We start from the raw sequence: 70,445 nt of genomic DNA on the forward strand, positions 1-70,445 counted from the left end.
GAGGCTGGAGACCCCGGGCAGCCGGGAGCGCTGGGGAAGGTTAGCCAGGAGAAGTCAGCCTTACCTTGTACGCCATGATTCTGGGCCACGGTGCCCCACAGGCACAGGGCGATGCAGAGCCCTGGAAGGCAAAGAGACAGGGTAAGGCACCATGGGCAGAACCACAGAGACGGGGATGGGGCGAAAAGACAACACAGGCTGCTTTTGATCTGCTTTTGACACAGGTATCGCTCCAGATCCGCCCCCTCCTGCTGGTGTTTATTTATAGCCTGTCGCTCTGAGTGATTAACCACACACGGGTGCGAAGAACCAGATGATAAAGGACCCGGGGCCGAGTGCCCGAGGTGATGTGAAAGGGGAAGCACAGAGTGCTGTGGAACCGCATCGTGCTTTCCTAGAAAGGGAGCTAGAAAGGGGGCGTGGCTTTGAAATTCAGCTCCGGTCGACCTCCCCAGGGGAGAATCCATGGAGGACGAGGGAGCTGGGGAGGTGACGGCATCACAGTTCCCGGGGAGCAAAGGCCGAGCCATTAATTCAGAGATTCTCAGGCCAGGAAGGGAGCAGGCTGATCCGGCCTCTCACACTGTACAGGGCAGAGAATGACCCAGGGATTCCTGCATCCAGCCCGTAGCTGGGGATGGAGCTAGCGCAGAGCTTGAGAGAGGACAGCCCGTCTGTTCGACTCCACGTGATGGAAACCGCTGTTGTGTGTTCACACTGTCAGCTGCCTGGGCAATAGCGTGTTCACACTTGCGGCACTTGCAGCGGAATTGGGAGCAGTGCACTCTGGGCAGCTATCCCACAGAGCACCTCTTTCTGTTCTGCCATTAAGAGCTGTGGGAAGGCGGAGGTAGTCATGGGGCATGCTGGGTCCTGTCCCAGTGCCCGCTGATGGTTTGCTTCACATCCCAGCAATCCCTGTGCTTCTGTCCGCATTTGGCGTCATCTTTCAATGGTTTGTGTATCACGTGTCCTGCCTCTTTGGGCTGCAGGAATGGATCCCGAACTGCTGACCAGTATGCTGCTCGCTCTGACCAACACGTCATGAGTGGCAGTGGAGTTATTCCTTAGACTACAAGGTAAGAGGAGTGCGACATTGATCTCACCACGCGTAGTAGCTACAATACGAGATTGCTTGTGGCACTCGCGGAGGTGCTGACCACAGTGGAACGCTGCTTTTGGGCTCGGGAAATGATGGGATCAAATCGCTATGCACGTCTGGGATGACGAGCAGTGGCTGCAGAGCTTTCGGATGAGGAAAGCCACATTCATGGGGCTGTCTGATGAACTCGCCCCGTCCTGCGGCGCAAGGACACGAGAATGAGAGCTGCCCTGATGGTGGAGAAGCGCGTAGCAATTGCACTGTGGAAGCTACTGCTACCGATTGGTCGCTAACAATTTCAGAGTGGGAAAGTTGACCGTTAGATTCGCATTGATGGAAGTCTGCAGGGCTATTAATCCCATCCCGCTCTGAAAGACCGTGACTGAGAAACGTGCGTGACATTGTGGCTGGCTTTGCACAAATGGGCTTCCCTAACTGCTGAGGGGCGATAGATGGCACACATATTCCAATTCTGGCACCAGACTACCTAGCCACTGAGTACATTAATCACAAGGGGTATTTCTCAATAGTTCTCCAGGTGCTTGTGGATCACCATGGGCGTTTCACAGACATTAACGCAGACTGGTATGGAAAGGTGCATGACACACGCATGCTTTTGGAACACTGGCCTGTTCAGGAAGCTGCAAGCAGGGACTTTCTTCCCGGACCAGAAGATCAGCGTAGGGGAAGTTGAAATGCCCATTGTGATCCTGGGAGACCCAGCCTACCCCTTAATGCCGTGGCTTATGAAGCCATACATGTGGTAACTTGACAGCAGTATGGAGCGGTTGAACAACAGGCTGAGCAAGTGCAGAATGACTGTTGAATGTGCTTTTGGCCATTTAAAAGCCCGCTGGTGCTGTCTCTATGGGAAGCTGGACCTGGCTGATGACAATATTCCTATGCTTATAGCTGCATGCTGTACGCTCCATACTAATTGTGAAGGGAAGGGTGAAAGCTTCACTCAGGGCTGGATCACAGAGGCTCAGTGCCTGGAGGCTGAGTTTGAACAGCCAGAGACCAGGGCTATTAGAGGGGCAGCGCAGGGCCATAAGGGTCAGGGATGCCTTGAGGCAGCAATTTAAAGCAGAAAGCCACTAAGATGTGTTGCTTATCTGGGGAGTGCAGTGCTTGTAATGCTAGGAGGTGATTGGTGCAGATGACGCAATATGTGGGTTTAACATAATTGTATGTTGCTTTGCAGGGATCTTTTTGCTTTCAATAAATAAATAAATTGCTTTCAAACCCGCACAATTATTTTATTTAAAAACAACAACCTAAGGAGAGAGTCAAACAAACAAACAAAACATCAGCAGTGGGGAGGATGTGGGAAGAGAAGGTCCCAGGAGGAGGAGGGGTCCTGGGATGGCTAAAGATATTTGCATGTCCAGGGATCATATCCAACCTTCTCCTTTGGAGTACAATGCAGCGGGTGCTGTACTTCAGCAGGGCCACACTGCAGAGGGATTGGTGCTGAGTGCGGTGGGTAGTGGGAGTCGGCAGTGCTGGACTGTGAGGGGGAAGGAGTGGAAAGCCGCAGTACAGACTGGAGCCAGGAGGTTGATAAGAGTGTGTTGGCGGTGTCTGGGGGGTGCATGGGAAAGTGTTTTGTGACAGCAGCTGCAGGGGAGGTCAGGCGCGGAACTGCTTAGTTTGAAGAGCTAGTATCGCCTGGAGCGTGTCTGCTTGGCGCTCCATAACCTGTAAGAGCCGCTCCGTGGCTTCATTCTGGCGCGTCGCGTTCTCCTTCGGTCCCTCTTCTCGCTGTCCCGCCACTCCTGCAATTCCTGTTTCTCGGCGGCAGAGTGCATCATAACATCACGCAGAAAGTCCTCCTTAGTTCTTCTTCGCCGCTTTCTAGTTCTGTGCAGCCATTCAGCCACCGATAGCAAAGAGGGAGGCTGAGCTCCCAAGGTCATCGCTGTGAAGTTTAAGCACAACATTTTACAGAGGCAGGATTGTTTGCAACACAGAGAGCACTGATTCAGTGCTTTAAACACAGCCAGTACTCACACACCTGGCATTAACTGGCTGACCCCAGGCAAGCACACATGAGCCACAAGACCCCCAAAATCGTGAGTAGCCGCAGGGGCAGGGTAAATCACTCTTCTTGGACCCTGCTGTACACTGGGCACTGGTCATCCCCCTCTACCCCCGTGATGGTACAGTGGAGCAGGAAAGTTACCGTTAATGGGGAAGAAACAAAGCAGCTCTGCTGAGAAACCTGCGGCAGCAGATTGCCCAGTATCTCCATGACAGTTTCCTGAAGATCTCTGAGGGAGATTCCCCTGAAGTGAGGGCGTCAATCAACAGCCTGTTCCGCAACTCAGAGTAGGCATGTGGTGGGAGACAAGCCTGCTTTCTGCAACCCTCCTTCCCCAGCAACTCGCTTCAGTGATTCCCAAAATCAAATCCACTTACGCGGGGCCTCCTCTCCTGTTTGTGCTTCGCCAACATCCAATAGCTGTGACTGGCTAGCCTCCTTCTGGGGTAGAAAAGAGCTCCTGGCTGCATCCATCTCTGATCTCCGAGTCATCCTCTGTCTCTGGGTCCCCCTCACCTTCCACATCCTCATCCAAGATTTCCTCCTCCTGGCTCGGTTCACTTTCGACTGGCACGTGAGCCACCGAAGTGGCCTTTGCAGTGGAGGTGGGGTCGCCACCGAGTATCGCGTCCAGATCTTTGTAGAACCAGCAGCTCGTGGGCGCAGCACTGGAGTGGTGGTTTGCCTCCCACACCTTGTGGTAGGAGTTCGGCAGCTCCTTCACTTTGACCCTGCACGGCAACGTGTCCCGGTCATGGCCCCTTTCTGTCATGCATCGTGAAATCTGTCCGTAGGTATCTTAATTCCTACAGCTGGAGTGCAGCTGGGACTGGACCAGCCTCCTCTCCCCAAATGCTGATGAGGTCCAGCAGCTCGGCATTGCTCCAAGTGGGAGATCGCCTGGTGCGTGGAGCAGGCATGGCCACCTGGAAAGATGAGCTGAGACCACTGCACGCGTCACAGAGCAAACAGGAAGGGGACTTTCAAAATTCCAAATAAATTTACTGAGTGGGGATGACGGTTGGTGTCCTGAGGGCAGGGCAGTAGAGTTTAAACCGATGACCAGAGAGGCGAGAACCAGCATTATGGGATACCTCCTGGAGGCCAATTGCAGGGCTGTAATGGACCAGGGTGTCTACACTGGCACCATCGCACTGTACCCCCGGTGCAGAAAGCTGTACGCCTCTCGTTGGGGTGGTTTTTACAGTGCTACAACTGAGCAGTTTCTGCGCACTAAGTGGCTTGGCAGTGTGTAACCTCGGGAGTTACAGCGCAGAAAGCTGCTTTATTGCACAGAAACTTGCCAGTGTAGACAGGGCCTAAGATGTTTCCAGCAGTCATCCTGGGCAGGGATTCTGTGAAGAATGAATCCTGATTAACTCACTTCCCTGCCTTCAATAGGATTTACATATGGCGGGGATCCTTTGTTTCCTAGTTTGATCCCCACTGCTAGCAGTGGAAAAATACTAGTAGTCCAGTACCAGGTGACATGATCACATGACCCTGCAGTGTCAAAGCAGCATCCTAGGAAGCTTCTCAGGAAGGTGGGAGATTAGCATCTTCAAAGTTCTATTGTCCGTCTTAAATGGCCCATCCAGGCTGATTGCTTATTGTCTGGTGGATGTTCCCCAGGTGCAAACCCTCTAGTAACTGTTACATAGTGAAATTTCCTAACTTCAGATACAGAATTGATACATGCATACAAGTAGAAGAATATAGTCTAAGGGTACATCTTCACTACTCGCCATATCGGCGGGTAGCAATCGATTTATCCGGGATCAATATATCGTGTCTTGTTAAGACACGATATATCGATCCCCGAAGGCGCTCACCGTCGACTCTGGAACTCAACCAGAGCGAGCAGCGGTAGCGCAGTCAACAGGGGAGCCGCGGCCGTCGATCCCACGCCATGTGGACCCCAGGTAATTCGATCCAAGATACATTCAGTAAATCATAACCTTTCCAATGACATCTCACATGACCCACCTCGCATAGAACACATCTGTTTTGTAATATTCGTATCATAGCAATATCCTATGAGGAATATGGGGCATAGTGTCACTTCTGGCTTTTCCCTTCTGTTGGTAAACCACATGGCCAACTGCTCGACCAAACTTTGGTTCGTTATCCAAGAGACCAAATAACCAATCTCGGTCTGGTTTATTGCTAAAAGTCAGTAATCGCTAAGGCTGGGGGTGTCTGTCACGGAGGTCATGGAAGTCACAGATTCCAGAACTTTCTGTGACCTCCATGACTTCTGCAGCGGCTGGTGTGGCTGGCCCTGGGCGACCCCTGCTGGGGCAGTCTTTGGCCACCACACACCCCCAGCTCCCCAGCAGCAGCAGTAGTTTCGATGTGGGATGGGGGTCAGGGCTGGGGAAAGGGGTTGGTGTTCAGGGTGGTGCTTACCTGGGGGGGAGGGGCTCCATGGAAGCAGCCAGCATGTCCCTGCAGCTCCTAGGCAGAGGGGCCAGCGGACTCTGTGCACTGCTCTGCCTGCAGGCACCGACCCCGCAGCTCTTATTGGCTCATGGCAGAGGCAGCGCACAGAGCTCCCCTGGCCTTCCTTCCCCCTTGGAGCTGAAGGGACAGCTCCGGCCAGCCCTGCCAGCCCTCCCCGCAGTACCACAAGGGTTCCTGGGCCATGTACCGCCACGTTCCCACCACCAGCACCAGGGACAGCCCTCCTGGGCTGCACCCCCCGGACCTGTGGTGTGCCGCGGGCCACCTCCCTCCAGCACCCACAGTGCCCCTGGGCCACCCCCAAGAGCACTCACAGACCCCTAGCCCAAGTGTTAGTTTGGGGTATATAGTGCAAGTCATAGACAGCTCATGGGCCGTGAATTTTTGTGTACTGCCCGTGACCTGTCCATGACCTTTACTAAAAATACCTGTGACTAAACCTAGCCTTAGTAATAGCATATTACAGGAACAAAGGTTCAATACAACTCCAATTTCCGGGAACCCGTCTCCTCCAGCAGTGCTGAATTCACCTTACAAAGAAGGCTTGTGTCCAAAGTCACACCCCTCAAGCCGTCCTTTTTATACCCAACCTGTTTACAAGGAAAGAGGTACTGTATGCATCCTCTGAGGCTAGTCTTAACCTCCCATCTTTCTACCTTGTTTTTCTGGTACCATACGGTATCCCTTAGCTCTTTGGTCTGGACTCAAGAATTCCAGGTACCAAGAGCGTGCTGGACCTCCTAGGCTTATCCCATATATATTGTCCTTATCTTTGGGACACTCCAGTGAGAGTAACTCCCTGCCTGTTACTACAGTAGGACACCCCCATGTGCTGATCCTGACTGTTTTCCTGGCTAATGCAAGGTGTTATGGGATACTTAGCATAAGTGAATAAAGGGTGGTCTACGCTGGGGGGGGGGATCGATCTAAGATACGCAACTTCAGCTATGTGAATAGCGTAGCTGAAGTCAAAGTATCTTGGATCGAATTACCTGGCCACATGGCGTGACGGCTCCCCTGTTGACTGCGCTACCGCTGCTCGCTCTGGTTGAGTTCCGGAGTCGACGGTGAGCGCGTTCGGGGATCGATATATCGTGTCTTAACAAGACACGATATATTGATCCCGGATAAATCGATTGCTACCCGCCGATATGGCAGGTAGTGAAGATGTACCCTTAGACTATAGAAAGACACAGGCCACCATTCCAGGCCATGTGACTGCCAGAAGTGTACATAAAATATAATGTTATATGCATTAAGCACATAATATCCATATTAATATATGTAATGTGAATCATAACTATTAATCATGTGATATATTATATTGGACCGGCATATATCGGTGAACACTTCAGAAATAGATTTAACCCCCACCTAAGCAATTCAGCTGATCCTAATGACCCAGATCCGATGACCCCACCCCTCATTACAGTGCCGACAAACCGATCGAGAGCTGCCAAGCCTGTGTTAGCTTCATGGCAGAGACACATTCTGTGTGGGACTCTCATGATGAGCACAAACGCGGCACATACAGCCCTACGTTCTGTCAGCCTGGGTACGTACCGGATGACATTTGTGATCCCTGGAGGTAGGGAGGGAAACAGGACGAGGAGGAGAAATACTTGAGAGAAATAAAAACTAAATACGTGTTTTAAAAATGTTATACACAGAAATAAGAAACAGAGAAAGAGAGCGAGAGACAGAGATGTGTCTCCTGGCCCCTGTCTATGGACCAAATTTTGCTTATTTACCCCACTGTGATTCTGGTGTAAATCCAATGAAGTCAATTCTTTCATTAAGAACGATTATTACTGTAGTGATATTTTGGAATCCCAGCTTTGTGCCCCTACAGAAATCTGGCTCAACCAGCTACCTGGAAATTCCCCTGGTGTACTGGCTCTATGTTACAGCCCCCAGGCAGAGTGGGCATTCCCAGAGGTGAGTGTTATGGCCAATGTACTCCTCCACTCTGGCTATTGTCAGCTGCTGGAATGGTCCCTTGGGGCTACGGACAGTTGAGGATGAATCAGGGAAGGTTTTGGGCTGCTTTGCTACCAGGGACCAGACTGACCCGCAGTTATCCCCTGGGATTCAGTAGCTGTGAAAGTGGTGGAAAGCCATCTGGGACCCCTCCACGCTCAGGTCTCATAGTGAGCCCATCTCAGATGAGCCCATCTCAGCCAGCCCTGGGAATCTGGCCCAGTAAATCTAAGGGTGTTTCAGTGAGTCTGAAAGGAGTCTCAGTTGGTGCAACGTGAGCACTGGAGGGAGCAGAGGAAATTGCACGTTACACCAGTGTAGCGTCTGCTTAGGTGTAAATTCTAGCTCGAGGAGACATACCCGGGCTTGCTCTGACCCAGCTGGCGTGCCAAAAATTGAAGCATGACCGTGCTTGGGCAAGCAACAGGAGAGACTCCCTGCCCCAACTACGATCCCATCCAAGACCACAGGTATGCACTCAGATCGGCCAGCCCCTCTTGCCCCCATGGCGACACTTCTGTTTCTAGCTAGATGAGAGGTAGCGTGACTTTGTCTTCTCGAGCTAGAACATTCACCGTCCAGTCCCAGCGCAGAGAGACCTGTGGGCCCCTCTGGACTCTCCTAGCCCCACCCGAGTTCAGCCCATGGACTTTGTTCCACTCACCCAATGGATACACGTCTCCTCGGGTTCCCATGGTGGCTCAGACGCTGTCAGGGCAGGTCGAGTTCTGAGGATTCTGAGCTTTGCAGCCTCCTTATCTCGGAGAAATTAGACAGGAAGCCTAGTGGACTCATTTCCTGTTGCATTATATCGTATTAACCCATAGTACTGCACACATGAAAGCACCGTCTTCTCCACATGCCCTGCTCTCCTTCCTTCTGCCCTACCACTTCTCCCAGCCCCATAACCATTTACTTTGCTGAGTACCTATGGGGCAGTACTTAGCTGACTACAGGGCAGAGGGCCTAGCACCACTTCACACAATCACAGAAATGTGGAGTTGAAGGGACCCCAGAAGGTCAAACAACCCTTCCCTATGTGCTGAACCAGGACCAAGTGCACCTAGACCATCCCTGGCAGGTGTTTGTCCAACCTGTTCTTACAACCCACATTGCACAGCCTCCCAGGTCACCTATTCCTGTGCTGAACCATCCTTAGAGTTAGAAAGTTTTTCTTAATATCTAACTTAACTCTCCCTTGCTGCTAACTAAGCCAATTCCTTCTTGTCCTACCCTTGGTGGACATGGGCACCAATTGATCACAGTCCTCTTTATAACAACCCTTTGCATATTTGCAGATTGTTATCATGTTTCCCCTAAGCTGTCTCGTCTCTGGACAAAACAGGCCCAATTCTTTCAACCTTTCCTCACAGGTCATGTTTTCTAAACCTCTGATAATTTCTCTTTTGTGTCCTTCATGAGTTCTGGAAGATAATCGATAATAATGGTTCAGAGATTGCTCCAGCTAGTTTCTTAAGTACTCTATGGTGAATTTTATCAGGCTCTGCCAAGTTGCATAGATCTAACTTATCTAAATATTCTTTATCTGTTAACTTATCTGTTATTTTCCTATTCCAGCCAGTGTTCCTTCCCTCTCATTAAAACTAACCGGTGTGAAGTATCTGGACACAACTAACCTTTTTAATCCTGTATACAGTAAAACGTAAGAGGTGCCCATACTGAGTGGTTGGTTGCTAACATAATGATGAGAGATGTCAGTGGCCTGGGGTTGTTAATGAGTCTTGCTGTAAATAGTCATCTAAGGTGGTGCAGCTGTAATGCCGAAGTCACTTTCTGAGCAGTAGCTCTTCTTAACAAAAACCAAACAGAAGAACAGATCTTCATCCAGATCACAGTGCGGCTCCCTATGCGTGAGATGGTGCTGTCCAAGTCTCAGCTGTGATTATAGCTCTTGTCTGCAGCTGTTGTCTTGGAGACGTAGACAGAACATCATTCTTGGTCCAGGTGGTGCCGTAGTAACAGGGTTAACACAGGAAGAAGATGACAGAGGCAGCTAATGACTATCCATGCTTGATGGTGTCAGAGAGTGGGATGTGGGTGGTCAGGTCTTGTGGTCAAAGCAGGACCTGGCAGCCAAGAACCAGAGCTGTGGGTCAGAGCCAGGGGCCAAATGCCAGCGCCAAGGGTCAGAGCGAGGGGCAGGAGCCAGGAGTCGGAACCCAGGGTCTGAATCGGGGTCGGAGCAGAACCTGGAGATGAGGAATCGGAGCTGAGGGTCAGAACCAGGTGACCTGGAGAGAGGCCAGGCAGGAGCAGGGCTGGTCCAAGGCCGGAGCTATCATAGCTATGGGCAAAAGCTTTGAGCAGCTACTGAACTGCTACTGCTGGGCTTCAGAGCCTGTCTGCTGACCCTTCCCACCAATCAGGCAGCTTGGTACAGGCCAGCTCTCCTCGTTAGGTTACCTGGAGACTGGCTCTGCTGCAGGCCCTGATTCCCGACAGATGGTCCTTGTCTATGGTGCCATAAGGTAGGTTCTTGAAGGCAGTGACTCCTCAGGATTTGACAGGTTTCAGAGTAGCAGCCGTGTTAGTCTGTATCCGCAAAAAGAAGAACAGGAGTACTTGTGGCACCTTAGAGACTAACAAATTTATTAGAGCATAAGCTTTCGTGGACTACAGCCCACTTCTTCGGATGCATATAGAATGGAACATATATTGAGGAGATATATATACACACATACAGAGAGCATGAACAGGTGGGAGTTGTCTTACCAACTCTGAGAGGCCAATTAATTAAGAGAAAAAAAACTTTTGAAGTGATAATCAAGCTAGCCCAGTAGAGACAGTTTGATAAGAAGTGTGAGAATACTTACAAGGGGAGATAGATTCAATGTTTGTAATGGCTCAGCCATTCCCAGTCCTTATTCAAACCAGAGTTGATTGTGTCTAGTTTGCATATCAATTCTAGCTCAGCAGTCTCTCGTTGGAGTCTGTATGCTCTCTGTATGTGTGTATATATATCTCCTCAATATATGTTCCATTCTATACGCATCCGAAGAAGTGGGCTGTACTCCACGAAAGCTTATGCTCTAATAAATTTGTTAGTCTCTAAAGTGCCACAAGTACTCCTGTTCTTCTTTTCTCAGGATTTGAGGCTCTCCAGTCCTCCCATCCAGGTGTCCGTAAGCTCAAGGTGAAGAGAGGCAAAGAAATACACTCAAGCTACTCCTCCTATGGTCACTCTCACGTGGGGGTCTTACCAGGTCCCCTTTTCTTGTGGCCCCCTCCTAGAGGAACAGCTCTGGTCCAATTAGTGTCTCAAACGTGCTTCTTCCAAATAGATCAATCTTCCACTGAGAAAAAACACTGCACACACATGTGGATTTTGCCCATATAAAGTAAGTTTCTGCTCAGTGACTTCCCCTTTCTCAGATGTTTCCTGGTGATTAGCTGTGTCCTGTCTGGATTGCGGTGAGCAGTGGGTTGTGGTTCACCTGCCTTATTTCCTCCTCTGTCTGCTTTAGAACAACACATTCCCTGTGGCTAAAGAAACTTCTTTGCTCTCCTGGTTACCATTGGCCAGTGGAGTCTATCATAGAATCATAGAATATCAGAGTTGGAAGGAACCTCAGGAGGTCATCAAGTCCAACCCCCTGCTCAAAGCAGGACCAATCCCCAACTAAATCATCCCAGCCAGGGCTTTGTCAAGCCTGTCCTTAAAAACCTCTAAGGAAGGAGAATCCACCACTTCCATAGGGAACCCATTCCAGTGCTTCAGCACCCTCCTAGTGAAAAAGGTTTCCTAATATCCAACCTAAACCTCCCCCACTGAAACTTGAGACCATTATTCCTTGTTCTGTCATCTGCCACCACTGAGAACAGTCTAGATCCATCCTCTTTGGAACCCCCTTTCAGGTAGTTGAAAGCAGCTATCGAATCCCCCCTCATTCTTCTCTTCTGCAGAGTAAATAATCCGAATTCACTCAGCCGCTTCTCATAAGAAATGTGCTCCAGCCCCCTAATCATTTTTGTTGCCCTCCGCTGGATTCTTTCCAATTTTCCCACATCCTTCTTGTAGTGTGGGGCCCAAAACTGGACACAGTACTCCAGATGAGGCCTCACCAATGCCGAATAAAGGGGAATGATCACGTCCCTCGATCTGCTGGCAATGCCCCTACTTATACAGCCCAAAATGCCATTAGCCTTCTTGGCAACAAGAGCACTCTCACACTGAGGATAACTCTGCAGGGGAGGGAACTCCAGTTATTGATAAGAGACAGGTAATAGTAAGAGGGATTCAATCATTAGAAACAGAGATAGCTGGGTTTGCGATGACCGGGAGAACCGCGTAGTGACTTGCTTGTCTGGCGCGAAGGTTGCGGATCTCTCAAGACAGCTAGACAGACATATATGTAGTGCTGGAGAGGAGCTGGTGGTCATGATACATGTAGCTACCAGTGAGATAGGGAAGGATGGGAGGCCAAATTTAGGCTGCTAGGTTAGAGATCGAAATCTAGGACCTCCATGGTAGCATTTTTTGAAATGCTTCCAGTTCCAGGCGAATGGCCAGTTAGGCAGAACTGCAGAGTCTCAATGCATTGATGAAATGATGGTGTAGGGAGGAGGGGGGTAAATTTATTCGGAACTGGGGAACCTTTTGGGAAAGGGGTCTACAGGAAGGATGGGCTCCACCTTAACCAAAGTGGAACCAGATTGCTGGCACTTAAAATTAAAGAGCTCATAGAGCAGTTTTTAAACTAAGGGCTGATGGAAAGCTGACATGTGAGGATGGAAGATGATAAAATACAGGTAGAATCGGATGAGAAACAGTCAAATGAAAATGATCCCATTCAGTTACATCATGTAATGGCAGAGAGGTAAAAAGTGACAAGTTTTTACAGTGCTCATATACCAATGCTAGACGTCTAAATAATAACATAGGTGAACTAGAGTGTGTTGTATTAAATGAGGCTATGGATAAAATAGGCATCATACAAACTTGGTGGAATGAGGATAATCCATCGGACACAGGAATACCAGGGTACAAAATATATCGCAAGGACAGAACAGATCATGCTGGTGGGGGAGTGGCACTAGAAAGCATTGAGTCAAACGAAGTAAAAATCTTAAATGAACCAAACTTTATGATGGAATCTCTATGGATAGTAATTCCATGCTCGAATAATAATAATAATCTAGCAGTAGGGATATACTACTGACCACCTGACCAGGATGGTGATAGGGACTGTGAAATGCTCAGGAAGGTTAGAGAGGCTATATCCATAAAAACTCAATAATAATGGGGGATTTCAACTAGCCCATTATTGACTGGGTACCTGTCACCTAGGGCGTGATCCAGAGAGAAACTTTCTTGACACCTTAAATGTTTCTTGGAGCAGCTGGTCCTGGAACCCACCAGGGGAGAAGCAATTATTGATTTAGTCCTAAGTGGAACACAGGATGTTGTCCAAGAGGTGAATATAGATGAACTGCTGGTAATAGTGACCGTAATATAATTACATTTACCATCCCTGGGTGGGGGGGAATGCTACAGCCGCCCACCATGGGAACATTTAATTTCAGAAAGGGGAACTACACAAAAATGAGAACGTTAGTTAAGGAGAAATTAAAAGGTACAGTGCCGAAAGTGAAATCTCTACAAGCTGCATGGAAACTTTTTTAAGACACTTTAATAGAAACTCAATTTAAACATATACCCCAAATTAAAAAAAACATAGTAAAAGAACCACCTTCAGGGCCCGGAGGCTAAAGTAGGGCTCCCTGGTCTCCAGGTTCTATGCCCATTAGGACTGATGGGCCATGTTTGTGGCCATGCTGGCGGCAATCTCCGGCTCCCACCGCACCGGGATCACCTTGACCAGGAGTGGGGTGGGTCAGAGATGGGAGGTGACTGTTCTCTACTCAGTGTGGGAGAACCGTGTCCAGGTTTGGGTGCTGCGCTTCAGGAAGGATGAGGACAAATGGTACAGTCCAGAGAAGAGCAACAGAAATGATCAGAGGTTTAGAAAACATGACCTGTGAGAAAAGGTTGAAAGAATTGGGCATGTTTTGTGCAGAAAAGAGATGGGTGATGGGGGACATGATAACAATCTGCAAATATGCAAAAGGTTGTTATAAAGAGGAGTGTGATCAGTTGGTGCCTATGTCCACCAAGGGTAGGACAAGAAGAAATTGGCTTAGTTAGGAGGAGGAGAGAGACCTCGGGGTCCTGGTAGACCGGAGGATGACTATGAGTCGACAATGTGACGTGGCGGTGAAAAAAGCCAATGCGGTCTTGGGATGCATTAGGCGAGGTATATCTAATAGGGATAAGGAGGTGCTGCTTCTGTTGTATAAGGCGCTGGTGAGACCTCATTTGGAGTACTGTGTGCAGTTCTGGTCTCCCATGTTTGAAAAAGATGAACTCAAACTGGAACGGGTACAGAGAAGGGCCACTAGGATGATCAGAGGAATGGAAAACCTGTCGTATGAAAGGAGACTCGGGGAGCTCGGGTTGTTTAGCCTGACCAAACGAAGGCTGAGGCGGGATATGATTGCTCTCTTTAAATATATCAGAGGGATAAATACCAGGGAGGGAGAGGAATTATTCCAGCTCAGTACTAATGTAGACACGAGAACAAATGGATATAAACTGGCCGTGGGGAAGTTTAGGCTTGAAATTAGACGAAGGTTTCTTACCGTCAGGGGGGTGAAATATTGGAACAGCCTTCCGAGGGAAACGGTGGGGGCGAAGGACCTGTCTGGCTTTAAGATTAAGCTAGATAAGTTTATGGAGGGAATGGTCTAATAGGATAACATGATTTTAGTCAAAGGAACAGCGTGCCATCGCTGGTAAATAGTATAATGGCTAATGAGGGTCAGGCTGGAGACTCTTGCCTACGTGCTCGGGGTTTTACTGATCGCCATATTTGGGGTCGGGAAGGAATTTTCCTCCAGGGTAGATTGGCAGAGGCCCTGGAGGTTTTTCGCCTTCCTCTGCAGCATGGGGCAGGGATTGCTAGCTGGAGGATTCTCTGCTAATTGAAGTCTCTAAACCACAGGATTTGGGGACTTCAACAGCAGAGTCAAGGGAAAGGGTAGGGATGGCTTTGTGGCCTGCATCATGTGGGAGGTCAGACCAGATGATCATAATGGTCCCTTCTGACCTTAAAGTCTATGAGTCTATGAGTCTATGAGCAGAAAGGGAGATTTATTTTAGATATTGGGATAAATTTTCTAACTCTAAGGATGGTTCAGCACAGGAACAGGTTACTACGGAGGCTGTGGCATCCCTGTTATTGGGGGGGTTTAAGAACAGGTTGGACAAACACCTGCCAGGGATGGTCTAGGTGCACTTGGTCCTGCCTCATCGCAGGGGGATGGATTGTTTGACCTCCTGCGGTCCCTTCAACTCCCCATTGTGATTGTGTGAAGTGATGCTAGGCCCTCTGCACTGTGGTCAGTTTCCCCCATAGGTACTCAGCAAAGTAAATGCTGATGGGGCTGGGAGAAGTGGTAGGGCAGAAGGAAGGAGAGCAGGGCATGCTGAGACGATGGTGCTTTCCTGTGTGCAGTACTGTCGGTTGATACGATAACATACAACAGGACATGAGTCGACTGGGCTTCTGGTCTAATTTCTTGAAGATAAGGAGGGTACAAAGCTCAGAATCCTCAGAATTGATCTTCCCTGATAGTGTCTAAGTCACCGTGGAAACCCGAGGTCAGGGCCGGCTCCAGGCTCCAGTGTAGCAAGCACGTGCCTGGGGCGGCCAATGAAGAGAGGGGGCACGTCCGGACGTTCAGCGGCAATTCGGTGGCGGGGCCATCACTCCCTCTCGCAGCGAAGGACCTGCCACCGAATTGCTGCTGTAGAATGAAGCGGTGGTAGAGCTGCCGCCACTTGTGATAACAGCTTTTTTTTTTTTTTTTGCTGCTTGGGGTGGTAGAAACGCTAGAGCCGGCCCTGCCCGAGGTGACGCGTATCCATTGGGTGAGTGGAACAAAGTCCATGGGCTGAACTCGGGTGGGGCTAGGAGAGTGCAGAGGGGCCCATGGGTCTGTCTGCGCTGGGGCTGGAAGGTGAACGTTCCAGCTCAAGGAGACGTAGTCGCACTAGCTCTCATGTAGCTAGAAATAGAAGTGTTGCCATGGCGGCAGGAGGGGCTGGCTGCCCTGATTTGTACCTGTGATCTTGGACGGGATCGTAGTCGGGGCAGGGAGCCTCTCCTGTTACTTGCCCAAATGCGGCCATGCTTCTATTTTTAGCATGCCACTGGGTCAGAGCAAGCCCGGGTATGTCTCCTTGAACTAGAATTTACACCTAGGCCTACGCTACATTGGTGTCACCTGCAATTTCCTCTGCTCCCTCCAGTGCTCACATTGCACCAACTGAGACTCCATCCAGATCCACTGAAACACCCTGAGATTTACTGGGCCAGATTCCTGGGGCTCACTATGAGACCAGAGCGTGGAGTGATCAAAGATGGCTTTCCACTGCTTCAACAGCTACTGAATCCCAGGGGATAACTGCGCATCAGTCTGGTTAAACCTGTCTCTGAAGTGTTTACCCATATATGCCAGGCTAATATATCACATGATCAATAGGTATGATTCAAATTACACATATTAATATGGATAGTATGTGCTTAAGGCATATAACATTTCATTGTATATACTCCTCTAGCAGTTACATGGCCTGTAATGGTGGCCAGTGTCTTTCTATAGTCTTGTTCACCTATGCTATCCCATGATATCTTGCATTAGCCAGGAAAACTGTCAGGATCAGCACATGTGGGTGTTCTACTGTAGTAACAGGCAGGGAGTTACTCTCACTGGAGTGTCCCAAGAATAAGGACAACATATATGGGACAAGCCCAGGAGGTGCATCACATTCTTGGTACCTGGAATTCCTGAGTCCAGAACAAAGAGCTAAGGGGTACCGCGTGGTACCAGAAAAACAAGGTAGAAAGATGGTAGGTTAAGACTAGCCTCACAGGATGCATACAGGACCTCTTTCCTTGTAAACAGGTTGGATATAAAAAGGACAGCTTTAGGGGTGTGACTTTGGAGGCAAGCCTTCTTTGTAAGACAAATTTAGCACTACTGCAGGAGACGTTCCCGGAAATTGGAGTTGTATTGAACCTTTGTTCCTGTAATATGCTGTTACTGAGTATTAGCAATAAACCAGATCAATATTGGTTATTTGGTCCCTTGGGCATATAGCATAATGAACCAAAGTGTGGTTGAGCAATTGACCATACGGTTTACCAACAGTAGGGAAAACCCAGAATCTTCAGAACTGGAAAGGTTTACGGGCCGCCTGTCCCAGCTAGAGTGAATGGTCAGAGCTTCACTGAAGTTAAAAGAGTGATGCCAGTTTACACCTGGTGAGTATCTGGCCCCTCCGTCTGTGAGGTTTAGTCCCTGTATGTTCATTTGTCCATTCAGTCTCATCCCCTCTGTTCACGGGGTTCTAGTTTGCCACTAGACACACTGTCTTTTACATGATTCCTCATTCTGCCACATCTGACTGAGACATCTCCTAATGGTGTCGCTAGGTCTCGCCCTCTACTCAAGGGTTGGTGGCGCAGACAGCAGTAACTGGAGGACTAGCAGGCTGGCCGAGTAGGGGTGGGGTGGGATTGAGATGCATTGGCACAGCTCTGCCTGGGTTTGGCGCTCAAGGCTGGGATCGAGATTGAGGGGCACCACAGTGACGGTGGTTGGGGGGAATCCCGGGGCTAGAATTGCCGGGATTGTGGGTCAGGATTAAGGGGCATCAGCAGAGCTGTGGATATGAGGATGCCCAGGACAGAAATGTGGGGGTGGGTCTGTGGGTCAGGATACAGACCATTAGCAGATCTGTCCTGCAGTGGGAGTCGAGGTTGGTTGCCAGGAGCAGGGCAGTGTCAGGCAATACAACCAAAGACATTGCCTAACTAGGGTGTGGCTTTCAAACTGCCTCGGTGACTTCGGAGGAGAGCTGTGCGCACAGCACAGTGTTTGGGGCGCTGGCCAAACTGAGAAGGAAATTATTTCAGATCCACCTGAAATGAAAATTTTTCGATTTTCTCAACAAAAGAGAAAATCAGGAAAAAATGGTTTCAGGTCAAATGAACTGTTTTGTTTCCATTTTGGCAACTTTTGAGTTCGTATTAATTAAAAGCAATGTGGAAGCACTATTGGCGGTACTGTTTCTCCCCTACACCCACACGCTGTAGCTCTGGTTTTCGAGCACTTCGCTGGGATGTGGGTGGGCCCGGTTCCAGTCCCCCTCTACCTGAGTTGGAGCAGGGGTTGGAGCTTGGGTCTCCCACACTGCAGGTGTAGAGTAGTCTGGGGTGGCTCTCGCTCACTGTCTCCTCTGAAGCTGTTCCAGTCACAGAGACACGTGGAAATCCCCCTGCAATATCCTCGCCGCACTTCCCCCGGTTACTAAGGAACATTGGGGAGAGGGAGGCCGCGTTCCTACAGAAAAAAAGAAGTGGGTGCTCATCTGCCGCCCTCCACTCCCCTTAGTCTCTCCACTGTGTAATAACAGAGCTAATTTCGAGTTGAGTAAGAGTCTTGTTACATGCAGCAGGTTTAAGCATTAGACACACTCTGGGCTAGTGGTTCTGCTGCAAGCAGACTATCCAGGCACACCGGCAGTGAGGGTCCCCCACTAACAGCTGAAATCCCTGAGAGCTGTGTTAAGAATGGGGGGCCTGAAGACATATTGGTGAGCGGGACCCCACAGAGAGGTGTGACAATTGTCCGTCAAGGGCCCAAGCAGCGGAGAGTGTAAGGTGCCTCCATACCTTTTCTCCCCCCCATCCAACCAGGCTGGGAGATAAACTCTGCAGTGGAACTTCTGAACTCTGGGGCTGCACTGACCAAGGACAGCAACTGTGACCTGGGTGGCTTTTGGGTTGCTGGACTTCAGACCCTGAGGGGAAAAGGACACTGCCCAACTGACCTGGGGGTGGGTCTTTTGCTCATGGTTTGTGTAATGAATCCCGTTTGTGGTGTTTCCCCAATACAAAGTCGAGCTTTAGAAAGTGATTTTATACAGTGGATCGTGTATGTCCCCACTAAGCGCAGTAGCGTGGCTAGCATCGTTTCATGGAGTGGTGCACTGTGGGTAGCTCTCCCACAGTCCCCAATGCCTGATTGGGCAAAAACATTGTCACGTGTGGTTTTGGGTACATGTCACTAAGCTATGGCTAACTAAGCCAATTCCTTCCTCCCTCCCTCCCTCCTTGAAAGCAATGGCAAACAATCGTTTTGCGTCTTTTTTCCTGGGTTACTTGTGCAGACACCATAGCACACCAAACATGTAGCCCGCTCAGTTCAGCGCTGCTGTTGTGAGCATTGTAAACCCCCTCACATTATCTTGCAGTATGTGCAGAACCTGGCTAGGAGCTGTCAGCACGAGGACGATTGTGAGGAGGACACGGACACAGACGTTCCTGAAGGCACGGGATGTGACAATTGGGACATCATGCCGGCAGTGGGGCAGGTTGATACAGTGGAACTCCAATTCTGGGCCAGGCAAACAAGCGCAGACTGGTGGGACCGCATAGTGTTGCAGGTCTGCGGTGATTCCCAGTTGCTGCGAAACTTTTCCATGCATAAGGCGACTTCCATGGAACTTTGTGAGTTGTTTTCCCCCACCCTGAAGCGCAGGAATACCAAGATGACACCTGCCCTGACAGTGGAGAAGCGAGTGGCGATAGCCCTGTGGTGCCTGAGAGGTGTTTCCGCAGCAGTTTGTAACTTTAAAATGGCGGATCTCAAGCCCCGGAGGGTAGGGCCAGATTTACACCTTATGCGGCCCTAGGCACAGCATCTTCAGTGCACACACACACCCCCGCCCACAGCTGACCTCCATGTTATACATAGTATTAGAGAGGTAAAGTGCCCCTAGAACTCCCGGTGCCCCTAGACATGTGCCTACTATGCCTCTTTGGAAATCCGGCCCTGCTGGAGGGTAGACCCCAGTGGTACGTCTACACAGCATACTAAGCGGGGGCTCTGACTCAGGCTTAAGACCAAGCCCCACTTCTATCCACACGGAAGTTAGTTTGACTCAGGCCTGCACAGCCTGCTAGGGGATGGGGTCAGAGTCGAAGCCCCACTGAGATGCAAGTCAGAGCCCAAACGCTTTGTAGTGTGGATGCAGCTCAGCTCCATGTCACCCGACTTGGGTGTGGAGAATCTGCCAACACTCTCTAACAATCCCCAGGGACTGCGCTTCCCAGCCTTTCAATTCCAAAACTTGCCACTTGCTTCCCAGGAACCTTATGTACCATGGGGATACTGATAATGGTCTCTTTTGTAAAGGACATTGAGACCTTCTGAGGAAATGAGCTACAGAAGAGGTAGGTAGTCTTGGAGTGCAGGTGTGACTGGTTGGATCACAGAAACCCCCTTGGGAGCTGCCACCTGATGTGCAAAGATTACCTCTGCTCCTGTTTTCCCTGCCTGCTCAGGACTCCAGTACCCTGTCTTGCTGAGCCAGACACTCCCGTCTGCTCCAACACAGACCCAGGGTCTGAATCACTTGTCCCAAAGCTGCAAGTTTACCTGAAAACAGCTCACAGAAGTGTGCTTGTCTTTAGGACTCAGATGCGCAACTCCCAACGGGGTTTAAACCCAAATGAATCCATTTTACCCTGTATAAAGCTTATGCAGGGCAAACTCATAAATTGTTCACCCTCTATAACACTGATAGAGAGATCTGCAGGGTTGTTTGCTCCCCCAAGTATTAATACATACTCTGAGTTAATTACTAAATAAAAAGTGATTTTATTAAAAACAGAAAGTAGGATTTAAGTGGTTCCAAGTGGTAACAGACAGAACAAAGTAAGTCACCAAGGAAAATAAAATAAAATGAGCAAATCTATGTCTAATCAAACTTAATACAGATAAGTTCCTCACCAGTTCCAGAATGTTCTCTTTTACAGGCTAATCTCCTTTTAGCCTGGGTCCAGCAATCACTCGCACCCCCTGTAGTTACTGTCTTTTGTTCCAGTTCCCTTCAAGTATCCTGAGGGGGTGGAGAGGCTCCTTTCTTAGCCAGCTGAAGACAAAAATGGAAGAGTCTCCCACGGGTTTAAATAGACTCTCTCTTGTGGGTGGAGACCCCCCCTCCTCCCTCCTATGCAAAGTCCAGCTCCAAGATGGAGTTCTGGAGTCACCTGGGCAAGTCACATGTCCCTGCATGAGTCAGTCTTTACAGGCCGAAGCCATTGTCCACATGGTAGCTTGTATGTCTCCAGGAAGACTTTTTATGTGGATTGGAGCATTCCAAGATGTGTTGTTCCCCAAGTGTTTCCTGATCAGGTAGTTAACCTGGCGAATTCCTTCCTAAAGAAACTGACCAAATGCCTCACAAAGCTTACTTAGAAACCAAGCCAGCATACAGCCCATATTCTTACCCTCAAGTAGAAAATGATACATGTGTACAAAGAGGATGAATAGATCTAGTAGATCAGAACCATTACGGAGATCTGTTACATGGCACAGGCAGCACAAAACATATTCCAGTTATGCCATACATACATTTATAAGCACCCCCCCACCCCATAAAGCCTTATGGGGTACACTGTCACAGCAGGTCCAACACAGGCGGGTCTGGCCCCTCTCCTCAACAAGGGGTCAGCTGCTACTCTGGAGGTGAAAAGCTCTTGGTATCTCCTCAACCACCAGGCCTTGTAATGTCCTAGGGATGATGCCCCTCTGGGTTCCTGACCAGGACGTTGGTTATTCCTTCCCCTGAGACTCCACCCTTAAGATTGGAGATTGGCCACTTCCCAGGGCTTTGGGAGATGAGTCAGAGCTGCGGGACACCAGTGTGGTGCTGAGGTGGGCCAGCTACTGCTCTCATTTACCCGGGTGCAGGGCAGGAGTAACTCTACTGAATTCAATGGGGTTACGCCTGATTTTTCTGTGGAATATTCCAGCTGCTGGTGGTGGTTCTAACAGGGTTCCCACGCCCAGGAAAGACACAGCCTGCTCCCTTCCCCCACCTTGAGGAGCTGCAATTAGCTGTTTGTAATGAACCAGAAGCTTCCTTTCCCATGCGAAGGCTGCAGTGTCTGGAGCTGGGCGGGAGCAGGGAGGTGTTTGTGACATACAAGGCTCCGCTTCCCCTCCACGTTCTTCCTTGCTGTGTAGGTGGAATTGGACTGAGCTCCCCTCTGACATGGAGTGATGAGCTGGGGGAACAAATTCAGCAACAGACTGTGTTTCCGGAAGCACCTACTGTGCCTAGGAACTCAGCGGAGGGAACTGCTTTGCCAAAGTGACCCCTTTTGGCGGGTGTTGGGTTACAAATCACTTTAGTGGGGAGTGCAGGGGAATGGCATGTTGTCACCCTGACTGTGTGAGGAAAGGGCAGCAGAACTGTGCTTAGCCTGCCCTGACTGACGCTCACTCGCTAAGCAGGGGGGTGGGGATGCCAAATCCCGTGACAGTGAGAGAGAAAGAGGGTGGGGGCAGATGTCTGTACCGGGGGTGTGGGCTCTGCCTAAAGAGTCCTAGACGCCATTTCACCCTCTCCCTCGCCACTGTGTAAAGGCAGAGCTGATCAGACACACTGGAGAGTCCTTGTTTTGTTAAGTGATCGCTGGAGCTGAAATCACTGAGAACAAGGTCCAGACACTGAGCCTTAGAGCACGTCTACACTTAACACGCTGCATCGGCACAAGTGCACCCTGTGCCTCTGTGGTGGTTTAATGGAGACGCTCTAAGCTGACGGGAGAGAGCTTCTCCCATCGGTGTAGTTAATCCACCTCCCCAAGAGGCGCTAGCTGTGTCGATGGGAGAAGCTCTCCTGCCAACACAGCGCTGTCTACACATGGGGTCGGGTTGGTATAACTATGTCCAACAGGGGGTGTGGGTGTGTGGATTTACTGAGGGACGTAGTTATACCGATAGAGGTCTGTAGGTCAGACCAGATCTCAGTTGTATACATGGTGGTGGCAGCAGCGGCCGAGGCATTTCTTGATGCCATCTCCCCACCTCCCACCCCACTGGCAAGAGTTGAATTCACATGAATGGTCTGAACTCTGGGCCTTCGCCGACCAAGGACAGCAACTGTGAGTGGGGTGCAGGGGAAGGAAAGGGCAAAGCCAGTTAGAGCAAATGGCCCAGGATAGAGGACTCTGGAGATCTGTGGTTGGCGGCCCATATCCTGATTAGGGTGACGGGCATGAGTGAGTGAGTGAGTCACACCACAAGGGGAGAAACTGAGGCAAATGACACTGCCCAATATATTCTGGGGTGTAGGAGTTTGCTCATGGATACGGCTATGATTATAACATGGAGGTCACGAATATGAGGCCTTTCCCCTCCAATTAGATCTATCCCATAATAATCCCCACCCTAGAACTGAACAGGGGCGGGGAGCTCCGTAGCCTGATGGCGGAGGAAGGCCACAGGGCCACCCCCTGGATGCTTGCGCTGGGCTCTACCTGGCTGCTCCCCGAGGGGCTCAGCCGCGTTGCTTATCTTCTTGATGCTGTGGAAGGCGGCAGCGTGGGGCGTGGTGGCGTGGATGTGGAAGGCCGTCTCCACCACCAAGTGTCACTGGCTCCCCTGTGGCTGGTGGCGGGGGACCCTCTGCAGTTGCCCAGCCACAGTGGGAAGAGGGGGGATCCCCCTGGAGCTCTCAGCTACTGTGGAGTGTGAGGGGACCCTGCGGCAGCCCAGCCCCTGGTGGGTAGTGGGGGACCCTAGACCTCCCACTTGCCGCAGGTGATGGGGAACTGGAGCTCCTTGCTGCCGCAGGGGGTAGGATCCCCCACAACTGCTCAGCTGCCGTGAGGAGCAGGGGACTTCGAAGTGGGGCAGCAGTGGTGGGGGATCCCGGAGCTCCAGCAGCAGTGGGCACTGAGCTGAACCTGGCTCCCTGTTTTGTCAATATAGTTTTAGTGAAAGTCAGGACAGGTCACAGGCTTCCGTGAATTGTTGTTTATTGCCCACGACTGGCCGTGATTTTTATTAAAAATATCTTTGCCTTACTCAGGGTCACATGCTTTCGAATTGTGGTTGTGGGGTTTCCCAGATTACTGCCAGATTCCTTTCCCCTTTTTACACAGACTCAGTGTTTGTGAGAGGGGATGTATTGCCTCTTAGAGGCACCTGGGGTGGTCTGAAATTTTCCCAGATTACTGGGTAGGGGTGTGATGGGTTCGGTCACAGAGGTCCCCTTGGGACGGTCACCTGATGTGCTGAAATTACCTCTGAGCATGTTTTCCCTGCCAGCTTGGCACTCCAGAACCCTGCCTCGTTGAGCCAGACACGCTAGCCTGCTGCAACACAGACCCAGGGTCTGGACCATTCCCCCAGAGACGCAGACTTCGTTTCTCTGGGTCCTCCATCCCTCCTTCTAAATGGAAAATACATGATTTAAGATGGATTTTGTTATCAGGTGACATGGCCACAAGTCACTGTAAGACCCCTAGTCTCCATTCCCCATGGGCTGGCCCACGCGTACACAGGGAGGCTTTCAAGTAACTAAGGCCATTCACAACTTAATGGCCTCCACTTACTATGTTTTTCCATCAGTGATACAAGTTTATATCTTATTCTCCTAAGTCCAGATATAGATATAATACATGCAAACAAATAGGATGAACACACTTAGCAGATGATAAGCTTTCTAAAGACACCAGGCAAGAGGTATTTAGCGTAAAGTATATTCCAGTTATGTCATTCATAAGCATATTTCCATAAAGCATATGGAGTGCAACATCACAGGGGGCTCCAGCCGGTTTGGTTTTGTATTGGAACCGCTACGTATTGAACTCGGCCCTGGTTGCTGCCAACTCCACCTGGCAAGAAAAGCAGAAAAATGACAATAGGTTCCAAGGCCACTGAGAGTGTAATGTGCAAACTGACTGATTGTTTCTGGAAGGCGACACACGAAGCCCCTGGATCCTGACCCATAGGGATAATGGAGCCAAGGGAAATTCTTCACGGTGCTGACTGCTCATTGGAGATGATCCGTCTGCACTGACAAGGATTCAATCCCAGGGGACAATCTGATCTATTCAGATCATTACACTGCAAGAGCCAATGCCTGCCTAGCCCACAGTGAGTGACCCCTGGAGCTCCCAGGAGAGCCAAGGGAAGGGAACACGGAGGTGCCAGGAAAGGGGAAACACGGAGGTGCTGGGTCTCATTACCTTTACAGCAGTAATGAGACCCAGCTAGAGATGACTGTTTCACAGGCTGGTACTGGAACAGAGCAGAGGACCTCTTACCGTCTTGGTGCTGGTGGTGGGGACAGCAGACATGGATAGATCGTATGTCTGAGATTTCATGCTGAACGTTCGGAATCCCTTGATCCATCTCCTGTACTCCTCTCTCACCTGGAGAGTGAGGGACAGGGTCACTGCACTATGTAACTAACTTGGAGAAGATCAGAGATGGCCACTGCGAGGCCAGTGAAGGTGCTGGGCGCTGACGGGCCGTGGGCATTACCTGGCGATTGAGGAGACAGTGCACCAGGAAGATGTAGGCTCCCTGCAGGCTGTTGATGATGGTGAATAAATACGCCATGACCGTGGCTGCTGGGCCGACTTGGAGGAGACCAAGGCTCCATGTGCAGCCCAGAATGAAGAGCTGGGCGATGGCTTTAAAGGTCAGTAACCTGGATAAAGTCAGATGGAGAGAACCCGTTACAATAAGCCTATGGAGAGTAATTGGGTCAAGAGGATCTGGACAGAGTGGGGTGGAGCTACCGTCCCTGGCTTTCCTGTGTGGGACAGGGTTACTGTCAATGTAAACACACTGGGAATTCATTCCTATGGATCCTAGATATGCTGTTCCCCTCCTGCAATCCCTCACACCCTCCCAGTGCCAAGGACCATCCAAACCAAGACATCTGACCCTCCAAGACTGTTTAGTTGCCGTCTCACCTGTGGTCTCTGAGGGTGGACACATCTGCATTGAGGGAGGAGAGACTGTTTCTCAGGATCCACAGGGTCAAGGCAAAGAACGTTATATTTATCTGTGGGATGAGTGGGAAATATTTCCTGTAAAACATCCCATCCGGGGCCGGTGACTCCAGCTGAGGCAGAGAACGATCCCAGGGGACCGAGCCGAACACTGCAGAACCGGGGACTGCTCATTTCCCATGGGAATCATATCGTCTCCTGTAATATCACCGGGCAGCTCTCGGTCCCTCCCCATGCGTGGAGCTGACAGCACAGCCAGGGCTGAGATGGATCAATGGGATCACAGAGGCCAGATGCTGCTCAGAGTTAAATATGGAGCCTCTCCAGTGGAGTCAGGAGTCATTTTGGGTTTACACTGGTGTAACTGAGAGCAGGATCTGGCTCAGAGATTCCAGATTCTGCCTCTAGAATACTTCCTGCCACTTCCAGGCTGTAAGAAATCCCCGTCCCCCCCCCCGCCCCGAAACTTCCCCAGGTGGTACGGAGGAACATGTAGGGACATTTGTTTCCCCCGCTACAAAAACCACTGAAGAGTCCAACCCTCACCCTTCCTCGTTCCTTGGGTCATTAACTAGACCAGACCAAACTCTTCTGTCTTCACTTGGCAAAACTCCTACTGACATCCATGGGAGCTGTGCCCGAGTAAAGGCTTTAGGCCTGGGGATACAGCACAGGGACTAATCCCGGGACTGACCCCAGGAGATGAGCCAAGTGGGACATAACTGTTTTTTTCCTTGTGTTTTATGGGCCACGTTCTCCTCCCTGCTTCACTGAAATCAATGGGGTGGCAGAGGTGAGAGGAGAATGGGGCCCTGTGGTTCTGGGAGGTACCCACCAGGATTATGGCACAGACTGGACCCAGGAAGCTCCAACGAAAGCCTCTCTCCAGGCTGAGCCAGCAGCTAGCGGGAGGGAGGAAGAAGAAGAAGGTGACGTTAATGGGATTCCTCTCCTTTTTCAGCCCCGGGGGCAGAGAGGGGGGGTCACAGGGCAGCTGGCTCTCAAAAGCGAGATGGATCTCAGCCTGCCTGTGACATGGCCGACTCTCTTGCGGGCAGCAGGTGAACAGCCCTCCCCATGTACCTCAGCATCTCCTGCTTTCAGCCACCACTTCCTCTTCCACCTCCTCAAATGACCCTTTCTGGTGGATGGGCGCAGTATTGCTGGAGGGCCAGACATGCAGCGGATGGACATTGGCCTCGCTGCACTGAAGGAAGTGGATCTGCCCTGATTTACACCAGCTGAGGATCTAGCCTGGGGTGTCTAGAACACGCCACGCCCTGTTTTAGTGAATCCCTCACTTTAGAGAGGGGATCCTCAGGGATCTGCACACAGGAAGAAAGTGCATTTGTTTCCTACCCACCAGCCCCACAAACCCAGCCTGGGACCTGGGAGTCAAGCTGGGATCTTTCTGGCTTGATCTTCCACATCATCAGTGGGGTGAGGAGTGTAGATGTTTGACAGGTGGGCAACTCAACTGCAGCACTCGGGGCAGCTTAGTGTGACTGGGGATGGGAAGGGTCCCGGGGGACATTCAGCTCCCAGGCAGGGTGAGCAGGGAAATCTAGGTTCAAGTCAGACCTGGGGTGAGCTGGACAAGCGCATGGGAGTCACATCCCAGCTCCCCTTCGGGATGGGCGCTGCACGTACTGTTTGGAAGTTCCATAGCCGTCAGGATTCACCGCTGCAGAAATAGCCACCACCAGGGCTGGGAATCCGTAGCCGAACGGGTACATGAATCTCTTCTTGAACCGGCTGGCGCTGGTGTAATTCACGACCTTCAGGTTCCTGACGGTGAGGAAGAGGTGCAGCCCCTCCAGGAACATCCAGCTGAAGGAGGCCATGAAGAAGTAGTGTAGGAGGCCAGCAATGACAGCACACGCCACCTGGGGGAGACAGAGAGTCCAGGGACACTGCGGTGGGGAAGGGAAATGCTGACTATGGGGGAGACCTGCCAGGGGGAGTCACACTGGGATTCTTGTTAGCACAGCTCTCCAGTTATAGCGCTCCGTGACCCAGAGATGGCAGGTTCCTCGGTCTATGGAGGGTCCTGCAGGTGCACATTGCTGATGCAGGAAGGGAGCAGAGATTAGTGGTTAGATCAGGGGAGACGGGCTCAGGGGATGCAGGTTCTGTTCCCAGCCCTGCCACAGAGTCCCTGGGTGACCACGGGGAAGTCACGTAGGAGAGGAATCGAGGCACAGGGAGACTGTGACATAGAGACAGAACTGGCTGAACTCCAGGGGTTGGGGACACTCAGACCACTGTGCCCAGTGTGAAGGGGCCTAACGGGGAGTGGAAACATCCCCCCGGAAATCCCCGCTGTGTCCTGCACAGCCCAGAATCCAGGGAGCACAAAGGGGTTCAAAGCCACACACAACAGCGCTGCTGCGAGTGGAGGAACAAAGCAGGGGAGAATCGGGCCGTACCTGATTGTTGGTGGGAGTCACCTGGGTGAGGAAGAGCAGGTCGGCCAGGAAGAGGCAGAGGCAGAGCTGCAGGTGGAGGGAGGTGCTGATGCTGCGGATGGATCGGCACAGGAGGAAGGTGAGGATGGCGAGGAAGAGGCACAGCAGGGAGAGGGTCAGTCCCACGTAGGTGATGATGTTGAAACTGAGAGTCGCTTCCTGGGGACAGGAAAGGAAAAGCCCTGGGAGCGAAGAGTCCAGGGGTTCAGGTGCCACGTCCCGTGTGTTCCCAGGGGGCATCGGGCATCACAGCCTCTCCCAGTTCAGGGGCTGCAGTGCTCTCAGAGGGGGAGCCCTTTACAAAGGGGGTCCACTGAGGCTGACTCAGGGCCCCACTGGGACCTGAAGCCAACTGGGACTAGAACCCTTTGTCCTTCCATCTTCGCTCCCGCTCCCCCATCCCTCCATTACAGATGCCAGGGAACAACATTGTCACAAGCCCACGGCTGCCTAGGCTGTCTCTATGCTGCATCCGGCAGATGCTCAGAAATGTCTGGCAGGGCAGGGATAGAGCCCAGATCCTGCTGCCTGAAAAACTCACGTCACTGACAGATGAGTTGAAGGAGAATCCCCATTAACTGTTAGCAGTATACAGGGGCGGCTCCAGGCACCAGCGCAGCCAGCGCGTGCCTGGGGCGACAAGCCAAGGGGGGCGCGTGCCGGTTGCCGTGAGGGCGGCAGTCAAGGAAAATACATAGACCCGCCCCTGGCAGTATAGCACCTCTGATGAACAACAACAGTTCTGAACACTAGAGGACGCATGTTGGTGGACAAACACAAATGTGCACTCACAACACTAGAGGCCATGTGCGCGCAGACACAGACAAACACCACTAGAGGGTGCACCCCCCTCCCACTGCAGTGGAGGGCACAGATCTTGTCTGAAGAGTATCTACATGGCTCCCTCCTGCCCAGTGAGACTCCTAACCCGGCACAGCAGCACACAGGGCTCTGGGGCACACACAGGGGCACTAGTCTGCAGGGCACATTCAAGGGATGGAGCCTCTCAGCTCCAGTGATAACGCCGCACTCCCGTCTCCGCATGTGGACATCAAAATATTTAAGGTCAAATTAAAGAAAGAGCAAAAACTGCTGCTTCCACCGCTCTGCTTTCCCTGCAGAGAGACCCAGGGCAGAGGGTGAGTTCTGCAGGCGCTGAAGGGCGACTGACGTTGGTGTTTGCCTTATGCAGGGTCCGGATCCTGACACCCCTCATTGAGTGAATAAAGCTTTTATACGAGATGTGTCCAGGACATGTACGATGGTGCTGTTGCCACAGCGCGAGGTTCATGTGGCGAAAGGGAACAGTTTCTAGTAACAGCTGGAATAGATCAAGGCTTGGGACTAAGCCCCTTTTTGTTCACATCGGTGCTGGAGGCATTGACAGAAAGCAGCCAGAGAGTGGCTCCTGGCACATGCCTTTTGCAGATGACGTAGTGCTCGTGGGGGGAGAGGAAAGAGGAAGTGAAGGAAGATGCAGAGAGACATGGAGATGCATATTGGAAAGAAACGGCATGAAAATCAGCAGAAGAAATCAGAGTATATGGTCTGTAGATTCAATGCTCTCCTCAGGAAGACAATGGGCGTGTAAGTCTGGGGACAAACAGAGCTAGGGATACCATTCCTTACCCATCCTGGCTAATAGACATTAACGGACTTAACCTCCATGAATTTATCCAGTTCTCTTTTAAATGCTGTTATAGTCCTAGTCTTCACAACCTCCTCAGGCAAGGAGTTCCACAAGTTGACTGTGCGCTGTGTGAAGAAGACCTTCCTTTTATTTGTTTGAAACCTGCTGCCCATTAATTTCATTTGGTGGTCCCTAGTTCTTGTATTATGGGAGCAAGTAACTAACTTTTTCTTATTTACTTTCTCCACATCACTCATGATTTTATATATCTCTATCATATCCCCCCTTAGTCTCCTCTTTTATTTATTTATTTATTTTTGCTGTTGTCTCTTGAGCAATTATCAATTTGTTAATTTACTGGCTTCCTACTGCTGCCTCTGACAGCCCCAATGATCGTTAGAAAAATCTCGTTTTCTCCCTGCTGTTCCTCGTAATTATGTTAAACTAGAAACCTCCACAAAGGGCCGAGATGGTCAAATTAAAATATATATAAAATCGATTGCATCCCCGCCCCTTCTGGCAATAACAAATCGAGTTAAAGACCATGAGTGTAGCTTTTGCTTAATTTAATTTCTTTTAATAGGCAGGAAAATAATAAGAATAATTTTTAAAATAAGAAGAATCCAAACCCTGGATTTATTGGAAAAAAAGAAATAAAGGAACGAAAAAAGAATAAAAAGAAATAACATAAAATTCCATATTAAAGTGGTTAGTAAAAAGAAACAAAAACCAAACAAACGTACCCAAGAGATTACTATTGCTAGTGTTAAAAAGCTTCTTTATAGATAGATAGATAGATAGATAGATAGATAGATAGATAGATAGATAGATATGTGTAGATATAAATATATATATAAACAAATTGGGATTGTGTTTTTCAGTTGTGCGTCGTCTAGTTAGCAGAGTGTTCCAGGGGTTAACAGAGAAACAAGCCGGGAGGAATGAGACAAAGTCAAAGAAAATGAAAGTGGGCACTTTAAACTGGGCTTTTACTAAAAGAACCCAAGAGGTTGAGGAGCTCCTGCCTGGGGTGTGGGAAAGAATTCTGAATCGGCACCATGGTAAAGCAGGTGCTTCACTTTAAGCATGTGCTTCTGTTCTAATGTTTGAAGTCTCCTTGTGTACTAATGATCAGTAATAATAAACAAGATTATTTCATGAATAGTGGTAAGGCCTGTGAGGATGGTGAAAGGATTCGCAAACCTGCCTGTAGTGACAGACTCCAGGAGCTCAGTTCGATTAGCAAAGAGACAGGGAAGGGGTGACTGGGTCAGTCTATAGGGACTGTGATCATGGGCTCTTGGGTCTAGCAGCCAAAGGGCTGGAAGTGAGACCGTCACACTGGAAATCGGCAGGGAGGGTAAATGAACCCGGGACAGCTTCCCCGGGGGCGTGGTGAATTCTCAGCACTGGCCCTTTCCAAATGGAGCCGGGACGTTCTGCTCTCAATGGAGCAGGAGTTAATCCAGGGAGGGCGGGGACCTGATTTCTCTTCTCCCCCGGCTCCAACATGGGCAGAACAGGCCCTCGTCCTCCCTGGATTAATTCCAACACTCCCTTCTTGCTCCCCCTGCTCTGGCCCCCACAGCCAAACCCCACCCAGCAAGTGCACCCGATGGGGGGCGGGGAAGGGCTGCAGGGCAGAAGGCTCCTGAGCTGTTGTGGGGCGTGGCCTGTGAGGATGGTGAAAGGATTCACAAACCTGCCTGTAGTGACAGACTCCAGGAGCTCAGTTCGATTAGCAAAGAGACAGGGAAGGGGTGACTGGGTCAGTCTATAGGGACTGTGATCATGGGCTCTTGGGTCTAGCAGCCAAAGGGCTGGAAGTGAGACCGTCACACTGGAAATCGGCAGGGAGGGTAAATGAACCGGGACAGCTTCCCCGGGGGCGTGGTGAATTCTCAGCACTGGCCCTTTCCAAATGGAGCCGGGACGTTCTGCTCTCAATGGAGCAGGAGTTAATCCAGGGAGGGCGGGGACCTGATTTCTCTTCTCCCCTGGCTCCAACATGGGCAGAACAGGCCCTCGTCCTCCCTGGATTAATTCCAACACTCCCTTCTTGCTCCCCCTGCTCTGGCCCCCACAGCCAAACCCCACCCAGCAAGTGCACCCGATGGGGGGCGGGGAAGGGCTGCAGGGCAGAAGGCTCCTGAGCTGTTGTGGGGCGTGGCCCGGGCCCCCCTTACCCAACATTCTGGCCAGGCACATTGGTCGCTGCTACTTGGGGAGTCTCCCTGTGCCCTTTGGGGGGTGGCTGCTTGTGTCCCTGATCAGATCCAGGGCCCCGCCAGCCAGTGGGGATCTGGAGTGACCCCCGGCTCTGCTGGGGAGGATTGAGGGGAAGAGCAGAACCAGACCAGACCAGAGGCCCCAGCAAGGGCCGCACCTACCTCCAGCTCGTAGAAGGCCATGAGCATGGCGAAGATGGTCAGGTGGTTGCACAGGCAGCGGGTGATGGTGGCGTTCAACTTCTGCAGGGTGCAGCCGTTGGTGGCCCAGCGCCTGCTGTCAGGCTCCCAGTAGGCGCAGAGGAGGCGCAGGTCGGTCTTGTTCTCCTGGGGACAGAGAGACGCTTGGTGCATGGGGGGGCAGGAGCGAGGTGGGGGGCCAGGACTCCCCAGGGGCCAAGAGGACAGGCCGGGGAGGTACGAGGGGCTGGGATGGGGGCACAGAGCATCAGTTTGTCCCTGGGTGGGACGTGGATTCACCTGCTGCCCGGAGTGGGGGCTGTTACTAGAGATGTGCCCAACTCTCCCCCCAGCGCCCCAGGCTCTCCTCCCCCCATGCCCAGCCCAGGGGCTCACCGGCACCGGGTGGCTGAAGCGGATGCTGACGGAGAGGCCGAGTGCCTGGGGGTTCGGGTCACTGATGAAGGCCGACACCACCGGAGACAGCACACGGTAGCTGGGCCGCCCGGGCTCCTGCGCCCGCTTCCCCGTCTGGCCGATCTCATCCCACTCGGGCGCCTCCACCCGCCCAGCACCGTCCAGGATGGAGCTCATCCCCTGGTATGTCAGCAGCCCGGCCAGCGTGAAGCCTGCGAGAGACAGAGGAGACGGATGAAATGGGGGGCAGAAGGGGCCCTGGGACAGACTGGTGCCAGGGGGCGCTGTGCTGCTGGGGATGCTGCCCCCCATGCCCTGGCATTGTCCCATCGCTATACACATCCCAGACTGGCACTAGGGGGCACTGGACTGCTGGGAGTGCCGGCCCCAATGCCCTGGCCGTGCTCTGTCCCCCTTCACACCCCAGCCTGGCACCAAGGGGTGCTGTGGTGCTTCTCCCAATGCATGGCCATGCCCATCGCTATACACACCCCAGCACAGGCAATGACCACATACCTTCATTTTTCTGCCCTGGGGCTCTGGCCCATTTTAATTCCATCTGCGTCTTGCTCTGCTGCAGCGTCACCGTCTCCTGGCTCTGGTTCCCAGCCTTCCTGACCGCCAGCCCCAGCTCTGCAACCACAATGCCGGCCAGGGCTCACAACAGAGACATGGAGAGGAAGCCTGTAGCCAGGCAAGGTGCTTTCCTGGCTGCAGGGAGGGATCCTAGCTACTCCAGTTCCATCCTCTCCAAGCAGGGGGCACTGTGGGGAGTGGGGCGGGAGCTCCCATCTCCCAGCAGGGGCCGCTGTGGGGAGTGGGTTGGGAGCACTGGCTGTGGGGAGGAGCTTCCATCTCCCAGCAGGGGGCGCTGTGGGGAGTGGGGCGGGAGTACTGGCTGTGGGGGGAAGCGCCCATCTCTCAGCAGGGGGCGCTGTGGGGAGTGGGGCGGGAGCGTAGGCTGTGGGTGATGAAAGCCCAACTGGTACCACGTGGCCAGGCACTGACCTGTGCCGTTGGGGGATGCGATGCTGATATTGCTGTCACGCAGGGTCAGGGCCAGCGTTCTCATCAGCTTCTCCACTGTGGCCATGAGCTCTGTCGCGCTCCGGTGTCTCTGCTCCACGCTCTCGCTCTGCTGCCCAACCAGATTTATCGGCTTCTCCAGAATGTCCAAGAAGTCCTGGCCAAGCAAACATGGGGGGTGTTGGTGTCACAGTGCCTGAGCCCCTGCCGCGCCCCCCATTCCCATATTGCTAGTCCTCCACTGCCTTCCCACAATCCCCCTGAAAGGAAAGACAAGTTCTCCTGCAATTGACATCGCTGCCTGGGTGGTCAGACTAGATGATCACAATGGTCCTGTCTAGCCTAGGAACCTAGGAGAGCTAGCTTCTTGGGCACAGAGCCCCCTGGAGAGGCAGGCACGGGAATTTCTGGGCAGTGCTGCTGTTTATTTCTCTCCTGTTCCAGGCGCTGCATCCCTATAGATCGCCCTGAGACTAGATCCGAGTAGGAGAAGCAATTCCTCCCCCTAACGGGAACAAACCCAGCAAGGCCCACAATTTTGGCTTGGCACCTGCAGCTTCTCTTCGGCGTTCTGAGAGTTCATCTGCTTCAGATCCTCCAGCGCCGCCTTCCAGAGACGTCCCTCCTGGGCCGGGAAGCTGCCCAGAAAGTTCTGCAAAACAAGGCCCACGCCTGGCTCAGGAAAAGAGATCACAGAATCGCAGCCCACCTCCCCCCGTCCCGAGAGGCTCCCTCGGCTCAGAAGCCGGGCGCCAGAGGGAGCGCGGGCAATGCCCCGTCTGGCCCCTAGGGGGTGCCCGGCGTTTGCAAGGGATGGGGGGGGACGGCGGTTGCAAGCTGAAGCGAGTTGCAGCAGCCTGATGCTGCCGATCCTGGAGGGTGAGAATCACCCCGGGGCAAAGGCCTAGGCCGTGGCTGGACTGCAGGGGCTCCAGGGACTGGCCACTGGCTCTTTGCCCAGGGGCGAGTTTGGCCCCAGAATCCTCGTGGGGTGAGATCAGTGAAAAGCAACGTGGCCCTAAAGGGGAATCGGGGTCTATCCCCCCCCCCGGGGTCTGTGCCCCACTCACCTTGGCTTTGGCAGAGTTGTCATCATCCAGCAGGGGCGGGCTGGTGAGCTCTGGGGATGGAAAGGGAGGAGGAGTGAGAGATGGGTGGGGGAAATATGGGGTCTGGCTGGGTAGGTGCATGCACCAGAGCCAGGCACAGAGCAGGACTCCCTCCCTCCAGCAGGGGGAGCAGTGACCCCCCCCACACACACACTCAGTCCCACACATGTGCACAGCCCCTTCTCCGCATCCTCTGCCCACAAGCTGGTCTCTGTGAAAGGATCCCTCCCCCCTCCCCGTCTTAGGGGGACTGAGCCGCAGTGGGGAGGGGCGGGGGCTGTGGAATCATCCCAGCCGTATCTCCCCTCAACCCTCTCCCCCCAGCTGTGCGTGGTTCTGGAGTGTGTTGGAGGGGAGGGGGGGTGAATCCAGCAGGGACCCCCGGGCTGGCCCCACAGTGGCCTCTAGGCACAGACTGCGCCCCCTGCTGCCATCTTCCCAGGGCAGAGACTCCAGCCGTGCAGCAGGAATACAGGCTCTGCTGCAGGGGGAGAGATGCCCGGCCCCTGGCAGCCCTGGAGTGACCCCTGCTCCACTCCCAGAGCCAGACCTGGGCACGCTGGTGGCTGTGGCTCTGAGACAACCGGAAACACCCCAGTGGATGGACAGGCTGGGCTGCGGGGAAGGTGTGGGCCTGGAGGCTGAGCTCCCCTGAGCCAGGGCTGAGACCCAGAGGGACCCCGTCCATGGGGGGCAGGGGGACTGGCACCGTCCCAGACCAGTTCTCAGCTCGCTGCCCCCTCGGACTAGTTAAGCTGCAAAGGGGAAGTGACTTAGGCTGCGTGCAGGGCGCTAGCTAGAAGGAAGCTCGCCTGAGAGGGGACAGTTGGGGCTTCTATACAGCCCGAGGGCTGGGCCCAGTGGTGGGGGCCTGAGTCAAGGGGGGCTAGGAGCCCCGGAGGAAGGGTTTTGCTAGCAGGGATAGGAGAGGAGGGTCTGACTTTGAAAGGCTCCCGCAGAATGGGGATCACAGTGTGACCTGGCCGGACGCCAAAGACACGGGGAAGCCAAGAATCCGGGAGCTATGATCATAGAATATCAGGGTTGGAAGGGACCTCAGGAGGTTCTAGTCCAACCCCCTGCTCAAAGCAGAACCAATTCCCAACTAAATCATCCCAGCCAGGGCTTTGTCAAGCCTGACCTTAAAAACCTCTAAGGAAGGAGATTCCACCACCTCCATAGGGAACCCATTCCAGTGCTTCACCAGCCTCCTAGTGAAAAAGTGTTTCCTAATATCCAACCTAAACCTCCCCCACTGCAACTTGAGACCATTACTCCTTGTTCTGTCATCTGCTACCACTGAGAACAGTCTAGATCCATCCTCTTTGGAACCCCCTTTCAGGTAGTTGAAAGCAGCTATCAAATCCCCACTCATTCTTCTCTTCTGCAGACTAAACAATCCCAGTTCCCTCAGCCTCTCCTCATAAATCATGTGCTCCAGCCCCCTAATCATTTTTGTTGCAATCCACTGGACTCTTTCCAATTTTCCCACATCCTTCTTGTAGTGTGGGGCTCAACACTGGACTGAAAACTCCAGATGAGGCCTCACCAATGTCGAATAGAGGGGAATGATCACGTCCCTCGATCTGCTGGCAATGCATCTACTTATACAGCCCAAAATGCCGTTAGCCTTCTTGGCAACAAGGGCACACTGCTGATTCATATCCAGCTTTTCGTCCACTGTAACCCCTAGGTCCTTTTCTGCAGAACTGCTGCCTAGCCATTCGGTCCCTAGTCTGTAGCAGTGCATGGGATTCTTCCAACTTAAGTGAAGAACTCTGCACTTGTCCTCATTGAACCTCATGAGATTTCTTTTGACCCAATCCTCTAATTTGTTTAGGTCCCTCTGTATCCTATCCCTACCCTCCAGTGTATCTACCACTCCTCCCAGTTTAGTGTCATCCACAAACTTGCTGAGAGTGCAGTCCATGATATCCTCCAGATCATTAATGAATGGAAGGGAAGAAAGGGGGCGCTGAACTGGAGCTGGTCACCTGAAGGGGGCGCCGCACTCAGAGTTACAGACCCCGGCCTGATGGGTCCCCTCCCCGTTCGGGATACCCCCAGCACCACCCCTCCCATGGAGCACTAGGAGAAGGGTGGGTGGGCTGCGCCCAGGAGAGTGCAGGGGAATTGGGGGCTGTCCCTTTAAACTAGTTTCTTTGCTCTCTGGTTGCGCTCACGGGGGTCTATGGCAGAAGCCCGCAGATCCCCGACATGCGGCCAGGCCCTGCACGGCTGGTAAACGGGTTGTTTGGAATCCAGCTGGATCCAGGGGATCCCCCTATTCCTAACACTGCTCAGTGAGCAGCGGCCCAACAACGTCCATTCCCGGACCCTGCTGTGACCCCGAGGCCTAGGGCCCCGCGGGGCAAATCCACTGAGGCCTTGGACAGATGACACTCACTTAGGGTTACCATATTTCAGCGAGCAAAAAAGAGGACGGGAGGAGCCCCGCCCTAGCCCCGCCCCTGCCCCTCCCACTTCCCGCCCCCCCCTGACCTCCCAACCCTCCCCCCGTTCCTTGTCCCCTGACTACCCCCTCCTGGGACCCCTGCCCCTAACTGCCCCCCAGGACTATCTAAGCCTCCCTGCCTCTTGTCCCCTGACTGCCCCAGCCTTTATCCACACCCCCACCCCCAGACAGACCCCTGGGACTCCCACGCCCCATCCAACCACTCCCCACCCACTGACAGCCCCCCCCAGAACTCCCAACCCATCTAAACCCCTCTGCTCCCTGTCCCCTGACTGCTCCGATCCCTCTCCGCACTCCTGCCCCCTGACAGCCCCCCCCAGAACTCCCAACCCATCTAAACCCCTCTGCTCCCTGTCCCCTGACTGCTCCGATCCCTCTCCCCACTCCTGCCCCCTGACAGCTCCCCCCCAGAACTCCCAGCCCCCTACCCCCCCCCTGCTCCTTGTCCCCTGACTGCTCCGATCTCTCTCCCCACTCCTGCCCCCTGACAGCTCCCCCCAGAACTCCCAACCCATCTAAACCCCTCTGCTCCCTGTCCCCTGACTGCTCCGATCCCTCTCTCCACTCCTGCCCCCTGACAGCTCCCCCCCAGAACTCCCAGCCCCCTACCCCCCCCCGCTCCTTGTCCCCTAACTGCCCCCTCCTAAGACCCCCCCCAACTGCCCCCCAGGACCCTACCCCCTACCTGTACCCTGACTGCCCAAAACTTTCTCCACTGCCCCCAAAAAGCCCCCCCTGTTTCTTGACCTCCACCTCCAGAACCTTCCTGCCCCCTGACCTCCTTACCCTGCTGCTCAGAACAGAGTTGGGCTCTGTGCAGCCGAGCCGGACACGTGGCTGAGCTCCCGAGCACAACAAAACCCGGTCTGGCCCTGCACAACAAAACCCGGTCTGGCCCTGCACAGTGCTGCTGGACTGGGCTGCAAGGGAGCTGCTGGCTCAGAATGCAGGGCGGATCCGGCTCCTCTAAAGCTGCTTCTGAGTCCAGCCCGGGACTTCCCTGCAGCCCTCCCAGCCACTCTCTGCTAATCCCGGACATTGTGAGAGCTTTGCAAATTCCCCCCGGACGCTATTTTTAGCACACAAAAGGAGGACATGTCCGGGGAAATCCGGACGTATGGTAACCCTACACTCACTGCCGATCTGGCCTGTGGAAGCTGAAGCCAGAAGAGACCCGCCCAGCCTGACCCCCAGCATAGCCCCAGCGAGAGTCACCAGGCAGCAGTACATGAATCCAGCCCCAAACAGAGGGGACTTTACTGCCCTCGCTGCCTCCTGGGGCCTTTCACCGCTGTGGAGAGTCTGATCTGACAGACGGGCCCCGCCCTGCCTGGGCACAGAGAGCCCTGCCGTGATCTAGCCAAACGCTGGAGGGCCGTGCACCCGCCTGGCTGCCAACGTGCCAGCTGCCGGGCAAAGGGGGGATACACGGAGGATGTCAGGGCTCCGTAGTGCAGCAGGGTCACTCACCCCGTGCAGGGAGCGGGGTTTTTGACCTAGGGACCTGGCTTGCACCTGCAGAGACGCACTCATTCTGGCCATTAAGCTCTCCCCGATATTTATCCATAACGCTTTTGCTTCACACAGAAATCCTTGTGGCTAAAATCCCCTTCGCCTGGACATCAGCAAACATGTCAATCAGCGGGGAGAGTCAAGAGCGCTCACAGATCCTTCCCTTGGGCCGTGCTCCAGCAGTTCTGTCTCAGACTCCCCTTCTCTCTCTTTCCCGTGACAGCGTTTTGCTATTTCCCGCTACGCCCCTTCCCCTCGGTCGTTATTTGCATAAAGGCAGCACCCAGCGCGCTGCACACACACTGCCATAAAGAGCTTGTGGTCTAAACGGGCAAGAGGTGGGAGAGAAAACTGTGGCAGGCAATTGCCCAAGGACACTCAGCAGTAACAGAGCTGGGACTAGAACCCAAGTCTCCGTCTCACACCCAACCTGCTAGACCTGTCTCGATCACCTTGTTTCTTCCATAGAAGGCCAAGAATGTGTCTCCCCTGCCTCACCAGGCAGATTTTACCCTCTGCTCCCCCTCACTGAGAGGAGCTCTGTGTCTCCTGGCTCACGCCTGGGAGTGCATCAAGGCTGGAAAAAATGGGGTTCCAGAAACTAATGGGCTTTTTGAGCCCAAGCTGTATTAAAGGTTGATCCAACACAGAGTCCTCGGCTCCGTCTCAGCCCAGTTTGCTTTGCAAAGACCTGACCTGCCCCCACCTCAAAGCTCTGCTACGAAAGAGCATCTTGGGCTCTGATTGCAGCTGCAGGTTTCGGGGGGATGCTGCAGCTTCTAATGACGTCCCCAAGGCCCTACGCTGGTGCCGCGGTGGAATTAAGCACCATGGCAAGAGACATGGCGACGTTCAGTCCCCGGGCTCAGTTTCCCATTTGTAAGACAGGCTGGGAGTCAGAACAGACACTGCCCAGGTGTGGCGCAGAGAAAGAGCAAGACCTCAGGGCAACCTGGTTAGTTTCCCCATCCAGGCATGGAGGTTAGTTTCAGATATCCTGGGTCAGTTCAGTGGCCGTGCATTAACAGCATCGCCAACGCCAAGCAATCAATAAAAGCCCCAAACCCTGAGCCAGGCTGCAAAAAAGGTCACAAGATTGGTTTAAAAATTACGAGATTTAAAAAAAAAATCCATTTTGGGGTTCGTTTTGTTTGACTCTGGTTTGGGAGCTGTGGGTCACCCCACTATAATGTTTGGCAGTTTTTCCTCTGCCATGTGGGCCAGGCCCTAATTTTGATTTTAGCCAAAAGCAGAATCACGGGACTCTGGGAGGTGAGGCTTTAAGGAAACGCCACGCATTAGCAACACTGCAGAAAAGCCAGAAACATCATGCCTTTGTCACGACTGTTTCCAGCTCCCGTTGTACCTATGCTCATCTTAGACGTATCCTTTTGACTCTTCCCAAATCCCCCACTGCATTTACACATGTAACTCCCTGGCATGTTGATGCAGTTCCCGTGGGGCTCACAGATTGTGGCGTTTCGCTGGCACTCGTCAATGTCTGCAAGGAGGGAGAAAGAACTAGGTCAGGCTGATCGAGGAGCTGTACCTTGGGCACTGGGGTGATGCTGCTGGGGGATAATCCAGGCGTCCGACATGCACTGTGCTCTGGGGAACGGGGCTGGTTAGAGCCAGGAGTTCAGTTACTGGGTCAGCGACCGGGAGCGAGTTGGCTATTGTCCGGAATGAGCCGCTCCAGCTGGGAAGGGAAAAGCAGCCCTGCCAGGACACGCGCCGGCTGCTTGCTAAAGCTACCAAGGGGATCTGGCGATGCCCAGTGCCGCAATATCAGTGCAGACGGCAATGCCTGAATGAGCCGTCCGCCCCTGGAAGGGACAAATGGGGAGCTGCTTTGGAGGAAGGGGATAGAGAATAACATGAGAGCTAGTCTAATGCCTGGATATCAGTCAATGGGGTGACCTCCTCTGCAACCCATGAGCTGCCCTGGGCACCCCCTTGCACACAGGACAGTGCAGAACCAGAGGGGTTCAGAGACAGGCAATGAGAATGATCAGGGGCCTGGAAAAACCCTCTATGGAGAGAGACTGAAAAGACTGGGACTGGCACCTTAGAGTGAACATAAGCGGGGATGTGATAAGAGTCTATAAATGATTGACAGGGATAGAGAAGGGAGATGGGGAGCTTCTGTTCTCCCCACCTCATAATACTAGAGCAAAGGCCAGTCACAAAGAGGGGAACATTCGAAACCGAGCCAAGGAAAGGCTGTTTCACGCAATGTGCGATTAGCCTGTGGAACTCCTCACCACAGGAGTCCCTGAGGCCAAGAATTTAGCAAGATTCCAGGAGCGACTGGACATTCCTACAGATGATGAGAACAGCCGGAGTGATCATAGTTGAAGGGCACAAACGTTTGGGAAGAGAGAGAAAACCTCCTGCTGTGGGGCTTCAGCCCTGCTGAGTATTAGAGACCAGGAAGTGAGGGCAGATTATCCCCCGGCTGCCACTGCAGGGCTCTTCCACCGTCCTCTGCAGCATCTGGCTCTGGCCCGTTGGAGCCGGGATACCAGGCTAGATGGGCCTGAGCTCTGATCCCGTCTGTGCTGTGCAAGTGCCAGCGTGACTTGTGTCTCAGCCTGGCCGGGGCCACGGTTTTGCCTCTTCAGAGGCTGAGCTGCTCCCAGGGCAGACTGACCCTGTAAGAACCGACCGGCTGCATCCTGCCAAGTGCTGCCTCCTCCGCCCCTCGACCCTGCGACACTCGCGGGTTCTCCTGACAGCACCAAGGCGGCTCCGCGTTTCCAGAACCTGCTTTATTCCAGAAACGACGTACAATCGGGTTCCGCCCCCGAAGGCTTCCCAGAGTCCATGCGGGATGGGAACGGAGCTTCCAGGACCGAGGCCGGGGTGCCCAGCACTGCAGCTATTCCCTGCCCCCCAGGGACCATGGGGGAATATCGGGATGTGTCTGGGACACACTGTGCTGTGGCTATTCCCTGCCCCCCAGGGCCCATAGGGGGCAGAGCGCACTGTGCTATTTCCATGGCCCAGACACGAGGCCTCTGCCCAGCTCAGGGGGACACTAGCAGCCCAAATGCTGCGTGCTGGGGCCAGCGAGGGTCCCCTCCTCTCTCCCCAGTGTATCTCTGCAGCACAAGGAGTTTGCTCCATGGGTCTGTTTCTAACCCCGAAGGTTTATTCCCTGTCCAAGCGCCGGGCATAGGGGTGAACCCGGCCCCATGCTCTGCGGGAGCAGGCGAGGGTCACGTCTCTTCACAGCCTCAGTGACGGCAACAGCCCCCGTGCAGCACCAGGCCTGGAATGAGCATTTCTGTGTGCGAGGGGAGGTCTCAGCTGGGGGCGGGGGGCAGGGGAGAGCTCACCCTGGCAGGTGTTGTCACTCGCGTGCATGAAGTTGGCTTTCCCAGAGCTGGGCTCGTAGCCATCGATGCAGGTGCAGTAGTAACCCCTAGCCACGTTGGTGCAGTGTGCGTGGGGTCCACAGTCTGCCGGGCTCGGGCCCTGACACTCGTCAATATCTGCAGCACAAGAGGGGACGCTCTGTACAGTCCTGGCAGGGAGACGTTCCTGTATCACCCACCTGTGCTGAGCTGGGTGATGGGACCCAGGCGACCGGGCCCCTGGGAGCTTAACAATCACAGGCCTGATTCTCAGCTATGCTCAGGCGGTACTAGGCTGCTCTGGCAGCGAAACGGCCACTCGAGAATCCCCCACCCTGCAAAAGGGGCCACCCCAGCTGGTGGGGAGCTGCTGTCGGGGTCCTGCCCCCACCCTGCTCCTAGCGCCTGATGTAGGGGGCGAGGCCGGGATTCCCAGCACTGCAGCTATTCCCTGCCCCCCAGGGACCATGGGGGAGGATCGGGGTGTGGCTGAGACACACTGTGCTGTGGCTATTCTCTCCTCCCCAGGGCCCATAGGGGGCAGAGCGCACTGTGCTATTTCCATGGCCCAGACACGAGGCCTCTGCCCAGCTCAGGGGGACACTAGCAGCCCAAATGCTGCGTGCTGGGGCCAGCGAGGATCCCCTCCCCTCTCCCCAGTGTATCTCTGCAGCACAAGGAGTTTGCTCCGTGGGTCTGTTTCTAACCCCGAAGGTTTATTCTCTGTCCAAGCGCCGGGCACAGGGGTGAACCCGGCCCCATGCTCTGCGGGAGCAGGCGAGGGTCACGTCTCTTCACAGCCTCACTGACGGCAGCAGCCCCGGTGCAGCACCAGGCCTGGAATGAGCATTTCTGTGTGCGAGGGGAGGTCTCAGCTGGGGGCGGGGGCAGGGGAGAGCTCACCCTGGCAGGTGTTGTCACTCGCGTGCATGAAGTTGGCTTTCCCAGAGCTGGGCTCGTAGCCATCGATGCAGGTGCAGTAGTAACCCCTAGCCACGTTGGTGCAGTGTGCGTGGGGTCCACAGTCTGCCGGGCTCGGGCCCTGACACTCGTCAATATCTGCAGCACAAGAGGGGACGCTCTGTACAGTCCTGGCAGGGAGACGTTCCTGTATCACCCACCTGTACTGAGCTGGGTGATGGGACCCAGGCGACCGGGCCCCTGGGAGCTTAACAATCACAGGCCTGATTCCCAGCTACGCTCAGGTGGCACTAGGCTGCTCCGGCAGCGGAACGGCCACTCGAGAATCCCCCACCCTGCAAAAGGGGCCACCCCAGCTGGTGGGGAGCTGCTGTCGGGGTCCTGCCCCCACCCTGCTCCTAGCCCCTGATGTAGGGGGCGAGGCCGGGATTCCCAGCACTGCAGCTATTCCCTGCCCCCCAGGGACCATGGGGGAGGATCGGGGTGTGGCTGAGACACACTGTGCTGTGGCTATTCTCTCCTCCCCAGGGCCCATAGGGGGCAGAGCGCACTGTGCTATTTCCATGGCCCAGACACGAGGCCTCTGCCCAGCTCAGGGGGACACTAGCAGCCCAAATGCTGCGTGCTGGGGCCAGCGAGGATCCCCTCCCCTCTCCCCAGTGTATCTCTGCAGCACAAGGAGTTTGCTCCGTGGGTCTGTTTCTAACCCTGAAGGTTTATTCTCTGTCCAAGCGCCGGGCATAGGGGTGAACCCGGCCCCATGCTCTGCGGGAGCAGGCGAGGGTCACGTCTCTTCACAGCCTCACTGACGGCAGCAGCCCCGGTGCAGCACCAGGCCTGGAATGAGCATTTCTGTGTGCGAGGGGGGGTCTCAGCTGGGGGCGGGGGGCGGGGGAGAGCTCACCCTGGCAGGTGTTCTCACTCGCGTGCATGAAGTTGGCTTTCCCAGAGCTGGGCTCGAAGCCATTGATGCAGGTGCAGTAGTAACCCCTAGCCACGTTGGTGCAGTGTGCGTGGGGTCCACAGTCTGCCGGGCTCGGGCCCTGACACTCGTCAATATCTGCAGCACAAGAGGGGATGTTCTGTACAGTCCTGGCAGGGAGACATTCCTGTATCACCCACCTGTACTAAGCTGGGTGATGGGACCCAGGTGACCGGGCCCCTGGGAGCTTAACAATCACAGGCCTGATTCTCAGCTACACTCAGGCGGCATAGGCTGCTCTGGCAGCGGAACGGCCCCATGAGAATCCCCCACCCTGCAAAAGGGGCCACCCCAGCTGGTGGGGAGCTGCTGTCGGGGTCCTGCCCCCACCCTGCTCCTAGCGCCTGATGTAGGGGGCGAGGCCGGGATTCCCAGCACTGCAGCTATTCCCTGCCCTCCAGGGACCATGGGGGAGGATCGGGGTGTGGCTGGGACACACTGTGCTGTGGCTATTCTCTCCTCCCCAGGGCCCATAGGGGGCAGAGCGCACTGTGCTATTTCCATGGCCCAGACATGAGGCCCCTTCCCAGCTGAGGGGGACACTAGCAGCCCAGTTTCTGCGTGCTGGGGCCAGCGAGGGTCCCCTCCCATCTCCCCAGCACATCTCTGCAGCACAAGGAGTTTGCTACATGGGTCTGTTTATTCCCCATCCAAGTGCCGGGCACAGGGGTGATGGAGGATCACGTCTCATCACAGCCTGGCTGATGGCCTCAGGCCACTGCCAAAGCTGGCAGCAGCCCCGGTGCAGCGCCAGGCCTGGAACGAGCATTTGTGTGTGCAAGGGGGGGTCTCAGCAGGTGGGGGCCAGGGAAGAGCTCACCCTGGCAGGTGTTCTCAATCGCGTTCATGAACTTGGCTTTCCCAGAGATGGGCTCGTAGCCAGGGATGCAGGTGCAGTAGTAACTCCCAGCCACGTTGGCGCAGTATGCGTTGAGTCCACAGATTGGTGGGCTCGGCCCCAGACACTCGTTAATATCTGTAATGCAAGAGGGGACGCTCTGTACAGTCCTGGCAGGGAGACGTTCCCCGTATCACCCCCCAGCACCCTGCACTGAGCTGGGTGACGGGATGCAGGCGACCGGGGCCATGAGCGGTTAGTGATTAAGGGCCTGATTCTCAGTTACCCATTTCTGCTGCTGGAAAGTTGGAAACAGTCCCACGAGCCTCCTGTCCCAGGTTCGGGGAGTTCATCCCCACAAACATCCAGATCCCACATGTGAGAGGAGGGTTGGGAGACTCCCTCTGGGGCTCCAGGCTTTCTGTGTGTTGGGGTAGGGGGGTGACAAGCTGCCTCTTCTCTGCCCCCTCCCTCCTCGGATCCCTGCGGCCTGGGGTGGGGGGGGAGCATAGCCAGGATTGCCCCATTCTGCTCCCGTGGGGCCCCTCTGCCCCTGGACACCCAGGGGCTGATTAGGGCCCAGGCTGGGATTCAGACGGGTCAGTGTGATGGGCCCCCCCACCCTGTGCCCAATCCACAGAGCCCAACGCTCCTGGCTCCTGCTGCAGCCGCTCCTGCTGCTCACTCTGGAGGCCCCGGTTCGATCCCCAGGAGGGCGGCGCTCACCCATGCTGCTGCCTCCCCCCATTCCCCAGCCGGGCTGAGCCCCACAACAGGCCCTGCAGTCAGTGGAGTTGGCTGCTCCAGCCCTTAATACCCTGCTCTGTCCCAGCCCCCCCAGGACAACGTGGGAGCCCCGTTACCATCACAGGACTCTGTTGGGTTGGTGAAGTAGCGATTCCCCCTTGGTTGGTGTCCATCCAGGCAGGTGCAGTGGGTGTTGTTCACACACTTGGCGTTTGCTGGGCATAGCAGATGGCTGTTGCAGACCTCGGTGGTACCTGCAGGGGTGGGAACAGCTGGGCAGGGTCAGCCAGTGCAGAGCAGCTCCCCCCACCCACCCCACACACAGTGGGATCAACTCCTTTCACACGCCCCATTTGCTGATTTTTGTCCCTGGGCGCCTGGCAAACAGCTCCGACGCCATCCACCGCCTGGCAACAAGCTGCGCTCGGCTGTACTGAAGGCCTTGGTTCCCCGGGGAGCCCCCGGCACAGACAGGCAGAGCCGCCGGAGCCGGGCATCAGATCCAGTGAAACGTTTTCGCTCTAACCCAATTTTTCTCCCTTTTGTTGCTCTCGTCGTTACTCTCATTAGCATCAACGTCAAACCCAAACCTCGCTTCCAACCGGAAAACGGGAATTGTTCATTTTAAAAATTATTTCATCACCCCCCCCCGCCCACGCAATTTTTTCCCAGGTAAAACCAAACATTCCTCTGAACTGAATTGACATTTTCTGGCAAAAAATGGTTCCTTGGGAAATTCCTGCCCGGCTCCGCTCTGGATTGACTGAGAGCGGAGTCGGGCGCGAGGCTAGTTTGGATCCTGAGCTGCCTCCCATCACCCAGACTGTGACCTGCCTACGGGGGCTCCTGGATCCTTTAGCTGCCCGGTGTCTGGGGCTCCGCTGGGATCCGTCCCTCTGGCCAGCGTGAGGGGAAGGATCCCAGCGCAGCTTAGCCGGCTGCAGGGTTGGGACGGGAGCAGACGGAGCAGGGTGGGAGCAGCACTGACCCCAGTGGGTCAATGGGAATTCACAGCAGAGCTGGGCTCGGGGCACAGAGTCCTGATCCCAAACACCTCCCCACCCCCGCCCCACCCGTCCCAACTGGGCCCATGGGTCCCAGGTTTCAATTCAGCCCGATTTTAGAGGGACGGGGGCACCTACAAATGCCACTTCTAACGTCTGAGCCATCAGGGCTTTGATTCGAGCTGGTCAATAACACGGCCCTTGGCTACAAAGGGGATCTGCCCCTCACTCCAGCCCCCAGGCTAGAGCCTTCGGCCCCAGTTTCTATTCTCTGCTGGCTACGGGGCTGGGAAGGGAAGGGGAGGGCTACACAGGGGCCTTCTCCTCTCCCCTGCACGCACCCACCCTGCTCTATAAACCCACCCCAAGACGCCCACACCAAGGGGCTGCTCCCGGCTCGCCAGACCCCTGACTCTGCTCTCCTCCCACAAGGGAAAGGGACCGGAGGGGGTGGAGGCTGGAGACCCCGGGTAGCCGGGAGCGCTCGGGAAGGTTAGCCAGGAGGAGTCAGCCTTACCTTGTACGCCATTATTCTGGGCCACGGTGCCCAACATGCACAGGGCGATGCAGAGCCCTGGAAAGCAGAGACAGGGTAAGGCACCATGGGCAGATGGTAACCGCCACTCAGCTGCACACACCCCCAGCCGCCCCCGTCCTGCCAATCCTGGGCCAATGGCCAATCAGTGTCCTGATGATTCATAGATTCATAGATTCTAGGACTGGAAGGGACCTCGAGAGGTCATCGAGTCCAGTCCCTGCTCTCATGGCAGGACCAAATACTGTCTAGACCATCCCTGACAGACATTTATCTAACCTACTCTTAAATATTTCCAGAGATGGAGATTCCACAACCTCCCTAGGCAATTTATTCCAGTATTTAACCACCCTGACAGTTAGGAACTTTTTCCTAATGTCCAACCTAAACCTCCCTTCCTACAGTTTAAGCCCATTGCTTCTGGTTCTATCCTTAGAGGCTAAGGTGAACAAGTTTTATCCCTCCTCCTTATGACACCCTTTTAGATACCTGAAAACTGTTATTATGTCCCCTCTCAGTCTTCTCTTTTCCAAACTAAACAAACCCAATTCTTTCAGCCTTCCTTCATAGGTCATGTTCTCAAGACCTTGAATCATTCTTGTTGCTCTTCTCTGGACCCTTTCCAATTTCTCCACATCTTTCTTGAAATGCAGTGCCCAGAACTGGACACAATACTCCAGTTGAGTCCTAACCAGCGCAGAGTACAGCGGAAGAATGACTTCTCGTGTCTTGCTCACAACACACCGGTTAACACATCCCAGAATCATGTTTGCTTTTTTTGCAACAGCATCACACTGTTGACTCATATTTAGCTTGTGGTCCACTATAACCCCTAGATCCCTTTCTGCCGTACTCCTTCCTAGACAGTCTCTTCCCATTCTGTATGTGTGAAACTGATTGTTCCTTCCTAAGTGGAGCATTTTGCATTTGTCTTTGTTAAACTTCATCCTGTTTACCTCAGACCATTTCTCCAATTTGTCCAGATCATTTTGAATTATGACCCTGTCCTCCAAAGCAGTTGCAATCCCTCCCAGTTTGGTATCATCCGCAAACTTAATAAGCGTACTTTCTATGCCAATATCTAAGTCATTAATGAAGATATTGAACAGAGCCGGTCCCAAAACAGACCCCTGCGGTACCCCACTCGTTACGCCTTTCCAGCAGGATTGGGAACCATTAATAACAACTCTCTGAGTACGGTTATCCAGCCAGTTATGCACCCACGTTATAGTAGCCCCATCTAAATTGTATTTGCCTAATTTATCAATAAGAATATCAGACAGTATCCAATGCCTTACTAAAGTCTAGGTATACCACATCCACCGCTTCTCCTTTATCCACAAGACTCGTTATCCTATCAAAGAAAGCTATCAGATTGGTTTGACACGATTTGCTCTTTACAAATCCATGCTGGCTATTCCCTATCACCTTACCACCTTCCAAGTGTTTGCAGATGATTTCCTTAATTACTTGCTCCATTATCTTCCCTGGTTCAGAAGTTAAACTAACTGGTCTGTAGTTTCCTCTATTAGCTCCTTGAGTATTCTAGGATGCATTTCATCAGGCCCTGGTGACTTGCAGGCATCTAACTTTTCTAAGTGATTTTTAACTTGTTCTTTTTTATTTTCTCTTTGAAACCTACCCCCTTCCCATTAGCATTCACTATGTTGGGCATGCCTTCAGACTTCTCAGTGAAGACCGAAACAAAGAAGTGATTAAGCATCTCTGCCATTTCCAAGTTTCCTGTTATTGTTTCTCCCTCCTCACTAAGCAGTGGGCCTACCCTGTCCTTGGTCTTCCTCTTGCTTCTAATGTATTGATAAAAAGTCTTCTTGTTTCCCTTTATTCCTGTAGCTAGTTTGAGCTCATTTTGTGCCTTTGCCTTTCTAATCTTGCCCCTGCATTCCTGTGTTGTTTGCCTATATTCATCCTTTCTAATCTGTCCCAGTTTCCATTTTTTATATGACTCCTTTTTATTTTTTAGATCATGCAAGATCCCGTGGTTAAGCCAAGCTGGTCTTTTGCCACATTTTCTATCTTTCCTACACAGCGGAATAGCTTGCTTTTGGGCCCTTAATAGTGTCCCTTTGAAAAACTGCCAACTCTCCTCAGTTGTTTTTCCCCTCAGTCTTGATTCCCATGGGACCTTACCTATCAGCTCTCTGAGCTTACCAAAATCCGCCTTCCTGAAATCCATTTTCTCTATTTTGCTGTTCTCCCTTCTACCCTTCCTTAGAATTGCGAACTCTATGATTTTATGATCACTTTCACCCAAGCTGCCGTCTACTTTCAAATTCTCAACGAGTTCCTGCCTGTTTGTTAAAATCAAATCTAGAACAGCTTCCCCCTTGCAATGGTGGAATTAAAAATGCAGAAACCTGGCGTTCTGGGAAATCAGCCCCAGCGTCGATCCCTTTAATATTTTTTAACTGATTCCCGTTGGGAACTGGACTTTTTGGCCATGGCAACTGGGTCTTTATTGTGTGTATTAGCAACAAAGACCAGGAGCCCCCATTGTCAGGGCCAGATTTATACTTAGGGTGTCCCTAGGCACAGGGGCTCCATGGTCGTCCCCCCTCCGGCTTGGAGCTCCCAGGGGCTCCGCCCCTGGAGGTGGCCAGGTGCTGCAGGGTACCCCTGCTGCCCGGAAGCTCTTAACCACCACGGGTGGTGGGGGAACCCCACCACTTTGAACTTTTAGATGCCCTGCTGCCCAGCACCCCCTCTGCCCACTGCCCAGGACTCCCCACCCCCTCTGCCCAGAGCTGCCCCATGAACTCCCCCAGAGACCCACTCTCCCAAGCCCCCCAGCCCACACTCACTGGCCCCCCTGGGAGGTGACCCTGTCTGCTGGGCAGAGCAAGGAGCGCTCTAGCAGCAAGGGTGTGTGGGGCTGTCTCCCCCTCAGCCAGCCCTGCCACCTGCTGGGACCTGGGAGGAGCAAAATTTGAATTTTGAGGCACCCCATAAAATGCCGACGTCCATAGGCACTTGCCTCCTGTGCCTAATCAGAAATCCGGCCCTGCCCATTGTGCCGGGAGGCGCCCAGAGTCCACCAAAATCAGGGCCCCCATTGTGCCAGTGGCTGCCCAGAGCCGACTGAGGTCAGGGCCACATCACACTCGGTGCTGCACAGACACACAGTGAGCCAGTCTGTGACCCAAAAGGCTCATGGCAATAGGCAAAGGGAGGAGCATTCTCTCCACTTTACAGATGGGGAAACTGAGGCACGGTGAGGGGTAATGACTTACCCAAGGTCACCCAGTGCGTCCATGCAATGGACAAACCCACTTGGAAAGGGGAAGCACCGAGGGGGGGATGGGGCGAAAAGACAACACAGGCTGCTGTTGATCTGCTTTTCACTCAGGTATCGGCCCAGATCCGCCCCCTCCTGCTGGTGTTTATTTATAGCCTGTTGCTCTGAGTCATTAACCACACGCGGGTGCAAGAACCAGATGATAAAGGACCCGGGGCCGAGTGCCCGAGGTGATGTGCAAAGGGGAAGCACAGCGGGCTGTGGAACCCCATTGTGCTTTCCTAGGAAGGGAGCTAGAAAGGGGGCGCGGCTTTGAAATTCAGCTCCGGTCGATCTCCCCAGGGGAGACTCCATGGAGGACGAGGGAGCTGGGGAGGTGACGGCATCACAGTTCCCGGGGAGCGAAGGCCGAGCCATTAATTCAGAGATTCTCAGGCCAGGAAGGGAGCAGGCTGATCCGGCCTCTCACACTGTACAGGGCAGAGAATGACCCAGGGATTCCTGTATCCAGCCCATAGCTGGGGATGGAGCTAGCGCAGAGCTTGAGAGAGGACAGCCCGTCTGTTCCACTCCACGTGATGGAAACCGCTGTTGTGTGTTCACACTGTCAGCTGCCTGTGCAATAGCGTGTTCACACTTGCGGCACTTGCAGCAGTATTCGGAGCGGTGCACTCTGGGCACCTATCCCACAGAGCACCTCTTTCTCTTCTGCCGCTAAGAGTTGTGGGAAAGCAGAGAGGGTCTGGGGGAATCCTGGGTCCTGCCCCAGTACCCCGTTATGCATTGCTTCGCATCCCAGCAATCCCTGTGCTTCTGTCCTCATTTGGTGCCATCTTTCAACGGTTTGTGTATCGCGTGTCCTGCCTCTTCCGGCTGCAGGAATGGATCCCGAACTGTTGACCAGTATGCTGCTCGCTCTGACCAACACGTCATGAGTGGCAGTGGAGTTATTCCTTAAACTACAAAGGCAAGAGGATTGCGACATTGATCTCACCACACGTAGTAGCTACGATACGAGATTGCTTGTGACATTCATGGAGGTGCTGACCACAGTGGAACGCTGCTTTTGGGCTCAGGAAACAAGCACTGAGTGGTGGGATCACATCATGATGCACGTGGCTGCAGAACTTTTGGATGAGGAAAGCCACATTCATGGGACTGTCTGATGAACTCGCCCCGTCCGGCAGCGCAAGGACACGAGAATGAGAGCTGTCCTGCTGTTGGAGAAGCGTGTAGCGATTGCATTGTGGAAGCTACTGCTACCGATCAGTCGCTAACAATTTTGGAGTGGGAAAGTTGACCATTAGATTCGCGTTGATGGAATTCTGCAGGGCTATTAATCCCATCCCGCTCTGAAAGACCGTGACTGAGAAACGTGCGTGACATTGTGGATGGCTTTGCACAAATGGGCTTCCCTAACTGCGGAGGGGCGATAGATGGCACGCATATTCCAATTCTGGCACCAGACTACCTAGCCACTGAGTACATTAATCGCAAGGGGTATTTCTCAATAGTTCTCCAGGTGCTTGTGGATCACCGTGGGAGTTTCACAAACATTAACGCAGACTGGTATGGAAAGGTGCATGACGCACGCATGCTTTTGGAACACTGGCCTGTTCAGGAAACTGCAAGCAGGAACTTTCTTCCCGGGCCAGAAGATCAGAATAGGGGAAGTTGAAATGCCCATTGTGATCCTGGGGGACCCTGCCTGCCCCTTAAAGCCATGGCTTATGAAGCCATACACGGGGTAACTTGACAGCAGCAAGGAGCGGTTGAACAACAGGCTGAGCAAGTGCAGAACGACTGTTGAATGTGCTTTTGGCCATTTAAAAGCCCGCTGGTGCTGTCTCTATGGGAAGCTGGACCTGGCCGATGACAATATTCCGATGCTTATAGCCGCATGCTGTATGCCCCATAATATTTGTGAAGGGAAGGGTGAAAGCTTCACTCAGGCCTGGACCGCAGAGGCTCAGTGCCTGGAGGCTGAGTTTGAACAGCCAGAGACCAGGGCTATTAGAGGGGCAGCGCGGGGCCATAAGGATCAGGGATGCCTTGAGGCAGCAATTTAAAGCAACCTTCTCCTTTGGAGTGCAATGCAGCGGGTACTGTATTTCAGCAGGACCACACTGCAGAGGGATGGGTGTTGAGTGCAGTGGGTAGTGGGAGTCCGCAGTGCTGGACTGTGAGGGGGAGGAGTGGAAAGCCGCAGTACAGACTGGAGCCAGGAGGTTGATAAGAGCGTGTTGGTGGTGTCTGGGGGGCGCATGGGAAAGTGTTTTGTGACAGCGGCTGCAGGGGAGGGTGGGCGCAGAGCTGCTCAGTTTGAAGAGCTAGTATCGCCTGGAGCGTGTCTGCTTGGCGCTCTATAACCTCTAAGAGCCGCTCCGTGGCTTCATTCTGGCGTGCCGCGTTCTCCTTCGGTCCCTCTTCTCCTGTCCCGCCACTCCTGCAATTCCTGTTTCTCGGCGGCAGACCCCCAGCCCAAGTGTTAGTTAGGGGTATATAGTGCAAGTCATAGACAGCTCATGGGCTTTGAATTTTTGTGTACTGCCCTTGGCCTGTCCATGATTTTTACTAAAAATACCTGTGACTAAGCCTTAGTAACAGCATATTACAGGAACAGACGTCCAATATGACTCCAATTTCCGGGAACTCGTCTCTTGCAACAGTGTTGAATTTGCCTTACAAAGAAGGCTTGTGTCCAAAGTCACCCCCCCAAAGCCGTCCTTTTTATACCCAACCTGTTTACACGGAAAGAGGTACTGTATGCATCCTCTGAGGCTAGTCTTCACCTCCCATCTTTCTACCTTGTTTTTCTGGTACCACGCGGTACCCCTTGTTCTGGACTCAGGAATTCCAGGTACCAAGAGCGTGATGCACCTCCTAGGCTTGTCCCATATATATTGTCCTTATCTTTGGGACACTCCAGTGAGAGTAACTCCCTGCCTGTTACTACGGTAGAACACCCATATGTGCTGATCCTGACTGTTTTCCTGGCTAATGCAACGTGTTATGGGATACTTAGCATAGGTGAATAAGACTATAGGAAGAGACAGGCCACCTTTCCAGGCCATGTAACTGCTAGTGGAGTATATACAAATAATGCTAAATGCATTAAGCACATACTATCCATATTAATATATTTAATGTGAATCATACCTATTGATCATCTGATATATTATATTAGCCCGGCATATATTGGTGAACACTCCAGAAATAGATTTAACCCCCACCTAATTCAGCTAGTCCTAATGACCCAGATCCAATGACCTCACCCCTCATTACAGTGCCTATAACCCCATCGAGAGCTGCCAAGCCTGTGTTAGCTTCATGGCAGAGACGCATTCTGTGTGGGACTCTCATGATGGGCACAAACACGGCACATACAGCATTATGTTCTGCCAGCCTGGGAACTTATCGGATGACCCTGGTGGTAGACAGCGGAACAGGATGAGGAGGAGAAATACTTGACAGAAATAAAAACTAAATACATGTTTTAAAAATGTTATACACAGAAATAAGCAACAGAGAAAGAGAGCAAGAGGGAGATATGTCTCCTGGCCCCTGTCTATGGACCAAATTTTGCTAATTTACCCCACTGTGATTCTGGTGTAAATCCAATGAAGTCAATTCTTTCATTAAGAACGATTATTACTGTAGTAATATTTCGGAATCCCAGCTTTGTGCCCCTACAGAAATCTGGCTCAACCAGCTACCTGGAAATTCCCCTGGTGCACTGGCTCTATGTTACAGCCCCAGGCACAGTGGGCATTCCCAGAGGTGAGTGTTATGGCCAAAGTACTCCTACACTCTGGCTATTGCCAGCTGCTGGAATGGTCCCTTGAGGCTATGGACAGTTGAGGATGAATCAGGGAAGACTTTGGGCTGCTCTGCTTCCAGGGACCAGACTGACCCGCAGTTATCCCCTGGGATTCAGCAGCTGTGAAAGTGGTGGAAAGCCATCTGGGACCCCTCCACGCTCTGGTCTCATAGTGAGCCCATCTCGGATGAGCCCATCTCAGCCAGCCCCGGGAATCTGGCCCAGTAAATCTAAGGGTGTTTCAGTGAGTCTGGATGGAGTCTCAGTTGGTGCAATGTGAGCACTGGAGGGAGCAGAGGAAATTGCACGTTACACCAATGTAGTGTCTGCCTAGGTGTAAATTCTAGCTCGAGGAGACATACCCGGGTTTGCTCTGACCCAGCTGGTATGCCAAAAATTGATGTGTGGCTGTGCTTGGGCAAGTAACAGGAGAGACTCCCTGCCCCAACTACGATCCCATCCAAGACCACAGATACGCACTCAGGGCAGCCAGCCCCTCCGGTATCTATGGTGACACTTTTATTTCTAGCTAGAGAAGAGCTAGCGCGACTATGTCTTCTCGAGCTGGAACATTCACCTTCCAGCCCCAGCGCAGACAGACCCGTGGGCCCCTCTGGACTCTCCTAGCCCCACCCGAGTTCAGCCCATGGACTTTGTTCCACTCACCCAATGGATAAACATCACCTCGGTTTCCCATGATGGCTCAGACGCTGTCAGGGCAGGTCGAGTTCTGAGGATTCTGAACTTTGCAGCCTCCTTATCTCGGAGAAATTAGACAGGAAGCCAAGTCGACTCATGTCCTGTTGCATTATATCGTATCAACTGACAGTACTGAACACAGCAAAGCACTGTCTTCTCAGCATGCCCTGCTCTCCTTCCTTCTGCCCTACCACTTCTCCCAGCCCCATAACCATTTACCTTGCTGAGTACCTGATACCCTATGGGGGAAACTGACCACAGTGAAGAGGGCCTAGCATCACTTCACAGAATCACAGAAATGTGGAGTTGAAGGGATCCCAGGAGGTCAAACAATCCATCCTCATGCGCTGAGGCACGCTAAGATGGTGCAGCTGTAATGCCTAAGTCACTTTCTGAGCAGTAGCTCTTCTTAACAAAAACCAAACAGAAGAACAGATCTTCATCCAGATCACAGTGCGGCTCCCTATGCGTGAGATGGTGCTGTCCAAGTCTCAGCTGTGATCATAGCTCTTGTCTGCAGCTGTCGTCTTGGAGACGCAGACAGAACATCAGACCTGGTCCAGGCGGTGCCGTAGTAACAGGGTTAACACAGGAAGAAGATGAAAGAGGCGACTAATGACTATCAATGCTTGACGGTGTCAGAGAGTGGGATGTGGGTGGTCTAGTGGTCAGAGCAGGACCTGGCAGCCAAGAACTGGAGCTGTGGGTCAGAGCCAGGGGCCAAATGCCAGCGCCAAGGGTCAGAGCCAGGGGCAGGAGCCAAGAGTCGGAACCCAGGATCAGAATTGGGGTCGGAGCCGAAGCTGGAGATGAGGAATCGGAGCTGAGGGTCAGAACCAGGTGACCTGGAGAGATGCCAGGCAGGAGCTGGGCTGGACCAAGTCTGGAGCTATCATAGCTGTGGGCAAACGCTTTGAGCAGCTACTGAACTGCTACTTCTGGGCTTAAGAGCCGGTCTGCTGACCCTTCCCACCAATCAGGCAACTTGGTACAGGCCAGCTGCGCTTGTTAGGTTACCTGGAGACTGGCTCTGCTTCAAGCCCTGATTCCTGACAGATGGTCCTTGTGGATGATCCCATATAGCATGTTCTTCTGACCAGAATCAGCCATTGAGGTTTAAATCAGCCCCCGCGCCCCAGGCTACTCCAGCCCCCAACGACGCTGGTGTAGTATCTGCCAATGAGGTTCCCTGAGGGCCCCATTCCCAGGTGGGACACAGCAGAGAATGGGGGCCAAAGCTGGTTAATTACATTTCAGCCTGAAATTTACCAACAGTTTCAAACCTGGATAAATGCTCTACTCGGCTTCTGAGCAACTGGGGGATGGAAACAAAGCAATAGGTTGAGACATATAGATTGACCACGGGAAAATACTCACTCGGGTCTGACAAGCATCTAAGCCGTTTGTATGCAGCCGTCCATTTAGTGGGGTCCTTAGGCTTCTGAAGGGTTCCAGGGACATGGTAGAACAGTCCCACCCCCGGTCCAATAGCCTCTGTATTATTGAGGAGGATGAAAGTCTCAGGGAAGGAGAACATCAAACCGGAAGAGAGGGAAACAATCCCATAGTTTGGACCATAGAATAATAGACTATCAGGGGTGGAAGGGACCTCAGGAGATCAACTAGTCCAACCCCCTGCTCAAGGCAGGACCAATCCCCAACTAAATCATCCCAGCCAGGGCTTTCTCAAGCCTGACCTTAAAAGCCTCTAAGGAAGGTGATTCCACCACCTCCCTAGGTAACCCATTCCAGTGCTTCAACACCCTCCTAGTGAAACAGTTTTTCTTAATATCCAACCTAAATCTCACCCACTGTAATTTGAGACAATTACTCATTGTTCTGTCATCTGCTACCACTGAGAAAAGTCTAGATCCATCCTCTTTGGAACCCCCTTTCAGGTAGTTGAAAGCAGCTATCAAATCCCCCCTCATTCTTCTCTTCTGCAAACTAAACAATCCCAGTTCCCTCAGCCTCTCCTCATAAGTCATGTGCTCCAGCCCCCCAACCATTTTTGTTGCCTTCTGCTGGATTCTTTCCAAGTTTCCCACATCCTTCTTGTAGTGTGGGGCTCAAAACTGGACTAAAAACTCCAGATGAGGCCTCACCAATGCCGAATAGAGGGGAATGATCACGTCCCTCCATCTGCTGGCAATGCCCCTACTTATACAGCCCAAAATGCCATTAGCCTTTCTGGCAACAAGAGCACTCTCACACTGAGGATACCTCTCCAGGGGAGGGAACTCCAGTTATTGATAAGAGACAGGTAATAGTAAGGGGGATTCAATCATTAGAAACAGAGATAGCTGGGTTTGCCGTGACCGGGAGAACCGCGTGGTGACTTGCTTGTCTGGTGCGAAGGTTGCGGATCTCTCAAGACAGCTAGACAGACATATATGTAGTGCTGGAGAGGAACTGGTGGTCATGATACATGTAGGTACCAGTGAGATAGGGAAGGATGGGAGGCTAAATTTAGGCTGCTAGGTTAGAGATCGAAATCTAGGATCTCCATGGTAGCATTTTTTTGAAATGGCCAGTTAGACAGGCAGAACTGCAGAGTCTCAATGCATTGATGAGATGATGGTGTAGGGAGGAGGGGGGTAAATTTATTCGGAACTGGGGAACCTTTTGGGAAAGGAGTCTACAGGAAGGATGGGCTCCACCTTATCCAAAATGGAACCAGATTGCTGGCACTTAAAATTAAAGAGGTCATAGAGCAGTTTTTAAAGTAAGGGTTGAGGGAGAGCCGACATGTGAGGATGGAAGCTGATAAAATACAGGTAGAATCTGATGAGAAACAGTCAAATGAAAATGATCCCATTCAATTACATCATGTAATGACAGAGAGATAAAAAGTGACAAGTTTTTACAGTGCTCATATACCAATGCTAGAAGTCTAAATAATGACATAGGTGAACTAGAGTGTGTTGTATTAAATGAGACTATGGATATAATAGGCATCATACAAACTTGGTGGATTGAGGATAATCCATGGGACACAGTAATACCAGGGTACAAAATATATCGGAAGGACAGAACAGATCATGCTGGTGGGGGAGTGGCACTAGAAACATTGAGTCAAATGAAGTAAAAATCTTAAATGAACCAAACTGTATGATGGAATCTCTATGGATAGTAATTCCATGCTCAAATAATAATAATAATATAGCAGTAGGGACATACTACTGACCATCTGACCAGGATGGTGATAGGGACTGTGAAATGCTCAGGGAGGTTAGAGAGGCTATAGCAATAAAAAACTCAATAATAACGGGGGATTTCAACTAGCCCATTATTGACTGGGTACCTGTCACCTACGGCGGGAGCCAGAGATAAAGTTTCTTGCCACCTTAAATGAGTGTTTCTTGGAGCAGCTAGTCCTGGAACCCACAAGAGGAGAAGCAATTCTCGATTTAGTCCTAAGTGGAGCACAGGATCTCGTCCAAGAGGTGAATATAGATGAACTGCTGGTAATAGTGACCGTAATATAATTACATTTACCATCTCTGGGTGGGGGGAATGCTACAGCAGACCACCACGGGAACATTTAATTTCAGACTAGAGTAGGGCTCCTTGGTCTCCAGGCTCTACGCCCGCTTGGGCCAGTGAGCCACGTTCGTGGCTGTGCTTGCAGCAATCTCAGGCTCCCACTGCACCGGGATCAGCTTGACCAGGAGTGGGGTGGGTCAGAGAGGGGATGTGACTGTTCTCTACTCGGCGCAGGAGAAACATGTCCAGGTTTGGATGCTGCACTTCAGGAAGGATGAGGACAAATGGTACAGTCCAGAGGAGAGCAACACAAATGATCAGAGGTTTAGAAAACATGACCTGTGAGAAAAGGTTGAAAGAATTGGGCATGTTTTGTCCAGAGAAGAGTCGGCTGAGGGGGGACAATCTGCAAATATGCAAAAGGTCGTTATAAAGAGGAGTGTGATCAGTTGGTGCCCATGTCCACCAAGGGTAGGAGCAGAAGGAATTGGCTTAGTTGGCAGCAAAGGAGATTTAAGTTAGATATTAGGAAAAACTTTGTAACTCTAAGGATGGTTCAGCACAGGAACAGGTGACTTAGGGAGTTTGTGGAATCCCTGTTATTGGGGGGGTTTAAGAACAGGTTGGACATACACCTGCCAGGGATGTTCTAGGTGCACTTGGTCCTGCCTCAGCGGGTGGGGATTGATTGTTTGACCTCCAGCGGTCCCTTCAATTCCCCATTTCTGTGATTGTGTGATGTGGTGCTAGGCCCTCTGCACTGTGGTCAGTTTCCCCCATAGGTACTCAGCAAAGTAAATGCTGATGGGGCTGGGAGAAGTGGTAGGGCAGAAGGAAGGAGAGCAGGGCATGCTGAGACGATGGTGCTTTCCTGTGTGCAGTGCTGTCGGTTGAGACGATAACATGCAACAGGACATGAGTCGACTGGGCTTCTTGTCTAATTTCTCGAAGATAAGGAGGGTACAAAGCTCAGAATCCTCAGAATTGACCTTCCCTGACAGCGTCTAAGCCACCGTGGGAACCCGAGGTCAGGGCCGGCTCCAGGCCCCAGTGTAGCAAGCAGGTGCCTGGGGCGGCCAGTGAAGAGGGGGCACGTCCGGCCGTTCGGCGGCTATTCCGGGGCGGGCGAATTGCTGCTGTAGAATGAAGCAGCAGTAGAGCTGCCGCCGCTTGCGATTGCGGCTTTTTTTAAATTTTTTTTTTGCTGCTTGGAGCGGCGAAAACGCTAGAGCCGGCCCTGCCCGAGGTGCCGCGTATCCATTGGGTGAGTGGAACAAAGTCCATGGGCTGAACTCGGGTGGGGCTAGGAGAGTGCAGAGGGGCCCATGGGTCTGTCTGCGCTGGGGCTGGAAGGTGAACGTTCCAGCTCAAGGAGACGGAGTCGCACTAGCTCTCATGTAGCTAGAAATAGAACTGTTGCCATGGCGGCAGGAGGGGCTGGCTGCCCTGATTTGTACCTGTGGTCTTGGACGGGATCGTAGTCGGGGCAGGGAGCCTCTCCTGTTACTTGCCCAAATGCGACCATGCTTCTATTTCTAGCATGCCACTGGGTCAGAGCAAGCCTGGGTATGTCTCCTTGAACTAGAATTTACACCTAGGCCTACGCTACATTGGTGTCACCTGCAATTTCCTCTGCTCCCTCCAGTGCTCACCTTGCACCACCTGAGACTCCATCCAGATCCACTGAAACACCCTGAGATTTACTGGGCCAGATTCCTGGGGCTGGCTGAGATGGGTTCACTATGAGACCAGAGCATGGAGGGATCAAAGATGGCTTTCCACTGCTTTAACAGCTACTGAATCCCAGGGGATAACTGCGCATCAGTCTGGTTAATTCTATCTCTGAAGTGTTCACCCATATATGCCAGGCTAATATATCACATGATCAATAGGTATGATTCAAATTACATATAGTAATAGGGATAGTATGTGCTTAAGGCATATAACATTCCATTGTATATACTCCTCTAGCTGTTACATGGCCTGTAATGGTGGCCAGTGTCTTTCTATAGTCTTGTTCACCTATGCTATCCTATGATATCTTGCATTAGCCAGGAAAACTGTCAGGATCATCACATGTGGGTGTTCTACTGTAGTAACAGGCAGGGAGTTACTCTCACTGGAGTGTCACAAAGATAAGGACAATATATATGGGACAAGCCTAGGAGATGCATCACGCTCTTGGTACTTGAAATTCCTGAATCCAGAACAAAGAGCTAAGGGGTACCGCGTGGTACCAGAAAAACAAGGTAGAAAGATGGTAGGTTAAGACTAGCCTCAGAGGATGCATACAGTACCTGTTTCCGTGTAAACAGGTTGGATGTAAAAAGGACAGCTTTAGGGGTGTGACTTTGGACACAAGCCTTCTTTGTAAGATGAATTCAGCCCTGCTGCAGGAGACGTTCCCGGAAATTGGAGTTGTATTGAACCGTTGTTCCTGTAATATGCTGTTACTGAGTATTAGCAATAAACCACACTGATATTGGTTATTTGGGCATATTGCATAATGAACCAAAGTGTGGTCGAGCAATTGACCATACGGTTTACCAACAGAAGGCAAAACCCAGAATCTTCAGAACTGGAAAGGTTTACGGGCCGCATGTCCCAGCTAGAGTGAATGGGCAGAGCTCCACTGAAGTTACGAGAGTGATGCCAGTTTACACCCACTGAGGATCTGGCCCTCTCCGTGTGTGAGGTTTAGTCCCTGTATGTTCATTTGTCCATTCAGTCTCATCCCCTCTGTTCACGGGGTTCTAGTTTGCCACTAGACACACTGTCTTTTACATGATTCCTCCTTCTGCTGCGTCTCACTGAGTCGTATCTGAATGGCGTCACTAGGTCTCGCCCTCTATTCAAGGGTTGGTGGCGCAGACAGCAGTAACTGGAGGACTAGAAGGCTGGCCGAATGGGGGTGGGGTGGGATTGAGATGTATTGGCACAGCTCTGCCTGGGTGCGGAGCTCAGGACTGGGATCGAGATTGAGGGGCACCACAGTGACGGTGGTTGGGGGGAATCCCAGGGCTACAATAGCCGGGGCTGTGGGTCAGGATTGAGGGTCATCAGCAGAGCTGTGGAAATGAGGATGCCCAGGACAGAAATGTCGGGGTGGGGTCAGGATACAGACCATTAGCAGAGCTGTCCTGCAATGGGAGTCGAGGTTGGTTGCCAGCGCCCCCTGGAGGTGATCAGCACCTTGCAGGAGCAGGGCAGTGCCGGGCAATACAACAAAAGACATTGCCTAACTAGGGTGTGGCTTTCAAACTGCCTCGGTGACTTCGGAGGAGAGCTGTGCGCACAGCAGAGTTTTTGGGGCGCTGGCCAAACTGAGAAGGAAATTATTTCAGATCCAGCTGAAATGAAAATTTTTCGATTTTCTCAACAAAAGAGAAAATCAGGAAAAAATGGTTTTAGGTCAAATGAAATGTTTTGTTTCCATTTTGGCCACTTTTGAGTTCGTATTAATTAAAAGCAACGGGGAAGCACTGTTAGGCGGTGCTGTTTCTCCCCGACCCCCACACGCTGTAGCTCTGGTTTTCGAGCACTTCGCTGGGATGTGGGAGGGCCCGGTTCCAGTCCCCCTCTACCTGAGTTGGAGCAGGGGTTGGAGCTTGGATCTCCCACACTGCAGGTGTAGAGTAGTCTGGGGTGGCTCTCGCTCACTGTCTCCTGCTGAAGCGGTTCCAGTAACAGAGACACGTCGAAATCCCCCTGCAATATCCTCACCTCACTTCCCCCGGTTACTAAGGAACACTGGGGAGAGGGAGGCTGTGTTCCTACAGAAAAAAAGCAGTGGGTGCTCAGACCCCCCTTCCTCTCTCCACTGTGTAATAACAGAGCTAATTTCGAGTTGAGTAAGAGTCTTGTTACATGCAGCAGGTTTAAGCATTAGACACACTCTGGGCTAGTGGTTCTCCTGCAAGCAAACTATCCAGGCACACCGGCAGTGAGGGTCCCCCACTAACAGCTGAAATCCCTGAGAGCTGTGTTAAGAATGGGGGGCCTGAAGACATATTGGTGAGCGTGACAATTGGCTGTCAAGGGCCCAAGCAGTGGAGAGTGTAAGGTGCCTCCATACCTTTTCTCCCCCCCATCCACCCAGCCTGGGAGGTAAACTCTGCAGTGGAACTTCTGAACTCTGGGGCTGCACTGACCAAGGACAGAAACTGTGAGCTGGGTGACTTTTGGGTTGCTGGACTTCAGACCCTGAGGGGAAAAGGACACTGCCCAACTGACCTGCGGGTGGGTCGTTTGCTCATGGTTTTTGTAATGAATCCTGTTTGTGGTGTTTCCACAATACAAAGTCGATCTTTAGAAAATGATTTTATACAGTGGATCGTGTGTGTCCCCACTAAGCGCAGTACCGTGGCTAGCATCGTCTCAGGGAGTGGTGCACTGTGGGTAGCTATCCCACAGTCCCCAATGTCTGATTGGGCAAAAACATTGTCACGGGTGGTCTTGGGTACATGTCATCAGTCTCCCCTCCCTCCTTGAAAGCAATGGCAAACAATCGTTTTGCATCTTTTTTCCTGGGTTACCTGTACAGACACCATAGCACACCAAACATGTAGTCTGCTCAGTTCAACGCTGCTGTTGTGAGCATTGTAAACCCCCCTCACATTTTGCAGTATGTGCAGAACCTGGCTAGGAGCTGTCAGCACGAGGACGATTGTGAGGAGGACACGGACACAGATGTTCCTGAAAGCACGGGATGTGACAATTGGGACATCATGCCGGCAGTGGGGCAGGTTGATACAGTGGAACTCCAATTCTGGGCCAGGCAAACAAGCGCAGACTGGTGGGACCGCATAGTGTTGCGGGTCTGGGGTGATTCCCAGTGGCTGCGAAACTTTTCCATGCATAAGGCCACTTCCATGGAACTTTGTGAGTTGTTTTCCCCTGCCCTGAAGCACAGGAATACCAAGGTGAGACCTGCCCTGACAGTGGAGAAGCGAGTGGCGATAGCCCTGTGGTGCCTGAGAGGTGTTTCCGCAGCAGTTTGTAACTTTAAAATGGCGGACCTCAAGCCCCGGAGGGCAGGGCCAGATTTACACCTTATGCGGCCCTAGACACAGCATCTTCAGCACACACACACCCACCGCCCACAGCTGACCTGCATGTTGTACATAGTATTAGAGAGGTAAAGTGCCCCTAGAGCGCCCGGTGCCCCTAGACATGTGCCTACTATGCCTCTTTGGAAATCCGGCCCTGCCGGAGGGTAGACCCCAGTGGTATGTCTACAGCATACTAAGCCGGAGCTCTGACTCAGGCTTAAGACCAAGCCCCACTTCTGTCCACACGGAAGTTAGTTTGACTCAGGCCTGCACAGCCTGCTAGGGGATGGGGTCAGAGCCGAAGTCCCACTGTGATGCAAGTCAGAGCCCAAACGCTTTGTAGTGTGGATGCAGCTCAGCTCCATGTCACCTGACTCGGGTGTGGAGAATCTGCCAACACTCTCTAACAATCCCCAGGGACTGCGCTTCCCGGCCCTTCAATTCCAAAACTTGCCACTTGCTTCCCAGGAACCTTATGTAACATGGGGATACTGATAATGGCCTCCTTTGTAAAGGACATTGATACCTTCTGAGGAAATGAGCTACAGAAGAGGTAGGTGGTCTTGGGGTGCAGGTGTGACTGGTTGGATCACAGAAACCCCCTTGGGAGCTGCCACCTGATGTGCAAAGACCAGGGCTGGCTCTAGGCACCAGCAAAACAAGCTGGTGCTTTGGGCGGCACATTTTTAGGCGCCAGAAAGCCGCCCCTGCCGCCCCTAAAAATGTGCCCCGGCCGCCCTAGCTCACCGCCACGGTGCACGAAACAGCTGATTCGCGTGCCGCTGCTCACCCTCCCTCCCAGGTTTGAGAGCCTGGGAGGGAGGGGGAGACTTTGAGTTGCCGCGGACGGGGCAGGAGGGGGTGGCCAAACTTGTTTTTGCTTGGGGTGGCAAAAATCCTAGAGCCGGTCCTGGCAAAGACTACCTCTGCTCCTGTTTTCCCTGCCAGCTCAGGACTCCAGCACCCTGACTTGCTGAGCCAGACACTCCCGTCTGCTCCAACACAGACCCAGGGTCTGAATCACTTGCCCCAAAGCTGCAAGTTTACCTGAAAACAGCTCACAGAAGTGTGCTTGTGTTTAGCACTCAGATGCCCAACTCCCAATGGGGTCTAAACCCAAATGAATCCGTTTTACCCTGTATAAAGCGTATGCAGGGCAAACTCAAATTGTTCGTCCTCTATAACACTGATAGAGAGATCTGCACAGTTGTTTGCTCCCCCAGGTATTAATACATACTCTGAGATAATTACTAAATAAAAAGTGATTTTATTAAAAACAAAGTAGGATTTAAGTGGTTCCAAGTAGTAACAGACAGAACAAAGTCACCAAGTAAAATAAAATAAAATGCACAAATCTATGTCTAATCAAACTAAATACAGATAAGTTCCTCACCAGTTCCAGAATGTTCCCTTTTACAGGCTAATCTCCTTTAGCCTGGGTCCAGCAATCACTCACACCCCCTGTAGTTACTGTCTTTTGTTCCAGTTCCCTTCAAGTATCCTGAGGGGGTGGAGAGGTTCCTTCCTTAGCCAGCTGAAGACAAAAATGGAGGAGTCTCCCACGGGTTTAAATAGACTCTCTCTTGTGGGTGGAGACCCCCCCTCCTCCCTCCTATGCAAAGTCCAGCTCCAAGATGGAGTTCTGGAGTCACCTGGGCAAATCACATGTCCCTGCATGAGTCAGTCTTTACAGGCCAAAGCCATTGTCCACATGGTAGCTTGTATGTCTCCAGGAAGACTTTTTATGTGGATTGGAGCATTGGAGTGTTTCCTGATCAGGTACTTAACCTGGCGAATTCCTTCCTAAAGAAACTGACCAAATGCCTCCCAAAGCTTACTTAGAAACCAAGCCAGCATACAGCCCATATTCTTACCCTCAAGTAGAAAATGATATATGTGTACAAAGAGGATGAATAGATATAGTAGACCAGAACCTTTACGGAGATATATGACATGGCACAGGCAGCACAAAACATATTCCAGTTATGCCATACATACATTTATAAGCACCCCCTCCCCATAAATCCTTATTGGGTACACTGTCACAGCAGGTCCAACTCAGGCGGGTCTGGCCCCTCTCCTCAACAAGGGCTCAGCTGCTACTCTGGAGGTGAAAAGCTCTTGGTATCTCCTCAACCACCAGGCCTTGTAATGTCCTAGGGATGATGCCCCTCTGGGTTCCTGACCAGGACGTCGGTTATTCCTTCCCCTGAGAATCCACCCTTAAGATTGGAGACTGGCCACTTCCCAGGGCTTTGGGAGATGAGTCAGAGCTGCGGGACACCAGTGTGGTGCTGAGGTGGGCCAGCTACTGCTCTCATGTACCCGGGTGCAGGGCAGGAGTAACTCTACTGAAGTCAATGGGGTTACGCCTGATTTTTCTGTGGAATATTCCAGCTGCTGGGGGTGGTTCTAACAGGGTTCCCACACCCAGGAAAGACAGAGCCTGCTCCCTTCCCCCACCTCGAGGAGCAGAAATCAGCTGTTTGTAATGAACCAGGAGCTTCCTCTCCCCTGCAAAGGCTGCAATGTCTGGAGCTGGGCAGCAGCAGGGAGGTATTTCAGACAATCAAGGCTCCGCTTCCCCTCCACGTTCTTCATTGCTGTGTAAGTGGGGTTGGACTGAGCTCCCCTCTGACGTGGAGAGATGAGCTGGGGGAACAGACTCCAGGAACAGACTGTGTTTCCGGAAGCACCTACTGTGCCTAGGAACTCAGCGGAGGGAACTGCTTTACCAAAGTGACCCCTTTTGGCTGGTGTTGGGTTACAAATCACTTTAGTGGGGAGTGCAGGGGAATGGCATGTTGTCACCCTTTGTGTGAGGACAGGGCAGCAGAACTGTGCGTAGCCTGCCCTGATTGACGCTCACTCGCTAAGCAGGGGGGTGGGGATGCCAAATCCCCGTGAGAGTGAGAGAGAAAGAGGGTGGGGGCAGATGTCTGTATCCAGGCGTGTGGGCTCTGCCTAAAGAGTCCTAGATGCTATTTCACCCTCTCCCTTGCCACTGTGTAAAGGCAGAGCTGATCAGACACACTGGAGAGTCCTTGTTTTGTTAAGTGATCGCTAGAGCTGAAATCACTGAGAACCAGGTCTAGACACTGAGCCTTAGAGCACGTCTACACTTAACACGCTGCATCGGCACAACTGCACCCTGTGCCTCTGTGGTGGTTTAATGGAGACGCTCTAAGCTGACGGGAGAGAGCTTCTCCCATGGGTGTAGTTAATCCACCTCCCCAAGAGGCGGTAGCTGTGTCGATGGGAGAAGCTCTCCTGCCAACACAGCGCTGTCTACACATGGGGTCGGGTTGGTATAACTATGTCGAACAGAGGGTGGGGGTGTGTGGATTTACTGAGTGACGTAGTTATACCGATAGAGGTCTGTAGGTCAGACCAGATCTCAGTTGTATACATGGTGGTGGCAGCAGCGGCCGAGGCATTTCTTGATGCCATCTCCCCACCTCCCACCCCACTGGCAAGAGTTGAATTCACATGAATGCTCTGAACTCTGGGCCTTCGCCGACCAAGGACAGCAACTGTGAGTGGGGTGCAGGGGAAGGAAAGGGCAAAGCCAGTTAGAGCAAATGGCCCAGGATAGAGGACTCTGGAGATCTGTGGTTGGCGGCCCATACCCCGATTGGGGTGACGGGCATGAGTGAGTGAGTGAGTGAGTCACAGCACAAGGGGAGAAACTGAGGCAAAGGACACTGCCCAATATATTCTGGGGTAGGAGTTTGCTCATGGATACGGCTATGATTATATCATGGAGGTCACGAATATGAGGCCTTACCCCTCCAATTAGGTCTATCCCTCAATAATCCCCCCCTAGAACTGAACAGGGGCGGGGAGCTCCGTAGCCTGATGGGGGAGGAAGGCCATGGGGCCACCCCCTGGATGCTTGCGCTGGGCCCTACCTGGCTGCTCCCCGAGGGGCTCGGCCGCATTGCTTATCTTCTTGATGCTGTGGAAGGGGGCAGCGTGGGGCATGGTGGCGTGGATGGGGAAGGCCGTCTCCACCACCAAGTGTCACTGGCTCCCCTGTGGCTGCAGTTGCCCAGCCACAGTGGGAAGGCGGGGGATCCCCCTGAAGCTCTCAGCTACTGTGGAGGGTGAGGAGACCCTGCGGCAGCCCAGCCCCTGGTGGGCAGTGGGGGACCCTAGACCTCCCACTTGCCGCAGGTGATGGGGAACTGGAGCTCCCTGCTGCCGCAGGGGGTGGGATCCCCCACAACTGCTCAGCTGCCGTGAGGAGCAGGGGACTTCGAAGTGGGGCAGCAGTGGTGGGGGACCCCGGAGCTCCAGCAGCAGTGGGCACTGAGCTGAACCTGCCTCCCCTTTTTGTCAGTATATTTTTAGTGAAAGTCAGGACAGGTCACAGGCTTCCGTGAATTGTTGTTTATTGCCTACGACTGGCCGTGATTTTTATTAAAAATATCTTTGCCTTACTCATGGTCACAAGCTTTCAAATTGTGGTTGTGGGGATTCCCAGATTACTGCCAGATTTCTTTCCCCTTTTTACACAGACTCAGTGCTTGTGAGAGGGGATGTATTGCCTCTTAGAGGCACCTGGGGTGGTCTGAAATTTAACCAGATTACTGGGTAGGGGTGTGACGGGTTCGGTCACAGAGATCCCCTTGGGACTGTCACCTGATGTGCTGACATTACCTTTGAGCATGTTTTCCCTGCCTGCTTGGGACTCCAGAACCCTGCCTCGTTGAGCCAGACACGCTAGCCTGCTGCAACACAGACCCAGGGTCTGGACCATTCCCCCAGAGCTGCAGACTTTGTCTCTCTGGGTCCTCCATCCCTCCTTCTAAATGGAAAATACATGATTTAAGATGGATTTTGTTATCAGGTGACATGGCCACAAGTCACTGTAAGACCCCTAGTCTCCATTCCCCATGGGCTGGCCCACGCGTACACAGGGAGGCTTTCAAGTAACTAAGGCCATTCACAACTTAATGGCCTCCACTTACTATGTTTTTCATCAGTGATAGAAGTTTATATCTTATTCTCCTAAGTCCAGATATAGAAATAATACATGCAAACAAATAGGATGAACACACTTAGCAGATGATAAGCTTTCTAAAGACACCATGCAAGGGGTATTTAGCGTGAAGTATATTCCAGTTATGTCATATTCATAAGCATATTTCCATAAAGCATATGGAGTGCAACGTCACAGGGGCTCCAGACGGTTTGGTTTTGTATTGAAACCCCTACGTATTGAACTCGGCCCTGGTTGCTGCCAACTCCACCTGGCAAGAAAAGCAGAAAAATGACAATAGATTCCAAGGCCACTGAGAGCGTAATGTGCAAACTGGTGGGTTGTCTCTGGGAGGCGACACACAAAGCCCCTGGATCCCTGATCCTTAGGGATAATGGAGCCAAGGGAAATTCTTCACGGCTCTGACTGCTCATTGGGGATGATCCGTCTGCACTGACAAGGATTCAATCCCAGGGGACAATCTGATCTATTCAGATAATTACACTGCAAGAGCCAATGCCTGCCTAGTCCACAGTGAGTGACCCCTGGAGCTCCCAGTAGAGCCGAGGGAAGGGAACGCGGAGGTGCCAGGAAAGGGGAAAGCACATTTACAGCAGTGATGAGACCCAGCTAGAGATGACTGTGTCACAGGCTGGTATTGGAACAGAGCAGAGGACCTCTTACCGTCTTGGTGCTGGTGGTGGGGACAGCAGACATGGATAGATCGGATGTCTCAGACTTTGTACTGAACATTCTGAATCTCTTGATCCATCTCCTGTACTCCTCTCTCACCTGGAGAGTGAGAGACACGGTCACTGCACCATGTAACTAACTCGGAGAAGATCAGAGATGGCCACCACGAGGCCAGTGAAGGTGCTGTGTGGGCGCTGATGGGCCGTGGGCATTACCTGGCGATTGAGGAGACAGTGCACCAGGAAGATGAAGGCTCCCTGCAGGCTGTTGACGATGGTGAATAAATACGCCATGACCGTGGCTGCTGCGCCGACTTGGAGGAGACCAAGGCTCCATGGGCAGCCCAGAATGAAGAGCTGGGCGATGGCTTTAAAGGTCAGTAACCTGGATAAAGGCAGATGGAGAGATCCCGTTACAATAACCCTATGGAGAGCAATTGGGTCAAGAGGATCTGGACAGAGTGGGGTGGAGCTACTGACCCTGCTTTCCTGTGTGGGACAGGGTTACTGTCAATGCAAACACACTGGGAATTCGTTCCTATGGATCCTAGATATGCTGTTCCCCTCCTGCAATCCCTCACACCCTCCAGTGCCAAGCACCTTCCAAACCAAGACATCTTACCCTCCAGGACTGTTTTGTTGCCATCTCACCTGTGGTCTCTGAGGGTGGACACATCTGCATTGAGGGAGGAGAGACTGTTTCTCAGGATCCTCAGGGTCAGGGTAAAGAACGTTATATTTATCTGTGGGAACAGTGGGAAATATTTCCCGTAAAACATCCCATCCGGGGCCAGTGACTCCAGCTGAGGCAGAGAACGATCCCAGGGGACCGATCCGAACACTGCAGAACCAGGGACTGCTCATTTCTGGTGGGAATCATCCCCTCTCCTGTAATATCCCCTGGCAGCTCTCGGTCCCTCCCCATGCGTGGAGCTGACAGCACAGCCAGGGCTGAGATGGATCAATGGGATCACAGAGGTCAGATGCTGCTCAGGGTTAAATATGGAGCCTCTCCAGTGCAGTCAGGAGTTATTTTGGGTTTACACTGGTGTAACTGAGAGTAGGATCTGGCTCAGAGATTCCAGATTCTGTCTCCAGAATACTTCCTGCCACTTCCAGGCTGTAAGAAATCTCCCCCCTCCCCGCCACCGAAACTTCCCCAGGTGGTAGGGAGGAATATGTAGGGACATTTGTTTCCCCCCCTACAAAAACCACTGCAGAGTCCAACCCTCTCCCTTCCTCGTTCCTTGGGTCAGTAACTAGACTAGACCAAACTCTTCTGTCTTCACTTGGGAAAACTCCTACTGACATCCATGGGAGCTGTGCCCGAGTAAAGGCTGTAAGCCTGGGGATACAGCACAGGGACTAATCCCCGGACTGACCACAGCAGATGAGCCAGGTGGGACCTAACTGGGTCTTTCCTTGTTTTTTATGGGCCATGTTCTCCTCCCTGCTTCACTGAAATCAATGGGGTGGCAGAGGTGAGAGGAGAATGGGGCCCTGTGGTTCTGGGAGGTACCCACCAGG

General features: G+C 52.7%; 2 protein-coding genes across 2 annotated transcripts in view; both read right to left on the reverse strand.

Annotated features, from left to right (window-relative positions):
• Positions 1-24,219: 24,219 nt before the first annotated feature.
• LOC101934485 (adhesion G protein-coupled receptor E2-like) lies at positions 24,220-37,920 on the reverse strand. Its single transcript, XM_065579441.1, has 14 exons — positions 37,819-37,920; positions 34,518-34,567; positions 33,998-34,099; positions 33,430-33,604; positions 32,938-33,054; positions 32,401-32,633; positions 31,987-32,151; positions 27,928-28,125; positions 27,149-27,384; positions 26,334-26,400; positions 25,460-25,551; positions 25,023-25,191; positions 24,803-24,910; positions 24,220-24,370 (listed from the first exon to the last, which is right to left on the reverse strand). Exons 3-14 carry the CDS (start codon positions 34,028-34,030, stop codon positions 24,332-24,334), a joined length of 1,632 nt encoding a protein of 543 aa, XP_065435513.1. The 5' UTR covers positions 34,031-34,099; positions 34,518-34,567; positions 37,819-37,920; the 3' UTR covers positions 24,220-24,331.
• Positions 37,921-64,489: 26,569 nt separating this feature from the next.
• The window catches only part of LOC101945094 (adhesion G protein-coupled receptor E4-like), an 8,073-nt gene continuing 2,117 nt past the window's right edge, over positions 64,490-70,445 (reverse strand). The window contains exons 3-7 of the mRNA XM_065579442.1: positions 70,442-70,445; positions 69,570-69,661; positions 69,135-69,303; positions 68,911-69,018; positions 64,490-68,497 (exon numbers count right to left, since the gene is read on the reverse strand). The exon at positions 70,442-70,445 is cut by the window's right edge and continues 63 nt beyond it. Of these exons, the coding sequence (XP_065435514.1) occupies positions 68,459-68,497; positions 68,911-69,018; positions 69,135-69,303; positions 69,570-69,661; positions 70,442-70,445 (412 nt within the window). The 3' untranslated portion in view covers positions 64,490-68,458. The remainder of the gene's footprint in view (positions 68,498-68,910; positions 69,019-69,134; positions 69,304-69,569; positions 69,662-70,441) is intronic.

Source organism: Chrysemys picta, unplaced genomic scaffold, assembly GCF_011386835.1.
Source record: "Chrysemys picta bellii isolate R12L10 unplaced genomic scaffold, ASM1138683v2 scaf300, whole genome shotgun sequence".
Classification (NCBI taxonomy): Eukaryota; Metazoa; Chordata; order Testudines; family Emydidae; genus Chrysemys; species Chrysemys picta.

Excerpts from the sequence above, each read along its gene's own strand:
- LOC101934485 (XM_065579441.1), bottom strand. The coding sequence starts at position 34,030 with ATGAACTCTCAGAACGCCGAAGAGAAGCTGCAG. Across the intron at positions 26,401-27,148 it reads GGCTATGGAACTTCCAAACA|CTGCTGGCTCAGCCTGGAGA; the intron begins GTACGTGCAGCG and ends CCCTCCCGCTAG. Across the intron at positions 24,371-24,802 it reads CCACCACCAGCACCAAGACG|GTGGAGTTGGCAGCAACCAG; the intron begins GTAAGAGGTCCT and ends TTTTCTTGCCAG.